General features: G+C 33.3%; 5 protein-coding genes across 6 annotated transcripts; 3 read left to right on the forward strand and 2 right to left on the reverse strand.

Annotated features, from left to right (window-relative positions):
* The first annotated feature begins 807 nt into the window (after positions 1-807).
* Positions 808-4,907, forward strand: LOC106667013. 2 transcript variants are annotated; one of them, XM_024228665.1, is made up of 10 exons: positions 808-2,425; positions 2,541-2,615; positions 2,682-2,744; positions 2,836-3,043; positions 3,119-3,234; positions 3,310-3,888; positions 4,060-4,136; positions 4,226-4,432; positions 4,505-4,699; positions 4,762-4,907. In XM_024228665.1, the coding sequence occupies exons 1-6, from the start codon at positions 2,355-2,357 to the stop codon at positions 3,884-3,886; spliced, it is 1,110 nt and encodes a 369-aa protein (XP_024084433.1). In that variant the 5' UTR covers positions 808-2,354; the 3' UTR covers positions 3,887-3,888; positions 4,060-4,136; positions 4,226-4,432; positions 4,505-4,699; positions 4,762-4,907. The 2 variants fall into 2 exon arrangements, with proteins under 2 accessions (XP_024084433.1, XP_014250090.1); XM_014394604.2 differs by having other exon boundaries at positions 808-2,161; positions 2,219-2,425; positions 4,505-4,907.
* Positions 4,908-15,737: 10,830 nt separating this feature from the next.
* LOC106666959 lies at positions 15,738-17,497 on the forward strand. Its single transcript, XM_014394508.2, has 7 exons — positions 15,738-15,920; positions 16,009-16,059; positions 16,133-16,186; positions 16,270-16,489; positions 16,554-16,669; positions 16,741-17,318; positions 17,392-17,497. Exons 1-6 carry the CDS (start codon positions 15,850-15,852, stop codon positions 17,315-17,317), a joined length of 1,089 nt encoding a protein of 362 aa, XP_014249994.2. The 5' UTR covers positions 15,738-15,849; the 3' UTR covers position 17,318; positions 17,392-17,497.
* A 21,414-nt stretch (positions 17,498-38,911) lies between these two features.
* Positions 38,912-39,584, reverse strand: LOC112127554. The gene is made up of 2 exons (XM_024228666.1): positions 39,050-39,584; positions 38,912-38,989 (listed from the first exon to the last, which is right to left on the reverse strand). Exon 1 carries the CDS (start codon positions 39,532-39,534, stop codon positions 39,055-39,057), a length of 480 nt encoding a protein of 159 aa, XP_024084434.1. The 5' UTR covers positions 39,535-39,584; the 3' UTR covers positions 38,912-38,989; positions 39,050-39,054.
* Positions 39,585-39,670: 86 nt separating this feature from the next.
* LOC112127556 lies at positions 39,671-44,715 on the reverse strand. The gene is made up of 5 exons (XM_024228670.1): positions 44,633-44,715; positions 43,395-43,466; positions 42,985-43,062; positions 42,687-42,906; positions 39,671-39,805 (listed from the first exon to the last, which is right to left on the reverse strand). Exons 1-5 carry the CDS (start codon positions 44,701-44,703, stop codon positions 39,671-39,673), a joined length of 576 nt encoding a protein of 191 aa, XP_024084438.1. The 5' UTR covers positions 44,704-44,715.
* Positions 44,716-60,185: 15,470 nt separating this feature from the next.
* LOC106666961 lies at positions 60,186-61,679 on the forward strand. The gene is made up of 5 exons (XM_024228671.1): positions 60,186-60,332; positions 60,455-60,520; positions 60,602-60,827; positions 60,905-61,020; positions 61,112-61,679. Exons 1-5 carry the CDS (start codon positions 60,262-60,264, stop codon positions 61,677-61,679), a joined length of 1,047 nt encoding a protein of 348 aa, XP_024084439.1. The 5' UTR covers positions 60,186-60,261.
* Positions 61,680-68,536: the final 6,857 nt, after the last annotated feature.

Consider the following 68,536-nt stretch of genomic DNA (forward strand, 5'->3'; position numbering starts at 1 on the left):
TCAACAATATTATGCTCATTTTAATAGAATCTTCTATGGAATCGACCCGCCTTTCAAATAGGATTAGGGTTGTAATCCTAAGTAACTATTATGCTCATTAATTACTGTAACGATGTATTAATCGTTTAATCATTTAATGCTATGTGTTACGGCCAGTGCCATGTAAGAAAAAAAAATTTAAAAAAATGAAACGTTAATAAAATAAATTTAAGAAAATTCTAAATTAAAATACAATGTGTAGAGATTAGTGACCGTTAATCGATAGTTATTCAGATATCGTGAGATGCGGTCGGGTGTGATGTAGGTTTCAAAAAAACATTTTCTTTATCGTGCTAACGTTTCGATCTTGTATTGAGATCATCTTCAGGGCTCAAAGTGTTTGTCTTCTGTGTAATTGTGCCATCCTTGCGTGACGTGTTGACTCTCAACAGCAGCACATAGGCTTTTTCATGGTCGCGTGATTAAAGACTTCTTTATTAATACGGGAGAAAAGCATGAGAAAAGAGAGACGTGAGGACCTTTCTATCATAGGAGTAGAACTGGGTTTGCAAGGAGCGTGGGAGTAGGATTAGAGATTACAATAATCCAAAACAAAGTATATTTAAAAATGAGACGGCTGGCGCCAACATTCCGCCCACCTAATTTTTACAAAATTAAAAAATCTATGTCTGATGAAATAAGAGAAAAAAGCGAACTTTTTTTAATTTTGTAAAAATGAGGTGGGCGGAATGTTGGCGCCAGCCATCTCATTTTTAAATATACTTTAACCATTTAATTTTAAAAGCAAAAAATTCATTTCGTTATAATTTAAAAATGAGATGGCTGGCGCCAACACTATGTAAGAATGGGTAAACAATATTAGAGGCTCCATTCAGAAGTCGAGCTAGAGTTGGTTCCGTGAAATTTCGCAATAAGCGACATGGAACATTAAAATTAAACTGTCCAGGAAAGAACCAAAGAGCAGATGATGCGACGCTAGTATCTAGCCTAATCAATTGGAGCTTTTTTTAAAATTATATATGTGCTAGAATACAATAAATACCACACTCCTTTGTTCTGGACCTTCAAATTTTGACACAACTATTATGTGAGGACCAAACAACGCTTGTCTATTCCAAATGACTTTTGACTAGAATGTCGGAATAGCCAATATTTGATGGCAAGAGATTTTTAAAATAAATCTTCGGTCGTTCGTTGAACAAACCTGAGATTTCTATACGCTGTGATAAAATCATAATAATTGCGTCAATCGCCTTTGGAATTAAAAATGACCCCGTGGTAGGTTATCTTATCTACCTCATCAATGATATTATTATAGATTTTGTACGAAATACATGTGTCATCATGATAATTTATAACTCTACGTTTTATTCAGTTCAGAACCTCTTGGAAGAAGGTGGCATTCACTAGCAAATAAACCTCTCTCAAAAATATTAAATTATCTGCTAGAAAAAACCATGACCATATTTTTATTGCAATACAAACACTATAGAAAATATTTAAAAAAACATATATATAGCATCAGTTGATCCATGTGGTCCATTAAAATCAACGTTAACAACCTCTGAAACTTCACCTTTTTTAAGATATAGTAAATGATCTTTATGTAGGATGGACTCAAACCAGCGGAACAAGAGGTCAACAATACCGAGGCATGTAGCTTATTACCAAATGTAATATTTTATTCAAAATACAAATTTGATTAAAATATGAAACAACTGAAAAAGAAAAAGGAAAAAGTTAAGTAATGTTTTACGTAAAAGTTAAGTACGTAAGAAACAAATAGAAGCAAAATTTCTAATATATTTTAATTTTATCTGAGCATTTAGTAATTTAAAGTATTTAAAGTAAGTATTTAAATACTTTCACAAGTTATTTACATACCATTTCAAGTGGAAAAGATCTTGAGCACCTGCGCGAGAACATAAAGAAAAATTATTCTTTTTATTTTATCAAGTTATAGGTTCACTAACCGTCAGACCTACAGAAAAAATCAGACAACTTTACTACTTTTTGGAGTGGTTTAATTTCCTTTGAGACTAATCCTTCTGAATATTCCAAGTATTACGGTGAAATAAAAAATGTGCATATTATTCACAATTTCTCTGAAAATTTCCAAATCTGGTGAGGTTGATTTTGTTGAGATGGAAAGTGTCTAATAGTAAGTTTACATTACAGTCTACATTATCGTAAAATAAGTTTCTAGGGTAGGGGGTAGTTTTAGACAGGGGATTGGTTGCCAGCGAGTGGTAGAGGGCGTGGTATGGGCATATAAAACCGCTTGCCGACTTTCACCGGCCTTAATACAACATTCTTGTTTGTACAAACCGTTCAAAAACACTATCAACAAAACAATGGCCAGCTACAGTTTCAACACGGCGGAAGAAATGAGGAGGAAGAATAACATTTCCAAATTCCTCGAGGGGTGAGTAAAGATTTTACGTTGGCAATATTATTATTGGAAAATAAAGGTCAAACTTTACAATTCAAAGTTGTATATAGTATCCTATATATTGATAGACGATGTCTTTGAATTTCAGCCTGTTGGATGAGGAGGATAGGACGGAAGAAAGTGGCTCGACTCTGGAATATCCTGACTCGCCATGTCCCGATCAGTAAGTTTGGCAATAAAACTCTATAAAACAAAAATGGATGTATTATTACAGATATTTTTACTCTAGGAACAACGGAAATGGAAAGAATAAATCGGTACTAATGCTGGATGTTGTGCAAAGTCCAATAAGGTAAACACAAGATCCATATGCCAAATCTCTTGTTTATAAAGGCAAGGTTTATTTTGGAAACTTGGTTCATTTGTTTCAACTTTCGTTATAGAAGTGGATATGCACAATTGCAGTATTTACCATCCAGCGAGCTCGTCGCTTTAAGCGCTTATCCCGAACTAATACAAGAAAACATGGATAACATATTGAAAATTCCATTTTCAATAAACAATATTAAGCATAGCGATTCGCTTGTATACATTTACACGGGAATCCCGGCAGCCAATGGATTTTTTAATTTGGCTGATATGCTACCAGAGGTAATTTATAAATAAATTCTCGCCGTTGCACATTATCAATATGGTATATTTTTGTAAATTTTTATCTTTTTTTAGGAACAAATTGTTGAATACAGAGGGTGGGTTTTCGAGAAACTCACTCTACATCAACAATTACTTCTGACATTAATGAAGTTAAAACTCGGCTTGACCGATAATCAACTAGCCCAAAGGTACAAACCACTTTTTACATAAGCGAATATATTTCATTCTGAAGAAGTGAATTAATGTGTTTCTCTATTTTTCAGATTTAAGTGTAGATTGGAAACGGTGGCTAATACGATGGCTGTTTGGCTGTTCGCTATACACGACAGACTGTTTTCTCTATTCGTCGGAATGTTTCGATGTCCGAATATGCCGGCGAATTTCCAGGGGCCGTTCATTCTCCACACGGTCACGGTCCACGTAGAAACGCCGAAGAACAGCCAGTTGCCTCACACGACACCGAAAGAGCCGTATACAGGCATAATTCTCACAAATGCTTACGGTTTGCATATGTTCGCAAGCTATTTATACTGGTGGCAATGCGAGAAGAGTTATGCCATCAATGAATGCAACGTGCTCGGAGTTCTGTCGGATGGGGACGTCGTCGCAATCGATCGTGAAGTATTGGACGATGTGATAATTCCCGAAGGAGTGGTTACACAACCTATAGATTTGTGTGACAATCAGGTCTTGTCTAAGCGAGACTCCTTGAACCAGCGCTTAATGGAGTACGAAATCATACGAAGTATTCCATCAGACCTCACAGACTTGACAGATGTCATATGGCAAGTGGTGGTGACATTGGATAATTACTGCCATTTCCAGACCTTCATGAATTGAATGTAGGTTTATTTCTAATATATAAACAACTAACGCAATGTTACAACTTTTTTTAAATTATTGACTGAAGAACTTTTATCAGAAAACATTGTGTTTCAGTCTGAAGTGTTAAGGCCTCCAAGAAGCATGTTTATTTTTATTTTACCAATTATTTTAAACCCATTTTCTCATAGGGCTGGGACACATCCACTACGAGCCATAACTGATGAAGGAGTTTGCCTACTGGCAAGAGTGAAAACTGCTCCGTAAGGTATGTTAGCTTTTTAAGCACAAAACCTGAACCGTTAGAGTATGTTTATTTTCATTACTGTTGAATTAAAGATTTGTTGGTTTAACTAGGGGTAGAAGATGGGATGCGACAGTTGTGTAACGTCCGAAGTTTCTTCGATACGCAGAGTACCACGACGATTAATCACGTAATCTGATCTGCATACTATTATGGTATTATTAATAAAAGATACGAATGCGTTATTTAATGGTTTGTTTTTATGTTGGACGATGCGAGATTACTTGCCTGGAGAGGAGGAGAAGTTCAGTCGGAATTAAGTACTGCTGATTATTATTTATTATATCTTTATTTTCATTACTGTTGAATTAAAGATTTGTTGGTTTAACTAGGGATAGAAGATGGGATGTGACAGTTGTGTAACGTCCGAGTTTCTTCCATACGCAGAGTGCCACGACGATTATTCACGTAATCTGATCTATAAACTATTTTTTACAGAAGATACGAATGCGTTATTTAATGGTTTATTTTTATTTTCGACGATGCGACATTACATGCCTGGAGAGGAGAAGTTCATTCAGAATTAAGTACTGCTGATTATTATGTATTATACCTTTGTTATTTATTTTAATGTTTTAATTTATTTTAGAATAACAGGTGTAAAATGAAATCCACATACTTTATATTTCATTGTAAAATTAAATACAAAAACTATTGTCTTTTTATGAGCGAGTTTGTATTGTATAATAATTGGTCAGGTATAAAGATTATAATTTCACTTACGCTTTAAATTTGTTGTTATCATCATTATTTATTATAATTAAATGTTTGTTTTACATATTTTAAACGTCTTGTCAATGTTTTTTTCCTTGAAACCCTAATATTTAATAATAATAATAATAAATTTATTTGCGAAAAGTAAAGTACTGCAGTAAGAAAAAACATAAATAAAGAAAAGAATTTAAGCATAAAATAATAAAACCATAAGTAAAAGTAAGTCATTTAACCAATCTGCACATTTTCGCCTGTCACCTAAAAGCAGTGCTTGTAACCGATGGCAGGAGTTATGTCAGTGAACAAAATTTGTGTGAAAAAAATTAAATCAATAGGACTGAGAAGGCGTATATGACCAAATACATGAAAGAAAAAACAAAATAATGAAGAGAGAAAACAAAAATAAAATAAAATAAATTCAAATAAAGATAAGTAGAAAGAGAAAATAAAAATTAAAGAATACCATAACTACCATATGATGCCAAATATACCACAAAGAAAGTTCAAATTATAAATTTAAAATTTTTACAGTAGTAAATTTTTTGAAATCATAATAAGAATTAAATTTGTTAAAATTAATTTTATGCTGATAAAGAAATCTAGAAACAGCATTTAATGAAAAATTGAAGTAAAAATTAGTAATTATTCAGAAATCGTGAGATGCGGTCTGGTGTGAAGTAGGTTTCAGAAAAACATTTTCTTTATCGGCCAACGTTTCGATCTTTATTGAGATCATCTTCAGGGCCTGGGATTTACAAAAATTGTTTAAATTTAACAAATAGATATAGGATGAGGAAAAAAGTAAATTTATACTATGCAAAATATATTTTTTTATATTCAATCAAAGTATTTCTACTCACTCAAAGTGTTTGCCTTCTGTGTAGTTGTGCCATTCACATTTCTACACGTAAAAATTAGTGTTTACTTTGGATATAAAAATATTAGTCGCTACTTTTTGTCTTGTTTGATACTCATTGTTTCATTCAGGAAAAAGGTTATTTTTAATGACAAACATACAAGAACATTTTAAAAACAATTGTTTAAATTTTAGAACCTGAAAAATGTCATATAGTTGATTGGTATTAAATCTAAAAGGTTTAGAAAGAATAGTTCTCAAAAGAGAATTTTCAGTTATGATTAATGGATTGAAATAACAATTACTGGTTCCACCCCATGTAACAATACTATAGCAAATTATAGACTGAACCAAAGCATAATAAACTGATTTTGATAATTTTAAATTTAGGAACTTTCTTAATACATTGAATATGTAAAGGAGTTTTCTCAATCGCATAACCAAAGAATCCATATATAACTTAAAATTTAACCTAGAGTAAAGTAATATAACTACTAAATATTTAGTATTATTTCTAATTTGTATGGGGGAACAGTAAACAAAATTGAAAGCTTTTTAAAACTAATCTTTTACTTAATGCAAAAAGTAAGACATCGCATTTATCGTTATTTAAAAGTAAACAGTTAGAAGATAGCCATGCTTTAACAAGTCTAAGATTTGTTTATAGACATAATCAAATTATCAATTGTCCTTCCAGAAAAAATCAAGCACGTATCATCAGCATAACTAAAAACTTTACCAGACATTCTCAATTTTAAAAGATCATTAATATATATATAAAAGAAGAAATAGGGGACCTAAAACCGTACATTGAGAGACGCCAGAGACCATAGGCAATGGATTGCTAAAGACTGTTCCAACTTTCGCTATCTGAGTTCTACCCATTAAATAAGACGCAATAAGTTTAAAAAGAATCTCAACAATTTCTACTAATTTTAATTTTTTTAATAACAATCAATGATAGACGGAGTCGAAAGCCTTTTTTAAATCTAGAAAGATCCCAAAAACATGATAACCTCCAACCAATTCTTTTGAAATATTGTTAACATCAAAAAGTCCTGTTCAGTTGACTTACCAGACTTGAAACCATATTGGTTAGGAGCAATTATATTATGAATATTAAGAAAATCAAATAATCTATTTTTTATCAATTTTTCCAAACTTTTAGCCAAAGTTAAAGTCAAAGAAATGGGTCTGTAATTATTAACATCAAAGTTTGAACCTGATTTAAATAAAGGGATAATTGATGATTTTTTTCTTATTGAGGGGAATTGACCTAGCGAAAGGACTAGGTTGAAAATATGTACTAGGAGAGGAATGATAAATTTAGATTTTTTTTTAACACAAAATTATTTTAAAAATTATTAAAAAAGGAGTTGCTATTTTTTGGGTTATTGAAAAGTGGTTCTAATTGAGTTGGAGTAACATGATTTAAGGAAAAAGGCTCGTAGTCATAGGACTCAGTATTGGAATATAGGAAGGGAATATAACTAGAAGAAGCAGGAATATAACGCTTATTAATTTCATTGTTAATATTAGTACCAACAGACGAAAAAAAATTATTGAGTATTGCCACTTCAATGTTATCAGACAGAAGGTTACCATTATCACATGCTAATTTAATAATATTTTCTTTTGGAAGATTATCATTTGTAACTTTTTTAATCAAGGTCCAGATTTTTTTAGGGTCATCATGAGACTTAATTATCTCTTGTTTAAAATATTTAAATTTGGCAAGCTTGATTAACCTATTTAATAAATTTTTATATTTCTTAAATTTAGATAATAATAAAGGATTTTTACATGCTTTTTTATAAAGTTTATCTCTAGTGTTTGTAGAAACAATGATTCCTTTGGTGATCCAGTCTTTAATTTTAGTATTGTGTCTTTTTATTTTTATAGCAATGAGAGAGTAATTTACATAATTGTTAACAGAATCAAGGAAGGATTCAAGAGCGGAATCAGTATCATTGTTAATTGCGTAGACATTTTCCCAATTTTCATTTTCTAATAATTTAATTTATTGATAGTTAATACTATTTAGTGATAATAGATACTAATAATTAGAAAAATATATTAGTAAATAATTATACTAAAGTTTACTGTATAAATAAGTTACATGTATAAATAGGTTTAGAAGATATATAAATTGATTTATTTTTAAATAAGTTAATAAATTAATAAGTTAACAAATATGTAATTTAAAAGTTAAAGAGGAAAAAGAAAAATTTTGGACCCCCGAAGGGCGTGCAGGTACGACAAGCCTCTTTCTAATCCATACACTTCAAAGAGAGACCAGCGCCTTTTTGTATTTTCTGCCTTTCTTTTAATCTTCTCTTTCAGTAAATTTTCGGTATTTTTATTAACTGTTAAGTTTGCCTTTCTTAAGCGGTCAAATACTTCCTTTAGATGTTCGACATGTTGTTCTTAATTTTGTGAATAAATTACAAAATCGTCAAAGTAATCGAAAACGAATTTAAAAACCAAATCTCCAAATATTTTTTACATTAGTTTTGTTAGAATCCGGCCCCCAGTTGCTTATCCGGAAGGAATTCTACTATATGCAAAACATCCCCATGGTACTTGAAAGAAAGTAAGTTTTTTTGATTCTCAAGATAAAGGTATTTGAAGGTACGCAGAATTTAAATTGAAAACCGAAAACCGTCCAGAACATTAGAGCTTCTATCGTTGGGGTTTACTGATTGATATAGTTTGTTTTTGTGTTTAAATCTCTATAATCAATAACCAATCTTTAGTCCCGTTTATTTTCATTATTTTTCTTTAGGACGAGGAAGCAGGGCGATGCTTTTGATGACTATTATACCTTCTTTAAGCAAGTGGTCTACCTTCGATTTTAGAACCTGATACCGTTCGAGCCCTAAACGATAGCAGACCCTTGTTTTTCTAGAATCCAAGAACCCCCGGCCTGAGAGAAATGTATGCGATCAACTGTGTGCTCTCTAATTTGTCGGTAAATACATCGGTATATAAAGATTGAAATTTTTCAAAAATGTTTTCGTATGCTACTATGGAGAGGGGATTTTTCTCAAATTGTTTTAGTAGCGGAATCGAAATATTTGGGTTAAATGCAAAGTTAATGATATTTTTAGCTGGTTTTATAACAATATGGGTTCTGCCAATGAAGTCCCGTCCCTTAATAACCTGGTAAGATAGGTTTGGAACGATTGAAAACTTTTGCAACCAGAAAAATTTATTGATTTTAACTTTAATGTATGCCGAATAAGTTATGTTTACCCTCTCTGAATTTCCTACAGCATTGCATCCAACCTCAGGGGTGGGTAGTGAGACGCTGCAGCGTGACGCTACAACTTCACACGTCAGCCTGACCAAGCGCCCTCCAGCAAGGTTATAGAGGATTGTGAGAAGGAAAAGGTCAGTGTGCTCCCGGAAGTGGAGAAAGTGAGACGCGGAATTATTGTGTTAATTAAAAAGCCAGAACCAAAATTACAAAGATAAGTAGAGGCCTGACTCGCGAGTGTCAACGCGTTTTTTTCTTATATATATATATTCCATTTACACTTTCAAACACTACATTCAAACACATAAATACATCCATACAATACACTCATTTGGTCGGTGGAGTACTTTTATAAATATTCCGCCATCGACCCCGAATACCCACTCATACGCTCACAACGATGACGTTATATTTCATTCTCACCCCTCGCCATTCACGCTAATAAATACATGCACTCAGTCAAAACATAGACACACAACTCATAAGATATATTATATACAATAAAAAAAACCCTATTTCCTCTAAAAAGCGGAACAGGGGACTGAAACTCGCTGCAGTGCTCGAGTAGCATCTTCAGATTGGATAGCATGCCTACACGCTCCCTGTAGGGAGCCAAGGCATGACATGTTTCCAGTATGTGGGACACATCGAGCAACCTTTCTCTGCATAAGGGGTACCTGCGCGGGCTTTGGCCCAAGAGCAGGTGCCCGAGTGTCAACCGCGTATGGCCTATTCTTAATCGCGTAAGGACGATTCCTTGTTTCCAGCTCAGGTTCTCGGGGAGCCATCTACGAATCGTACTCTTGACGCGCAAAAGCCTCTCAGACGACCCGGCCCCCCACGTTTATTGTTATTAGTATTTGAAGCAATTGTTTTATTGTTCATTTTAATTTTAATTTCGTTTGTCTCCATGTGGCATAAAAGCACGATTTAATTCCCCTTTATTTTATTTTTATTTATTTTTTTTAAAATAAATTTTCGTTTTATATTTTAGTTGTTATTTAATGAATCCATTTTGGTTTTTCAATTTTAAGTATGATAATTTTAGCTTTGAGGTAAAGCTTTTGCGGGTAAGCCATAACTGGTTTCGCCAGGTTGACCGCCCATTCACGGTTTTGCAGCTTTGTACCTAGTGCTGTTGGAAACTAGTGCTTAAATGCCATCTCCCAACTTCGTAGGTGTTCACATATTTCAGCAATCGCAGTCTCCAGTTGGTTTTCTTTTAAAAAATCATTTAACACAGGTAAACACTACCTCATCCTTCTCAACAGATTCGGCCCAAAAGGGAATTTTTCTTTTGAAGACGTGAAATTTGTCATCAGTATCGAAAGTTTTGATATTCATCTCTGGTAAAGGAAGACTCATCTCATACATTTTCATAACTTATAAACACGACAGTATACATTGCCATTTCTCATAATTGAAAACGTTGGCTAATTTCACATCGTGATCCATCAACGGAGATAAGACTTCAGAATGTAATTCCTGTAATCGTGAAAGTGCTTTCCAGGAGACAGCCATCTCACTTCTGTATGAAGATGCATGGAATGACGAATGTTTCCCATAATGTCACATAGTATTGTGAACAGTATTGCCTACAATGACCCCGTCTTGATACAATTAATAATTTGAACAGACACATCCAAAACTTTCTTAAAAGAGGATAGCAAGCATTTCTGTGGAGAACACAATGACGGCTGCTGCAATACTTCGATTTTATTTTATCTCTATTGATAGGTTGAAAAAATTCCAAGATTTCCGTGGTTGAAAACATTTATTCAATTTAGTAAATTACATGGACGTTCGGGCTCCTGGCCCATCACCAGCAACTAAACATAGAGAAATCTCATGGTACAATTCACAAACTGAAGGCACACCTATCAGTAATTTCCAATTTTTTAAATAAAAGTATTTATACCTAGACTATGCCAATGATAAATATATATATTATTTTTCCACCCCCTTTATTTGTTGAGGGGAATGTCGTCAAAATTGTTTTAAAACTGTAATAGAAATATATATTTTTATTTTAGTCACCTCATTGGTATACCACATGGTAATGAAATATATGCTTTAAAACAATTTTGTCGACATTAGACAGACAATATAAATATTTTATTAAAAAAAATGGAAATTACTGATGAGTGTGCCTTCAGATTGTGAATTATGCCATGAGATTTCTCTATGTTTAGTCGATGATGAGCCAGGAGCCCGAAACGCCATGTAATTTACTAAATTGAATAAAAGTTTTCAACCACAGAGAACTTGGAATTTTTCAACCTATCATTAGAGAAGATATGAACCGTGGAGTTGGTAATATATAAAATAAGATTTTATTTTAGTTATCACTCTGATGGTTCTGCCAGTCGTTGCTTTTTCACCATCTGTGCGCAGGTCAATGAAATTGGATCCTGGAATATCGTTAGTTGTAATAAAATCGTCCAACAAATTCATCAATTCGGCTGCCTGGTTGTGTGTGATGAAGAAACTGCCTGCTTCCTCACAGATCCTGACTTCAGGCACCAATCCATATTAGTGTAAATATTACCAATACATATTAAATATGTAAATCATTGAGAATAACACAAGTAAGCAGTGCCCTCGCGAGAGAAATTTGAGCTTGAATCACATTTTCGATAAACAATGGGTTTTTTAAATACATAGGAAAAATCCAGGGCGTTCCAGATGCCGCAGTTCCTGGTAATGAAGGACCTTAGTGATTAGTAAATTGATCAACAGAACCAGTCTTGTCCCAGACGTCTCTGTTTTGTTTATGCTTATGTGTGCAAAACAAAATAAATAAATAAAAATAAAAAACTTTCATTTTTAGTACTTATTGTTATTAGTTATTTTAAATGTATTTATTCATTCTACGTTTATTTCTGTAATTATTAATTTTTTCTCGAAATTCGCCGTGCATACCCAAAGGGTCCGCGGACCAAAGTTTGGGAAGCCAGCTTTGTACAATAAAATAACGCTGTTTTCTCCAAAAAACGGAACAGTAGACCCTAATACCCACTGATTCTCATATCGGATGGCATTCCCTTCTAGTAGGTGGAACACATCAAACAACCTTACTCTACATGCGTGACACATACGCGGACTTTGTCCCAAAATAAGTGCCACGTGTTCCCAATATAACCTATACCCTTATTTATTAATTCTATATTTCTGCTACAACTGGCCTCCCATTGACTCATGACCATGCGCACATCTCCCCACCATGGGAAGAAGCCATGACCGCCACAACGAACCTCCCACTATTCACTGCTTTGCCGCTCGTTAAAATCACTAACTCCATCGTTTTATATATTTATATATATATATATACGAATTTAATACGTTCAAATATTTGAAGGCTACTTAGCCAAATCGTTGTAGGTGAAAAAAATCCTGAATTATGTTTTATTAGTTCTTATTGTTGTGTCTTCCTACAATTGCTCTACAGAAGGATAAATGAATGAAGTTCTCCTTCAAGGGAAAAATGAAATGTGCCAACCAAAACATATGTGCTTTGTGCCCTGCAAAGACGCTCCATCTCACGTTACCAGTTCCAGTCCACGCTGTTCAGTTAATCTGCAGTTCTGTGAACAGTTACAATGATTAGAGCAGCAGCTTATTGAGCCGAAGGTCGAGGGTTCAAATCCCGCTCGTGACACTAATTTTTCATCTCATCCAAAAAACTTACATAAAAAGAGTTATTAATTGGAGTAATTAATGTGGTCAATTATGACCACTAAGCAAATATGGTTTAAATTAAAATGGGAAATTAAATATTAAATGCAAAATTTTTTTTTGAAATGGAAATTTTTTTCTTTAAATATTTCAATTTTTCTTCTTAATTTAAACTTTTTTTTGTTTAATTTTATATTCAACTTTTTATAATTTAATCTAAACTTACCAACTAATATTAAACTTGTTTTCAAATTCATTTTGAATTTTCCATTTAATATTATAATTTTTCCATTTGAATTTCCACTTTTCCATTCATTACTCAAATTTTTCATTTTACGTGCACCTTGTCTATTTATTATTCAATTTTTATCCATTTTAATTTAAACTTTTCTATTTATTATTCAACTTTATCGATTTTTATTTAGAAATCGTGAAATGCCGTCTGGTGTGATGTAGGTTTTAGAAAAACATTTTCTTTATCGTGCCAACGTTTCGATCTTTATTGAGATCATCTGGCACTCTCGACACGACACTACACGCAAGAATGGCACAATTACACAGAATACAAACACTTTGAGCCCTGAAGATGACCTCAATAAAGATCGAAACGTTGGCACAATAAAGAAAATGTTTTTCTAAAACCTACATCACACCAGACGGCATCTCACGATTTCTAAATAAATATCGATTAACGGTCTCTAATCACCACACATTTATCGATTAGAGACCGTTAATCGATATTTATTTAGAAATCGTGAGATGCCGTCTGGTGTGATGTAGGTTTTAGAAAAACATTTTCTTTATCGTGCCAACGTTTCGATCTTTATTGAGATCATCTGGCACTCTCGTCACGACACGACACGCAAGAATGGCACAATTACACAGAATACAAACGCTTTGAGCCCTGATGATGACCTCAATAAAGATCGGAACGTTGGCACAATAAAGAAAATGTTTTTCTAAAGCCTACATCACACCAGACGGCATCTCACGATTTCTAAATAAATATCGATTATCGGTCGGATAAACGGATTTTGAAGTTTTCATTTTAATTTAAGATTTTCCATTAATTATTTCACTTTTTCATTTTAATTTCTGACATAACCGTTCAGCCACCAAGGTTAGGTTCCAACAGCTAGGTTATTACCCCAATCATTGTCACTCCCATTCACACGCACTCACACTTAAATACTTATTTCCTATTTACATACCATTCACACAGTTATGGTGGTGATGTATCCGATATTCCTCCATCGCCCTCTACACATATTAATAATAACTAGTCTTGAGGAGCGGTCAAGAATAAGGTAGTTTAGAAAAACACTTTTTTCATTATTTTGCCGACATTTCGTTTATTCGGATCATTTTCAGGTCCTGGGTAAATTAAAAATCAAATGTTGATTGGAAAAAATACTATTTAAGGTGTAAATATAAATTTTGAACCAAGTATTTCATACACACATGAAGTGCGGAGCTATTTTGGTGGTGTCATATTGGTTTTGTCTGAAAGTGTTGTGAAACGTGAATTAGTATTCTGCTGTTTTTATATGATTATGACACGATGGGGGACGCGGTAAATCTGGGAAATTTTCTTTGATCATAGACGGTTTTATTTAACCCAAAGGAAGTCAAAAATATGGATTTTCTGGATTGGATTTGTAATTCGGCATTTAATAATTATTAAGGACGAAAACGAAGGAAAGGGAAATATAAAATTAAGATTAATTAAGGTTTTTAGTTGAGATAAAAAGTCAATGGCACGAGCGGGATTCGAACCCACGATCTTCGGCTAGATACGCCGCTGCTCTACCACTTGAGCTAACGTGACCTCGATCCACTCGGACACAACTTCCCATCTCAACCGCACCTTTTGAATTTTCCCTCCTATTTGCCATTTTTCCTTAATTAATTGTAATATATTGATTGGTCAAGCAGACCACGAAATTAGTGAATTTTATAAAATTAAGGTTTAATAGTTTGTTTGATTTATGATGTTGGCGTAGCTACGGCTGAGTTTGCATGAATCTGTTCTGTAATTAATGAGGTCAATGAAGGAGTCGATATTCCACCATCGGCCCAGTCACATTTTCATGTTCACGTAATATTATGTCCACTCTTAAAACACATTAGGACACAAAAGTACAGTTACTATATAAAATAAAACAACGCTGTTTCCTCCAAAAATTGGAACCAGATACTCGCTGACCTGACCAAGCACAATTTTTATGTGGGGTAGCATTCATATGAATTCTCTTATATGAATTCAATCAAGTGGTACACATACAATGGAATTCATGTAATCATAATTATTGTTATTATTATATTATGATTGTGATGCTGTACTCGGCACTCGTATTTACAAAGTAAAACGCTAATTAGTGTTGAGTATTTCTGGTTTCAATACACTTTAAAATTTTTGAAAATAAAAAAAATTGTGCCATCCACTTTTAATTAGTTACAAGCGTTATGTACTCCAGGTTCTCTAAAATTAGAAAATAAAAACGACTTGGATAATAATTGAAGCATAAAACGTAATTTTGAAATATTGAAAAAATAATTCGAATAAAGTATCGTACCAACATTTATATAAATGGAAATGATAGAAAAAATTTATACAAGGAAAGTCGAGAAATATTGATGTAAATTCTATTTATTTAGCAGTTTTGTCGGTAACTATAATTTAATTTTTTAAATTTTTCTCCGTCTGCATTTAATCACTAGTGGGTTTTCGAATCTTAGCTGAGTAAAATAGTGAGGATCATTTTAAACTGATTTTTACGAATTCTGTCATGTTTAGTTAAAATTAGTACATTTTTTAATAAAAACTAATAAACGCTTATGTGATAAATATATATTTCTATTATTACTTATAGACAATAAAATGTTAGGATAGTTCTAAACATTCATTATCTTAATGAGCTTACAAAAAATTATGCAGAAATCACAAGTAAATCAAATTGGAAATAATATTTTTAATATTAAATAAACCTAAGACTGTAAGAAAAATGTTGTAGTAAAAGCCATAAGGGGGAGGGGGTTGACGGCATGTTACTGGTCGACAGAGTAGGGTGGGAGGCGTGGCTACAGCATATGAAAGTGTCCTGCCAACTTTACCGCACTTGCTACAACATTCCTGTTCGTACTAACCGTGCAACAACACCACAACCACCACAATGTCTTCATACAATTTCAATACCTCAGAAGAGATGAGGAGGAGGAATAACATTTCACATTTCCTTGAGGGGTGAGTAAAAATTAGCTGTTATACGAGAAAATCCATGAGAAGTAAGTCATATTCTAAATGACAAATTTTTGATGAGTATAAATTATAGGTTGATAGATGAGGATAGATTGCGTTCGAATGTATCGACACAGCGCAATGGGTAAGTTTTACCTCAACCACAAATTTTCTGATAAACTAAATCATTCTTACAAAGACACACCTTTTTCCTGTAGAAAACAAGAAGAAGATTGCAGTTACAAGTTGGTCATTAAGCCAGAAAGAATCAGGTTAATAAATGTTAACAGCATTGATAATAATGCTAATATATATATATGTGAAACTTATTCATATTATTATTTTTAAATTTCAGCGTGAGCAATAAACCTGAGTTGCTGCGAGCACGATTTCTTCCTGATTGCGAGCTCCATGCTTTATGGAAACACCCAGCGCTGTTCGAATCGAATAGAGATAATATTCTAAGGATACCCTTCTCTATTCATTCGATAAAACATAATGACAAGCTCGTTGAAATTTATACGGGGATACCGTTGGTCAAGGGATTTTTCAAACTAGCAAATATGTTTCCTAAGGTATGGAATTGTGTTTTGCCAAATTTGGGTTTTATTTGTATTTAATGTTAATTTTATTTTTCAGAATGAAATAACGTATCGGCACGGATGGGTGGTCGGACAACTGACAATAAAGCAGCAGTTGCTGCTAACGTTAATGAAATTAAAATTTGGCATGTCAGATGTTGACCTGTCTCACAGGTTCGAATTTATTAAATTGTGCAAAAAACGTTCGGTTTGTTCTATATTTTAAACTAATTTTTGTTGACCAGATTTATGTGTTCTCTGGAGACGGTGATCAACACAGTGGAAACGTGGATTTATACAATTCACGGTAAACTCTTCAACGTTGCTGTTGGACTACTGAGACAAATCAGGACTCCGGCGGAATCGTCAAAGCCCCTAATCCTCCACACAATCACTGTGCATCAGGAAGTGCCGCACAACCCGCTCATCCCGCACAAAACACCGCTGGAGCCTTACACCGCTGTCCTTCTTACAAAACCGGACGGAGTGGTGATTTATGCCAGTTCATTGTACACATGGACTGGCCACAAAAGGGACGTTATTCATCGAAGTGGTGTCCTTGATGTTTTAATGCCGGGGGAATTTATCATTGTCGACAGCGACATACGCTCAACTTTAGCCATTCCCCAAACAGTTGTTGCTAAGCAAATTGGAATGGGTAACTTCAGGCTGTTGGCGACAAAAACTGATTTGGAAAGGCGGTTGAAAACGTACGAAGCTGTCAGATGCATTCCTTCCGGCCTTGAAGAACATTCATCGGTAATATGGCAAACAGTTGTGACACTCTCCAACTTTACCAAGTTCAAGCCTTTTATGTCTTAAGGTACGTAAATACGGACTGTCAATTTACATCCAATCAAACCGTTCAAAAATTTCATATCTATTTTAATTTTTAGACTCAAGACCATCGACGACACGCCAATGTATAAATGGTAGTAGATGTACTTGTAAATAAATTGATTTATATTTGTACTTAGATTTGCAATTATACTCTGTAGAAGTAAGTTAGATTAAAGTGTTAATTATTTTGTAATAAAGAATAAAATACAATAGATGTAAGTTTTACTGGTATCTTTTTCAATCCCAGGCACAACACCATATTTACTTTTTCTGACAAATAAATTGATTTGAGGAAGAGTGGCTAAAAGAGATTTTGTTATATCACAAGTTTGTTCCAACCATCCTTCCAACTATACTTCGTGACTTTCAAGCGAATACGTGGTTCAATGAAACTGATTCCACCTACCTGAGAAGGTCTGCTGTTTTGGAGCTTGCAGCAGCTCCTTGGGGAGACGATTAATTCATGAATTGGTTTGTGATAGGCTTAAGCTCTTCTTTTTCGGAGGACGTTTCTTGGCTTCGAACGAGCGAATATAGCTGTAATTTTTTCTCGTTGGTGATCTTCGTGTTTTCTGCGTCGTTAGTTAACAGTTAAAATTTTGAAAATGATAATATATACATTTATGAGTGTTTAAGCCATCTTTGAACCCTTTGCTTGAGGGTCGGACGCCTTAGTCTGGCGGTTTCGAACGGTTAAATTCATTGTTTTTTTCACTGGATTAAAGTTTAAATTGTGATTAAATGCTAAAGTTTTCGTTACGCTTATTCGGACGATCTTGTCTTTTGCTTTGTCACCGTGGATTGTCGAAGATTAGTCGGTAAATGGTTGAAGTAGTGTGCGGTCCGGTTATATGTATTTCCGAAAAACATCTTTTTAATTTTATTTTACGTTTCGACCTTTATTCGGGTCATATTCAGGCCTAAATTACAAACATGTGTTGTTTGAAAAAACACAAAACATTAAATTCACATAAAATCAACATATTCTTGTAGTGTTATGTTTGTTCACACCGTTCCGAGAATCTCAGTCGCTGGAAGGTTCGTATCAAAATTCCCGACACATGTTTTTTTTTAAGTAAAAAGGACGGTTAACCCGGTTAGAAGTGATGCCGTATGCCTATCATCGGTAGTTGGCCGAATATATTGAGCATGGTAATATGTCAGAGATTTCTGCTGTGGACGGTTCCGAACTACAGAGATATTTTATTCCCTACACGCAATCTTCAAGCCACCGTCAGCCTACCCTGTGAGACTTGTTTTCGACGAAAGCGCAAAATCGAATACGTCTAAATCGATGAATGGCGTACTTTTGGTTGGTCCGAAATTACAAACGGACATTAGGAGGCGCCAGTGGCTGCCACGGTTTAGGCGTTGACATGGCCCTCATCGCTGAAAGGTAAAGGTCCCGGGTTCGAATCGAGGGGCCCTGCATTCGAACCCGACAAATTTATAAATGGGCTTTTTTCAAAAACGCCGGTACCGCCCCCCCTCCAAAAAAAACCCGGACATTTTTGCTCTATTTATGAATTTGCCTCTTTTCCTTTGCCCTCACGGCCGATAAACGGCAGATGTTTAGACAAATATGGATCAAGATTTGTTTATAAGTTTGATTATATTTTTGGTGAAACAATGCATGACCTACGGATATGATTCTTGTGTAATAATCCTTTAGTCGTGTTTATTTTTGTAAGAAGGGGGCGGTGTTATATTTAATTGAGATAGAGATTCGTGTTCATTGGTTTTGGTAGCAATCCGTACTTTGTGTGCTATCTGTTTTTCCCTTGACCCAGTACACCCTGGAATTTTTGAACATTATTTTTGCTATCTAGTTCTTGATAGGCGCGGCTTCCAAGTTTATATCGTTATTTCGATTAATGTCTTTACAATATTTTTCCAAATTGATTATTCGGTAATCGTGAGATGCGGTCTGGAGTGATGTAGGTTTCAGAAAAACATTTTCCTTATCGTGCCAGCGTTTCGATCTTTATTGAGGTCATCTTCAGGGCCTGGGATTTACAAACATTGTTTAAATTTAAAAATACATGTAGGATGTGGAAAAAAGTGGATTTATACAATGCAAAAAAAATTATATTCAATCAGTGTATTTCTACTCACCCAAAGTGTTTGTTTTCTGCTTAATTTCCATTCTGGCGTGTTGTGTTGAGAGTGCCAGTGAGATATTGCTCTTTTTTTATATATACATTGGATTTTGAAGGGGTGGGGAAGGAAGTCGGTATAGAAAGATATTTCTGTTTAATGAGGCGACTTCTTTGAGGTGAAAAGAGCCGACGATAGGAAAACAACGTTGGTAATGGTTCGGCCAGATTATCCTTTCAGGATTATATAGACGGGGATATGATAAGTAAGCTAAATTGTTGGAAAATTAGACTATGTAAAAATGTTAGATGTGTGGAATGTGATGAATGTTTTATATGTTATATTATACGTTTTGTGTGATTTGATGATACATGTTTGTTATCTATATTGAATTTGATTAATGATATTGGCGTAGCTGCGACTGAGTTTACATGTTTCTGTTCTGTAATTGATGCTGTGTTTATTTCTATTGATTTAAACCATTTCTAAAAATATTTATTTAGAAATCATGAATCACCACACATTTCTAAAAAGTTACGTTTATGTTTTTTTGGACACAAACACAATTTCGACTGTTTGACAACACGACACAAAATAAACAAAGTTACTCGTTTGGGCTTACTTGTGACAGAAGCCTAAGTTTCTTGAATTACTGTAAAAACTGGCGCCAAATCAGCTATCCTATGTGCCGCTTGTGCTTTTTTTTAGATAACTATTTTCTGTAGTCCGACGATTATATAATTCCGTGAATTCCGCAAAGTCGTTTAGCCTTGAGACATAAATCGGAACTCGATTACTATTATCCGCAATCATAACCTTCTGTATCCTGTGATATCCTTGTTAAGTAAATCTGGACGGACCATGCTTTGTCTGGATGACTTCTTCAATCTATTTCTTCCTACGTAGTTCCATAAATGGACAAGCGTACAATGTGTGGGTCATGACCTGGTAGGTGACGCCGTCACACATGCTGTAAGGAACAGGACTTATTACTGAACGGTAGGGGAGAATTCCATAACGTGTTGTTCTTAATGGCTAGGCGATCTGCCTCCTGATTTCCAAAAAAATCCAACATTCGCCATCATCCAGTTCCTTGAAATGCTACTTAATTTGGATCTGGTTTGTTCTACCAGTTCAGCTCTATTATTTTGCTCCATGATTGGTTATGATCTGGCTATTAGCGATGATGACAAAATTTAACTTTCTGCTCTTTTGCCCTTTCAAGACGCCAACTGTTATGCCTGATTGTTAGAGCAATTTTTATGCAGTTTGTATTTAGCCTCTACAATTTTTACGTAATTTCTAAATATCGCATATGCGCATCCAATGTTGTCATTTATTTTGCTACCAATTGAACAAATCAGATACGTCCCATTTATTTCTTTTATTTTTTCTTCTTCATGGTTTGTACAGTATCCTCTAGATATCAAAAACAATTCACCAATTTGTTTGATTGTTATACCGATAGAAATTATATTTGCCATCAAAACTGCAGATTCATACAACGTCGTACATATAAGTTATGACAATGAATTTATACAATGATAGTAAATTCTCTAAATAATTATTACTTAACCTTCACTAAATATACAGATTTTTGTTTATTTTTGCTTCCCTTAATTTTTGAATAAAAAAGTCAGTTATGTTAATAAAAAATTTTTTGGGGGAAAAGTAATTTAAGCCACTTTTTTGTATATTGAAGAAGAAAAAAAATTCAATAATATCTCTATGTGAATTCTGGGGCCTCAATTTCACCTATTCCAATGTACATTGTCTTTGAATTTGTTTCAAGGGTAAAAATTAAATAATCATTATGTAAGGTATTGGTTGAGATAAAAAAGTCAATGACACGAGCGGGATTCGAACCCACGACCTTAGGCTAAATACGCCGCTGCTCTGCTCTACCACTTGAGCTATCGTGACTGTCCACAGAACTGCAAATAACAGGACTGGAACTGATAACGTGAGATGGAGCGTCTATGCAGGGCACACCAAAACGGTTCGCACATTTCATTTTTCCCTTGAAGGAGAACTTCATTCATTTATCCTTCCGTAGAGCAATTGTAGGAAGACACAACAATAAGAACTAATAAAACGTAATTCGGGATTTTTGTCACCTGAGGCTAAATACGCCGCTGCTCTGCTCTACCACTTGAGCTATCGTGACTTCGATCCACTCGGACACCAACTTCCCACCTCAAACCACCTTTCGAATTTTCTCTCCTTTTTCCGTTCTTTTCAATCTCAACCGATACCTTACATATTGAAAGATGTTAATTGGTCAATCGGACCACAAACTCTAATTGGGTAACAATTAGAATGAAAAAGTTAGAATTAACATAAAATACTTATACTCTCATTTAGAAAATTTGAACTTCAAAAAAAAAAAATTGCAGGAATGCAGCCTTATTCGATACCTCGACTAGACCTCCGACAACTGCTCTGGCCATCACAAACTAGTTCATGAATTACTCTGTGTACTCTGTGTTTCGTTGGAACAGTAAACTTCTGAGTTCTGAGTTTGAACTTGTCGTGGGTAGAAACAGTTTAATTCTACCATTCGCCTTGCAGTCAGAAACTAGTTTGAAGGACGGTTAGAACAAACTAATGATATAACAATATCACTTTCAGTTAATTTTTGTCAAAGTAATTTATTTGTCTAACAACCCAGTTAATATTATGTTGTGCGTGGGATTTAAAAAGATAGCCGTATAACTTGCACCTACTTTATTCTCTAATACAAAACATTAAAACTTAAAACCAACTTAATTCTGCAGTGTACAATTGCTATTCTAACTACTATTATAAATCTATTTATAAGTAAATCTATCATTTAACAACAAATGAAATTAGCTACAATTAATTGCGCCCTAGCAGCTAATAATTATTGCGAATCCATGCCTTTGTTCGTTGTAGAATATCCAAGGCTATCTTAGCTTGACAAATCCACAGTAATTCTGTTTGTCTGCAAATGAAAGAAAAAATTTCAAAAATTATTTTAAAAAAGATGTAATTTATTAGTTAAAAAACAACTTCCCAAAAGGTAGTAGTGCAATCCCAAACGGACGTGATCTATGTATATGGTCGTTGTAGAATGCCATATATAAAATAATAAAATACTCAGATTATCAAATCTGTAATTTCGGTAATTCTTCGGTAAATGTGCGAGGCTGAAATAAAAAATAAAAAAATTAAAAATCGTTGATAAAAAGCTGTACTTCATTAATTTGAAGACAACTTCCCAAACCGTTGGACCACAATCCCTAAAAGCAAGAAGCACATTGAGGTGTTCCTTTGGCATTTGTGGAATACCGGAAGGCTGCCTCGGCATCCCAAATCTGCAGTAATTCTGCTTGTCTGAAAATAAAAGTGAAATCAAAATCAAACATTGTTGAAAAACGTTGTACTTTGTAAATATCCCAAACCGTTATATCGATGTGGAAGGCTGTTTATTGGTATGTCATCGATCGTCTTGGCCCTGAAAATTAAAATAGAAAATTTGAACTGGTTTCATTGGATGTAAATTGACAGTCCGTATTTACGTACCTTAAGACATAAATGGCTTGAACTTGGTAAAGTTGGTGAGTGTCACAACTGTTTGCCATATTACCGATGAATGTTCTTCAAGGCCTGGAGGAATACACCTGACAGCTTTATACTTTATCAAGCGCTTTTCCAAATCAATTCTCGTCGCCAACAGCCGAAAATTGTTCATGTCAATTTGTTGGGCAGAGACCGTTTGCGGAATGGCTAAGCTTTGGCGTATGTCGCTGTCTACTATAATGAACTCTCCTGGCATCAGTAGATCAAGGACACCACTTCGATGTATGACGTCCCTTTTCTGGCCAGTCCATGTGTATAATGAGCTAGCATAAATGACAACTCCGTCCGGTTTGGTTAGAAGGACTGCGGTGTAAGGCTCCAGAGGTGCTTTATGCGGGATGAGCGGGTTTTCCGGCACTTCCTGATGCACAGTGAATGTGTGGAGGATTAGAGGCTTCTTCGATTTTGCAGGGGCCCTGATCCGCCTTAGCATTCCAATGGTTACATCGAAAAGTTTGCCATGAATGTTAAAAATCCATGTCTCAACTGTGTTGATGACTGTCTCAAGAGAACAATTAAATCTGCTCAACAAAATAAATTCAAATATAGAACAAACGAACTTTTATTGCACAATTTAATAAATTCGAACCTGTGAGACAGGTCAACATCTGACATGCCAAGCTTTAATTTCATTAAAGTTAGCAGCAACTGCTGCTTTATTGTCAATTGTCCGACGACCCATCCTTGCCGATACGTTATTTCATCCTGAAAAGTGAAATTAAAATTAAATACTAATGAAACAAATTGGCGAAACACAATTCCATACCTTAGGAAACATATTTGCTAGTTTGAAAAATCCCTTGACCAACGGTATCCCCGTATAAATTTCAACGAGCTTGTCATTATGTTTTATCGAATGAATAGAGAAGGGTATCCTTAGAATATTATCTCTATTCGATTCGAACAGCGCTGGGTGTTTCCATAAAGCAAGGAGCTCGCAATCAGGAAGAAATCGTGCTCGCAGCAACTCAGGTTTATTGCTCACGCTGAAATTTAAAAATAATAATATGAATAGGTTTCACATATATTACATTATCAATGCTATTAACATTTATTAACCTGATTCTTTCTGGCTTAATGACCAACTTGTAACTGCAATCTTCTTCTTGTTTTCTACAGGAAAAAGGTGTGTCTTTATAAGAATGATTTAGTTTATCAGAAAATTTATGGTTGAGGTAAAACTTACACATTGCGCTGTGTCGATACATTCGAACGCAATCTATCCTCATCTATCAACCTATAATTTATACTCATCAAAAATTTGTCATTTAGAATACTTCTCATGGATTTTCTCGTATAAGAGCTAATTTTTACTCACCCCTCAAGGAAATGTGAAATATTATTCCTCCTCCTCATTTCCTCTGGCGTATTGAAATTGTATGAAGACATTGTGGTGATTGTGGTGTTGTTGCACGGTTAGTACGAACAGGAATGTTGTCATAAATGCGGTAAAGTTGGCAGGACATTTTTATATGCCTTTGCCACGCCTTTAACCCTACTCTGTCGGCCGAGCATGCCATCAACCCCACCCCTTACACCTTTTCTGAAATTTTCAGTTTTGTTACAGACTATTATTTTACGTTCATTGTCATAACATATAACATTGTTAACAACAATTTCACCACGTATACACTTATAAAAAGATGGCACGCATAACATACACTTTATGCCTTGAAAATGACCCAAATAAAGGTCTATAATAAATAAGGTAACGAAAAAGGTGTTTTTTTGAAATACATCTAACCTGATCTCCTGAGTTCTTTATTCATCAACCACTTTTTTTTCAACCGGTCGCTAAACAATACATATTTCCTGTACTATAAAAGTTTATTAAATACTTTGCCAATTACAACTGAGCGTGACTAAATAAGTTAAAAAAATTTAATTTTTTTTTTCATTTCTAAAATAAACTAATTTTGGTTTTACAAATGCGAATATTTTTATTTACGTATTCATCAAGTCAATTCAATTTTATGAAAAATCGTAAAAACCAATCTGTTAAAAAGTGTGTGCTGATTAGTGACCGTTAATCGATATTTATTTAGAAATTGTGAGATGCGGTAGGTAGGTTTCAGAAAAACATTTTCTTTATCGTGCCAACGTTTCGATCTTTATTGAGATTATCTTCAGGGCCTGGGATTTACAAACATTTGTTAAAAAATTTGATATGCAGGGTTTCAGCCTACTCATGTCTCCTCTGGTCCTAGAAAATTTGTTAGAAAATTAATTAGTTTTTCTTCGCATATACTCTACGTCAGCCTTGGGCATTATTAACAAAAAATTAGTTGAACTAAACTCTCAACTAAAAACTAATAGTAGCCAAGTAGTTGCAACTAAATTTTTCAACTAAAGTAGTTGAACTAAAAAGTTCTAACTGTTTGTTCTAGTTTTAGTTTTCAACTAACAACTAAAGCATTTCTTGAGTTTTTAAACTAATTTAGTTCATCAATTGAGTTTTTAAATTAATTTAATTGACCAATTTAGTTGTGTTTTTGTTGTATATACGTGAGTGTCTGTGTGGCATTCTCCGAAACCAATGATTGCGTCTTCCGTCTTATTCAAACTTTCGATCATTTGTTTGATTTTTGTTTGTTTCATTGATTTTCCCGAGCTGGTTTTAGGTTGACATTGGTTGATGAATCACGATAAGGGTTGTCGTAATTAAGTTAGATTTTGTGAACAAAATTGTAAGGAAAAGAGTGTGATGTTCGCGCCTAATGTTTTCTTGAAAACATCACCACGCACACGTCTTACTGCATGCAATACACTTATATTACAGTATTGCAACTATTACAAGTACACCTATTCACACAACAATGTGAAAACTGTTGTTTTTTATATAACCTAAAACCTGAAACGATTTCGTACTTTGAAGAAATTATGTTGCATTCCAATTACTATATGATGTCCAAAATATGAAGGAGAAGAAGACGTCCAACATAATTTTGTTGTTGGGCCAAATGAATCTTGGTTTCGTCAAGGACGTAAAAATAATGGAACACATTTCAACTGATTACACACGATCCCAATACTTCCATTTACTGAGAACATGGAAGTAACAAATTGAAGTAACAAACAAAGTAACAAACAAGTTGTTCATTAAAAAAAGTTTTAGTTGTTAGTTGAAAACTAAAACTAAAACAAACAGTTTGTACTTTTTAGTTCAACTAAATCTGCTCAACTATATTTGTTTTAGTTTCCCATTCAACTAAACTAAGTTAATTAAACTCATTTAGTTTGAAATTACGATTACAAACTATTAGTTTAGTTGACCTTTTCGGTTCAACTAAGTAATTTAGTTTTAGTTTTAGTTGAATTTTAGTTTTTTCCTAACTCTGCTTTACGTTCCAACATTACACTAATTACGGGGTTACCAATTGTTTAAAAACGTTAAAAAATATAATTTTATATTTCCAAATGGTTATCACTTACGGATTAATCCAGTTCATTAAACATTATGAAAAATAATCATTCATAATCAGTCATCGTTAATATCATTCAATCATTAATCATAATTTTTTCCGAATATCGAAATTTTCAAAAATTTATTTGATCTTATATAATCATAAATATAATCAATTAATTTAAATGAAACTGTACATTTGGTTTTATTAAAACAAAATATGAAACACGTTGTATACAACAGCTATATATTTTTCAATTATTGAGCTAAACTTTCAAGATTTAACTGGTTCAAATTTTATTTATAAACTTGCAAATAATAGTTAACACTTTCAATCACGTTTCAGTTTACACGGACATCCACAAGTAAAACTACATTAGGTAATAAATTGACTTCAAATTCAACAGTTCAACAACTTCAATTCAACAAAAACTACAATACGCAAACAAAAATACTATTCTTCAAAATTACTTTCATTGCTATGAAAAACGATAAAACCAACTGTCGATCATTACTAATTCTTTAGTATTTTAGTTCATAATGAAAGTTCAATAAGTAGCACAGAGAATTTTCATTGTTTAATTTCTTCATTAGAGAACGAAGCTCTCGCCACAATTTTCCAGCATATAAAACTTTAACCAGCCGTCACCAAAACCAAAGGGCTTTGGACTCTATGTACGTAATCAATATTCTTAAATTTACTAATTTCGTGGTCCGCTTGACCAATTAATATATTATAATTAATTAAGGTTTTTAATTGAGATAAAAAAGTCAATGGCAGGAGCGGGATTCGAACCCACGATCTTCGGCTTGATGCCACACTCAGCCAAACGCTTGTATCACGTCATAAGACTCTCAGTTTGTGATCGTTATCAGCCGATTTGAGATAAAATTTTACTTTCAAAGAGAGTCAAATTTAAGCGACAAAGAAAATTCAGTTTTGATTTTGAGCTGAAGAGTACGTCTCACCTGGAGGAAAGCCCATGCAACTCTATTAACATAACACCAAATTATTTCTACTCCATATTCTACGGACGGATGAAAGTCAATTTCGTAACACAGGCGAGTTCAATAAATACAACGTTTATACATTCGAATAAGCATAATCATTTTAAAATGGCCGAAAGAGTGCATGAATTGATATGTGGTGAGGTTTGATGTGGGTTAAACAAAGGTCCATCGTATTTAAAAAGGTTTACTGAAAAACTTAGTGCTCAATTTCATCTGCATTTTTTTATTAGAATTTGTCTGCATTACTAGAAGAGTGTGGTGATTAGTGACCGTTAATCGATATTTATTTAGACCGCATCTCACGATTTCTAAATTAAAAAAAAGTAGGAAATACCTCCAGATCGCATCTCACGATTTCTAAATAAATTACTAGAAGAATTGCGCCTGAGCTTAAGACGAAAAACGGTTATTTCGGAAGAAAGAAAATTGGCCCACCGGACTATTTTTTGGGTGATTATTTGAAAAGTAAAGTGTATAGAAAATTTTGCGCCCATAACAAACGGCAAAAATTTCGTGTGTCGGACTCACTATGTGAACTAAATTGTCAAAGAATTCTGCCATCAACTAAAAATTAATTTATTTGAGAAAAGCAGGTTATTGTATTACCATATGAAGAAAGACGCATGCATATATGCAAATGAAGGCGAAATATTCGAACATTTACTGTAGATAAAGTTATTTTTATTTTGTTTAGTTTTTAGACAGGGACTAGGATTATTTAAATACACTTTTCGTAAAAAGTGTACTCAAAAATTTGTTGTTTCCTAATATCCGGATTTCTAGCTTAAAGCTCCTTTATCCGTCGGAAGGAGTTGAGAGCTTGCAATCCGGGTAGTTGTAAACAACAAATTTGTGAGAAGAACCATATTTTACACAAAGTGTATTTAAATAATCCTAATAATAATACTCACCCCAACTTCATTATTTCTAATATTTAAATATTACATTTTGTAAATCGGTAAAGTAAAATTAAAGGGACATTCTGTTTCGTCACTTGAGTTGAAAGGATTAGAAAGGGTCTTGACCTGTCTATCGTTTCTTTTATGTTTCATAACCTGAAAGAGGATTTTCAACTAAATAAAAAAAAACCTTTTCCCCTCTAAAAGGAAGTTACTTCATACAAAATTTAACAATAAAAACATTTGTATTTTTATTTATTTCATATTACATCTACCCAAGAAGTCCCTTATTATTTGCACTCAGCTAATTAATGCAAGCTTCATGGTGAATTCTCCCGAGATAGAATTTTCCAAATTCATTTACATGGGACATGGATAAATAAAGTGGTAAACATCTTTTACATCTGTTTTCCTTAACGAGCACAAAATTTCTGTCTTTTCTCCACGGTTGGGAGTTTAAAACTATTATTTCCCCTGTTATATGACAAATGGTTTGGTTAGTTTCATACAGCTATTGTTACCAGTCGGTTTATGTATTTGTAACGTAAAGAAGTCTCACCAATCAATATCAAAAAGGCAAATAAAAAGAAAAAAATTAAATCAATAAAATAAATTTTTTATATAGGAAAAGATTCCGATAATTATAGCTTGTATAACCCCATTCTTAGTGGGTGTATAGATGTTAAAAAGTTGAAATTATGTAATAATAGTTAAAATAAAAATAATAAGATTTATTAACATTTTTATTAACGTTTTAAATATTTACGATTTACAAAATTTTGCTCTTAATACTCGCAACAAGTTAAACGGAAAACGTTTATAGATTTGTGTAGATTCTTCAAACGCAGCGGTCCATATCGTACATTTGATCTGTGCCTTTCTTCCATTTAGATATCAGACGTCTGTAACCGTGATTCTGTGTCCCCAATAAAAAAAAAAGCGTTAAAAATCAATTTAAAAAAGATGTACTTCGATAGTTCGAAAACAACTTACCAAACCGTTGTAGCGTGGCCAATGACTTTTTTTCAACAAATCGTCGTTTTCCTTGAACCAGAATCTTTTCCATCGTGTTCCGTCAGAGTGTTTTATGCATTTGATCGTATTAAACATTAGACAGCGATCTAGTCATGTAATAATATCCGCAGGAAATTAAGTACATCTGAAAATTTAAAAAATGTTAAATTATTAAAAAATCTGTATTTGGTAAATTAGTCCCAATACAGTTGAATCACAACCCGTAATTGCGAAAGTGATCTGAGCCTTTGGGGGGCCGTAGAATGCTGGACGGCTGTTTCGGCGTATCAACACCAGTGAAAATTATGTAAATCTGCAAAAAAAAAAAAATTAAATCATTTTAAAAAAAAATTGTGTTTGATTCATAACAAAACAACTTCCCAAACAGTTGTAGTGCCATGAAGGCTTTTTACTCCAGTCATGCTGAAAACTTTCCACTACAATGTGCTTCGATCGTCAATGTGTTTATTGTGTTTGATGATTCGCTGTGTCTGCAAATAAATACTTAAAAAACAAAAACATTTTAACTTGTTTTTAATATTTGCATTAACTAATCAAAAAGTCATCAATTTACCTAATATTACAAATCATTTAACAAGCTGTAGTTTGTTAAAACGACGACAACTTGCCACACCTTATCAGCGCAGTCCCAAAGCGATGGAGGTATAGATTTAAGGACCTCGTACTCCATCAAACGACGTTTCAAATCATTACGGCTTTTTCTTAGCCGTTTCTGACGCACATCAATGTTGACGGAAGATATTCCCTCTGGAAGATGGAGGTATACGTCGCTGTCAACTGCAATGACGTCCCCTGGTGTTAGCACGTCAAGAACACCACCAAACTGGAGAATGTTATTTTTCCTTGTTATCCAAAGAAACAGTTCACCAGCATATAAAACTATTCCATCCTCTGAAGAAAGGACGTCGGTGGTGTACGGCTGTACTGGAGTTTTGTGCGGTAGGTGAGGGTTTGCTGGAAGCTCCCTACCTACCGATATCGTCTGGAGAATCTTCGGCCTGTCATATATTGATCTTCGTCTCAAGCTGGACACCATCATAACAGTTAGGTTGAACATACTTTCGTGAATTGCGTGGATCCACGTATACAGCGTGTTTTCAACCGTCTCCATTGAACACATAAACCTGAAATAAAACGAAGATTTAAGTAGGTAAAAGTAAAGAGAGGACATATAATCAGAACATCAGAAAGTAGTTTAAATTCATACCGGTGTGATAAATGAATATCAGGGATGTTTAAACGAAGTTTGATCAATGTCATCAGTAGCTGCTGTTTCATAGTGAGTTGTCCCACAATCCAGCCGTGATAATATGATATATTTTCCTGCAAAAAATAATAATGAAAAGTAAATACTAATAAAAACGTTAAATTAGATATACCAAGATACACCATATAGATTAGATAGACCACGAAAATACAACTCATACCTTAGGAAAATCTTTGGCCAGTTTGAAAAACGCCTTTGCATCAGGTAGGCCTGTATACATCCTGACTAAAGTGCTATCGTGTTTAATATTGTGGATGGTCATGGGAAGCCTTAAGATGTTCTCTTTATTTTCTTGTAGCAGCTTAGGATGAGCTCTTAGTACGTGCAGTTCGTTACTTGACAGGTAACGCAATTGTGCGTACTGGAAACTGCTGCTAGAAATAGACAAGTACATTAGTCGTCTAGAAAACGAATGCAGTGGAATGTCGTCAAATTACCTTTCTTTTACTTTTCCGATGTCGTAGTTATCGGATAATTTCGATGCCAACCTTTTCCCTCCTCTCATCGGTTTTCTACAATTTTGACAACCCATTTAATAAAATTTAAAATTTTCGTCGTGCAATAGAAATTTGAGTCCTTACTCGTGAGGCCTTGTAGTTGTTGCAGGCACATCCGACTCCGATGTCAAATAAATCGAACTGTCATCATCCAACAAACTGCAAAATTTATAGAGAAAAATTATATTTACGTATCACATTCAGCTAACATGCGTTGAAAATAGTAAATACAAAATTGTTGCCTTTTGAATTCGTATAGAAAAATGAATATATATTTTTTTAAAAAAAGTTTCATACCCATCAAGGAACATGGAAATGTTATTCCTTCTCATCTCCTCTACGGTTTTCAAGTTGTTTGCTGACATTTTCGAAGTTTTTTATGATATTTTTAACAATTCAACGAGAACTGAATGTTAAATGGAAAGAGTTGAAAGTCTGGAGAACATTTATATGGCCATGCCACGCCCTCCTCCCTCCACTCGACGAGGCCATGACTGCTACAACGAACCTCCCAGTATTCTACCCTTTTCGTCATCCCCCTTCTTAAAATAAACTAAATTAATATTTATTTAACTAATTCGTACAGTTTTTCCAATATATAAAAATGCGTATGTCCAATACATGTCACAATTAACTAGTAATTTTTTTAAGGAAGGGATGGGCCAACCTAGACTTTGTCTAGGTCCCAGAGGAAATCCCTCGATCGGTCTGACTATAATTTTTCAAATTTGCCAGATACCTTTTTTTATTGATTTTACCTTTAACAATAAAATTGACCTTTATTTGTTATAACGGATGAATTTTGAGATGTTAGAATTAAAAGAAATGAAATACACAAAATTAAAATTTTATATCTTTAGAAAATTATATTGATAGTTTAAATATTACCAAATAAAAATGAAACTTTTATACAAGATAAAAAATAAAATTAAATAAAATGTAACAAAAAGATAATTTAACCCACTGATTTTTTCCTTTTTCAATCTTAAGAGAAGTACGAAATTAAAATGACAGTTGAAGGAATAGTATTTCGTTTTACTCACAGGACCAATTATTAAACGGAGCGTCTTACTAGGGCGGAGGTCTTTCTCTCATTGGCTTAAATCCCAAATTGAGTAAAAAAACAATATTAAGGGGATTGTCTCATACAGTGTAACATACATATGTTACTTCGAAACGATAAATTTATATTATTGGAGTTAGCCTTGAACACTCGAGAATTTTAACATGGAACATGTTTTAGCCATCATCCCCCAGCTAAAAACGTCCGGAAAAAACGTTACAAAAAAAGCGTTACGCAAATATTTTTTCCGTATAACCAATGCTATTATGTTGATTGAAATTGCTTTTTACGTTTTACAATTGTTTCTTTTTTTATTCACAATTACCTACATTAATTCTGCGCGGCTAAAACATGTTCCATGTTTTCTGAATTTTAGACGTCGGCTCAAAACAAAATCATGATCATCCGAAGGGCCGAGTTTTAAACATACTAAGGAATTGCTTTAGTCGGGCCCAAAATGTGATTTAACGAATGGAAAAAAAAATTGGGCTCATTACGTTAAAAAAAAATAAACACTTAATGGATTGATCTGCCGGAAAATCTTATCTAGTCTATAATAATTAATTTGCATTAATTCTAGTTAAAATAAACTGACTCAATATTTATTTGTTATTAATAATCAATAAGTATTTAATATTAATCGATTCACGAATGTTCAGAAATGCAAATATTCAATTTGATTTTCCGCAAAGTCCGAAAGATTTTAAATATTTTAGTAATTTTAACATAAGTATTTGGGTATGTGACTGGCGTCCGATCCAGTGAAACAATTGACTAGTATATTACAATTAATTAAAGTTTTTTTGTTGAGTTAAAAAAGTCAATGGCGCGAGCGGGATTCGAACCCACGATCTTCGGCTAGATACGCCGCTGCTCTACCACTTGAGCTATCGTTATGTCGATCCACTCGGACATCAATTTCCCATCTCAACCCCACCTTTTGAATTTTCCTTCCTTTTAATTGGTCAAGCAGACCATGAAATTAGTGAATTGCCTAGAATAATCAGAAGTATTCTGAAATGCAATAAAACGAGTAGAGAAAAAATTAGGCTGATTATGTATAGAAATTTACTTCATTGATGAAAAACCCAACTGAATTTTTGTACTAAACTGATAAATATTATGTTATTAAATTATTTAATTGTTTGTCCCTTATTAAAATTGGTCCTTTTAACTCATATCGATCGTGTCTTGAGAATTATACTTACACCGCTAGTTTTTGAAATGCTGATCAACAATACGGACTGTGTTTTTTCCACCGAAAAAGATTTTTAGATTTTTACGTTTATTTCGCTTATTCCAAGGAATAGGAGCTTAATTTGCGTCACACAAGGATGGCACAATTACACAGAAGACAAACACTTTGAGTGAGTAGAAATACTTTGTTTGAATATAAAATATATTTTGCATTGTATAAATTCACTTATCCACATCCTAAATGTATTTGTTAAATGTAAACATTGTTTGTAAATCCCAGGCCCTGAAGATGATCTCAATAAAAGATCGAAACGTTGGCACGATAAAGAAAATGTTTTTCTGAAACCTACATCACTCCCGACCGCATCTCACGATATCTGAATAACCATATACATAATTTGAAATAAAATATAAAAAACATGAGTGTTCTGTTCTGACGCTACTCGACGAAAATGGTGTAATTGTATGAGCAAAACTATGAAATAAATTGTTATTTAAATTCATTATATAAGTGAAGGTGTTGAAAAAGAGGACAAAGAAGTTATTGAAGATCCCCCCCCATGGACGCTTGATTCTTTCGGGAGAAACTATCAACGTCCATCTCATTTTTACAATAGCTAAAATATTACCGTGTGAGTTATTTTTTCAAAGAATTTTATAAATTCATTTCATTATTAAATAGTATTTTGTCACGATTATATAGCAAAATATTCATTTACGAGTATCTCAAACCGTTTAAATAGACTGTAAGCTTTAAAAAGCACTCTCCACTACTCCTGATCCTCGAGCAAAATGGAAGCTCCTTCGTAACATTGGCTTATGTCGTCCACCCAACTCACCATCTTCCTATCCTGTATCCCCTGAAGAATTAAACTCCCACTTTGTCTCGCCCAACTCTTCTTCATCAAGGCCTGTCCCCATAACCGCTCCCTCTGGACCCTCATTCAGTCCGTCTAACTTCTATTTCTCCTATCTAACCCCAGCCGAAGTCCTTGAGGCCATAACCAAATCCCACTCCAAGGCCATTGGAGTTGATGGAATCCCTATCCATTTTCTTAAACTCTGCCTCCCTATATTACTACCTGTTCTACTTCACATCTATAACTACTCACTCCAAAACTCCATTTTTCCGACAGCCTGGCAAAAAGCCCTTGTCCACCCTGTAAATAAAACCCCCAACCCATCCTCCCCTACAGACTACCGTCCCATTTCCATCCTCTCAAACCTGTCCAAGCCCCTAGAAAGATTAGTCCAAGCACAAGTCTCCAGGCACCTTGAAGAGTCCCATCTTCTCAACCCTCTCCAATCTGGCTTCCGCCAAGGATNAATTATGTGACTTCATAGAAGGTTATTATATTTTGTCTCATGTAAATTATTCTAAGGGGACACCAGTCCCAGAATAAAGTTATTTTTCTTCTTTCTTCTTCTTAAAATTTTGAATTGCGGAGAACTTCTGAAAATCGACTCTGGTCGTTTTTAGCGGTACCCCTTCATGTTATTTATTCCAACTTAAGAATTATATATTTTATTGTTTTACGATATAGAAATAGATTATTTCTTCCGTCATAATTTTAACGCAAGTTCGTTGTACGGAAAGTTGAATTGAGAGACAGGTTTTGACATAGCATGATTAAGCCTCAGAGGGAAAATCCCTTGACAGGCATGCCAGTTCTCAAATCCTCTTTCTAATCCGTACAACGCAAAAAAGTCTACCATCAATTGTTTTGTATTTTCTGACTTTCTTTAGTACGTATTTTTAGTAGAAAATTTAATACTGGTATTTTTGTGAGATCTGAGGAGCGATGTATTTTCCGCTCGTTTCCGACCTACTTGTCTTTCTGTACTGTTTTGTCCTATCTTAAAAAAAGGTCATACAGAAGAGGATTAAACGACCATTGAAGTCGAGAGTTCAAATTACTTTAAAATGCTTTTGCTTTTCGAAGTTTCTCAAATAAAAAGGGGTGACGATGCCAGATCCGAACATATAGTTGGAGGCCCAAATAAATTAGCCACCTCGGTCCTCGGAGTTAGGTAACAAATAGTGAAAAAATAATTATAGTTGGAAACTTCAAGCTATTAAATTAAGATTGTGATTATCAAAACCAATCGAAGGTCATAAAGATTAACTCGACAAAGTTGTACTAATACATGATTTGTCAGGGAAGTTTCGATTATGGGTTATTAAATTCCATAAATTTGTACATCTTTCGATATAATGAAAAGGTTTAAAATTGAAAATTTTGCTTTTCCAAAACTACCATTTTACAAAGGTATCATCATAAAAGAAACTATGCTGAAATGCCTTTTGTAGGCAGTACCCTAATGGACACAGTGATGATTTATTATCAGTCAACAAGATATTTATTCAATTTTAAAATATTTAATTATTTATAATCACCCACAATTGAACACATTACAATTCTAATTTGTAATGGAAGCATTATTCTTCTTTTACCGGAGTTCTTAAAAAAATTTATATAAAAATTTAAATGTAAATATAAATATTGCTGAGTATATTATCGGCCTTCAATGATAAATAATAAAGAATGAATATAAAAATAAAGATGATACTATGAAGAAAAAAAACTTATTTTCTATTGCCGAGCTTTCCTCAGAACTTTATTTAATTAACAGAAATTATTTTGTACAGGTTACATATATTATAATGATTATTCAACTAACTGTGGAAAATCTATATTTATACGCATTTGTTTTAGCTCAATAATTCAGTAAATGGGCTGGTTGATTAATCAGGGCAATATTATTAACGTGTGGTGATTAGTGACCGTTAATCGATATTTATTTAGAAATCGTGAGATGCGGTCTGGTATGATGTAGGTTTCAGAAGAACATTTTCTTTACCGTGGCAACGTTTCGATCTTCACTGAGATCATCTTCAGGGCCTGGGATTTACAAACATTGTTTACATATAACAATTACATTTTGAATGTGGAAAAGTGAATTTATACAATGCAAAATATATTTTTTATATATTCAATCAAAGTATTTCTACTCACTCAAAGTGTTTGTCTTTTGTATAATTGTGCCATTCTTGCAAGTCGTGCCGAGAGTGCCAGTGAGATTTGGATTTTGAAGGGGTGGAGAAGGATGTCGGTATAGAAAAGACATTTTTGTATAAGGCGTCGGCTTCCATGAGGTGAAAGGAGCCGACGAACGGAAAAAATGTGTTGGTAATGGTTCGGCAGATTATCCTTTCAGGATTATACAGAAAGGGGTAAATAGGAAATGGAAAGCTAAATTGTTGGACAATTAGGCTATTAAAAATATTTGATGTGTGGAATGTAATGTAATGATATAGGTATGTTATCTATATTGAATTTGATTAATGATATTGGCGTAGCTGCGACTGAGTTTACATGTCTCTGTTCTGTAATTGATGCTGTGTTTATCTGGGTTGGCATTTCTAAGAAATTACGTTTATGTTTGTTTTGTTCTTTGTGTAATACTTTTGGATTTTTGAAGTCGAAATTGTGTTGGTGTTCAAGATGGTGGGTAGCGAGTGCTGTAGGATTTTGCTTAGGTTTTTTGCAATCATAGATATGTTGCTTTACTCTCTTGTCCGGATATTGGGATGTAAGACCGATGTAAGTTGCCGGACAGTTTAAACAGTTGATCTTGTTGATTACGTCAGATTTATTTATTTGTCATACCACAACTTCCTTTCACATTACCCTGAGATGCGGTCTGGTGTGATGTAGGTTTCAGAAAAACATTTTCTTCATCGTGCCAACGTTTCGATGTTTATTGAGATCATCTTCAGGGCCTGGGATTTACAAACAATGTTTACATTTAACAATTACATTTAGGATGTGGAAAAGTGAATTTATACAATGCAAAATATATTTTTTTATATATTCAATCAAAGTATTTCTACTCACTCAAAGTGTTTGTCTTCTGTGTAAGATGATCTCAATAAAGATCGAAACGTTGGCACGATAAAGAAAATGTTTTTCTGAAACCTACATCACACCAGACCGCATCTCACGATTACTAAATAAAAAACTAAACAAAAGTTTGGACATATGGCGTAGAACTGTGGGGTTCTGCCGTCTTCGAGCATCCAACTCATCCAATCCTTCCAAACAAAAGTCCTCAGACGACCGTTACAGCTCTTTACTATGTCACTAACCTCATTGTCCACAACGACTTCAACATTCATTTTGTCAATGAACTATTGCTTGTCTTAATGGTCTCGAGATCTCCTTGTCTCTTAACCCCTCACGCTAATTGTCAGAATTGGTTGGTTTCTCATGGCTTGTCCCCCGGATGCAGCGTTGGCATTACTGTTAGTACTGTGACCGTGTGAAAAATTTTATGTGTTTATGAGATATTTGTAATACATACTAATATATGTAGGATACAAATAAATACAAATATTTTAATTATAGTAGATAAACTTTTTTCAAATGTAATATTAAACACTATTTTCATATCCTCATATTTAGAGCCCAACTAGCGTTTTAATGTATTTGAAGCGATACCAACAAAAGTACCGGGTGGGATTCCTTCTCATAAGTGGCAGACTTTAAAGTACTGGCGCCCATGCGTTGCTTTAACATACTATTGTATTTATTGATAATTGGAGATCGTGAGATGCGGTCTGGTGTGATGTATGTTTTAGAAAAACATTTTCTTTATTGGGCCAACGTTTTGAAGTTTATTGAGCTCTGAAGATGATCTCAATAGAGTTCGAAACGTTGCACGATAAAAAAAAATATTTTTTTTTAAACCTATGTCACACCAGACCGCATCTCACGATCTCCAAATAATTAACTAACGGTCACTAAACACCGCACAATACTATTTATTAGATACAGGGGGTACCCATTCTCATGGACATATCAAAAATTTATTAAATTATGAAAATTATTACAAATTAAGAATATGGATGTTTAAGTAATCATATGACTTAACAATATTGTCTAACAAGTACCTTTTGCTATGCTTTTTATACAGTATCCCTAAGTTCATAGAAAAAATTGTATTTAATGTAAGAGCCCTGAACAAGGCTTAACAAAAAATCGAAAGCTTGGCAAAAAATAAAACAGATACATATTGGAGGAAACAAAAACAAAATACAAATAGCAAATAAAAACAATATGAAATTTTAAATATGCATTCATTATATTAGAAATTTATAAATCAACATCACATGTTTGTAAAAATTTTAAGCACATTACACAGCAAGTTATAAGTCAAAATAAACAAAACAACATTGTAGGTTCTAAGATCTAGTAACGCTAACATTAAACATAATTATCAAATTATCTACATAACACATAAAAGAAATCAGTTTTAAAAAACTTCGATACTATTCCAATAATACCAGATTGCTTCTCATTGAAGATTTATAAAAATTTTAACTGACAAAAATACAAAATAAATTTATAAAATTATTAAAAAATATTTGAGAAACATATTCTTTATTATATAAACTATCGTTTCAATTAACAAACGTAAACCTAAAAAAATAGTAACTGGAAAGGTACAAATTTTCTTGCTTCCTGGAGCTATATAAAGCGCAAATTTACATATGACATTCTTGGCACGGGATGAATTGTCTAAAAATCAGGAGCACATAAATTATGACGCTTAGAATAAGATTTCTAAATAGTACAAACGTATATTATTTCATAGGTCTCGTCAAATAGGAATAATTCACCAAGAGGGCAATCACTCGCCAAACAACATTTGGATATTGCGAAAGTTCAGATGGGACACACTTTATCGCCTCGTATTCCATCAATCGTCGCATCAGATCATCTCGCGTGTATTTCAAATCCTCCCAGCTCTCGTCAAAAACAATTGCAGAAACACCTTCTGGCAAAGACGGATTATGGTCGAATATGTCCCTGTCGACAACGATGATGTCTCCTGCTGTGAGAAATTCCTGGAAGTCCTTTTCCTGAATGATGTCGACTCTTTTGCAGATCCACACGTACAAATTTCCGACATACGTCAGTATGCCGCCGGGCGTGAAAAGAATGAGGGCCGTGTAGCGTTCTAACGGCTCTTTGTGTGGGATTTGTGCATTATACGGGACTTTCGTGTGGAGAGTTACAGTGTCGAGTACCATTCGCTCCGTAATTGTCAAGATTCCATACATCTGGAAATTCGATCCAACAAGTTTTTCGTGTATTGCAAAAAGCCAACTGTAAACCGTGTTTGTTACTGTCTCTAAAGAACAATTAAATCTGTAATTGATTTTTTAAAATATTAATATAAAGTATATTTCTATACACTCAATTATTCTTAACATACCTATGTGATAAATGAATATCTGTTAACCCAAGCCTAAGTTTCATTAACGTCATCAAAAGTTGCTGTTTAATTGTTAGTTGGCCGACAATCCAGCCCAAATAATATGAAATGTGTTCCTACAGACAACGAACTTTAATGTAATATAACAAATGTAAAACAGTTAATTTTAAAAATAAGATTAATTTTAACAATGAAAAAAATTTAAATTTTATGGTTTAAGTAATGAAATCACAGTAAATTGAGCTGTTCTACCAAATTAACTTTTTTTTAAATTTGAAACTCTGGATTTGAGATTTTATGGGTTATATGGTCCTTGAATTAATACACTGTATTGAACATATGCCAAGCTTTCCACTCTATATTTCATCTTCCTCGAGGCAATGTACGCAGTTATCAATAAAAATAACAACGTAAGAAACATTAACAGTCAAACATGTAAATAATAAATCCTATATATCCTTTAGAAATGGGAATCACACTTGAAAGGTGTAGAGAGGTGTTTTATAAAAAATGACTGTTAATGTTTCTTACGTTGTTATTTTCATTGATAACTACGTACATTGTTCTGAGGAAAGCCAAATATAGAGCCAAAAGCTTGGCATATGTATAATACAATGCATTAATTTAAGGACCACATACCCGATAAATTCTCAATTCCAGAATGTATCAAAGTTGACATCAAAAAATCACACCGTAATTTGAAATTACCCCTTTTTTAAACCAAATGAATCTTTTTATTACTTTGATCGAATATAACAAATATTTGTTTGCATTGTATAAATTGACTTTTTTTCCACATCTTACATGTATTTGTTAAATTTAAACAATGTTTGAAAAATCCCAGGCCCTGAAGATGATCTCAATAAAGATCGAAACGTTGGCACGATAAAGAAAATGTTTTTTTCTGAAACCTACATTGCTCAAGACCGCATATCACGATTTTCGAATAATCATCGACTAACGGACACTAATCAACACACCTTTTTATGAAATAAAAAAAATAAAAAAAACCTTTTTTAACTTTTCAATTAATTAAGGTTTTTAGTTGAGATGAAAAAAGTTAATGGCACGAGAGGGATTCGAACCCACGAGTTTGATGTTGATGTTTGATGAAAAATGGCAAAAAGAGGGAAAACTGATGGATAAGGTGAGGTTGAGATGGGGAGTTGATGTCCGGTGGATCGAGGTCACGATAGCTCAGGTGGTAGAGCAGCGGCGTATCAAGCCGAAGGTCGTGGGTTCGAATCCATCTCGTGCCATTAACTTTTTTCATCTCAACTAAAAACCTTAATTAATTGTAATGTTTAATTGGTCAAGCGGACCACGAAATTAGTGAACCTTTTTTAACGTTAAATTAACAAGGTTTACCGTTAAATTAAAATTTTCTTTAAAGCAATAAAATCCTAAGAAATCGTACGAAACATAATATAAATATTATGATATATATAAATATAAATATGCGCAGTAAAATTAGTGTATATTCCATAATTTTTATTAACACGTAGTTTGTTCAAATTAACCTTCTTTTAGTTCAAATTCCACCTTTTTAACACAGATGCTTAAGCCGTTAAAAAATTTGGCAGATGGTATGAAATATAAGCAATAAAATTGCTTCATATTTGCGACTTTTTGTTAGATATAAAAGACAATGGAAGCGTTCTTGTAAGACGATGGAAATTAATGCCAAGTATCATTAAAAATTATATAAAATTAAGTATAAACAATTCTCCTATTAATTGGATTTTTTTAATATAAAATCATTATTTTATATTAATTTTCAAAAATTTCAAATTTATTTAATTAATAATTCAATCGTAATCAATTTTCAAGTGGTATTTTATATAAGAAACCATTTTATATATACTCAAGTTTATTTATGTTTTATTTTAATATGGTCTTCTAATAACCCAATCCTTTTATAGAAAAGAAAAAGGCAAACACAGGAATTTTAGTTTATGCTTTATTTCATACCATCTCCTAAGTTAATTTGAAATAAAAATGGTTAATTTGAAATTGGAAAAGGTTTTTGACGAAAAAAGGCAGTAAATATATAAGTTCTAAGAACATCATATGAAAAAGTTAATTAAAATTAAAATTTATAGCAAATTAAAATTAAAAATAAGGATTCTTATTTTAATTTGAGATATATTTCAATTTGGTTAGAATTTTTAATTTTATATTTAAATTTATAATATTTATNGGCTCAAAGTGTTATCTGCGTAATTGTGCCATTCTTGCATGTCGAGTCAACAGGGCACTCTCAACACGACACGCAAGAATTGCACAATTACGCAGAAAACAAACACTTTGTGTGAGCAGAAATACTTTGATTGAATGTAAAAAAAATTTTTTTTGCATTGTATAAATTCACTTTTTTCCACATCCTACATGTATTTGTTAAATTTAAACAATGTTTTTTTTAATCAGAAATTAAAAGAAGAATATTTTGGTTTTATATAATTTTTAATTTTCATTGTAATGAATTCCTAAGTACAATTATTTTATTTTTCAAATGCCGGAATTTCATTATAGGTGCGGTATTGGTTCCATATAAAGAGCTTGTAGGAATACCAGCCGGTGTATGAATGGTTCTTTGGCCCGGTAGTATGAGGTATCCCTGTTTCGAATTTCAAAGAAAACATGGTTGTTTCTTTGTAGACAGTAAATATAGTTTCGAATTTCAAAGAAAACATGGTTGCTTCTTTGTAGACAGTAAAAATAGTTTCGTTTACCAGAGTGAACGTATTTATTGGAGTGAATGTGCTAATTGCGGGATAATGAGTACCCTATCGTTTATTTATGTAATAGGTGAAAAGTGTTAGTGACACATTTTACACACATTACTGTCTCATAGTTGCTTTTTTTTAGTTTTAAAGAAAGGGTTAATTAGAAATTAAACAGGTTAATTTTTAAGTTAGAAAATGTTAAGTTGAAATTAAAACGAATAATATTAAAAAGGGTTAATTTGCCGAAAAAGGTAATATAATTGCTTCTTACCTTGCGAAACATAGCTGCCAAATGAAAAAATCCTCTGGCCTCTGGTATGCCTGTGTATATATGCACGAGTGTATCACTGTGCTTTATATTGTGAATAGAAAATGGGATTTTCAGAATATTTTTCTCATTTTCTTTAAGCAAATCAGAATGATGTTTGAATGCGCGGAGCTCACTCTCAGGCAGAAACCGACGTTGTGCAAATTTACACTCGCAAAAAACTCTAAATAGAAAAAGTACGTTATTAAATCAATCATTAAGCTCTGTTCAACCGAAATCATTATAAAAAGTATGAATTTACCGTTTTCGTTTTTGCCCAGCAGCTAAAGTAATTTTTGACCGTTTCAGGTCCTGTTTTTTTCCCACGTCTGCTTTTCTGCTATATATTAAGTCTTATTTTAAAAGATCCAGTTGTAAATTATATCGTTTAGTTAGATCGTATCCGAGCACTCTGTTCTGTCTATCCACACTGCCACCACCCACAAACCTATTGCTGAAAATAAGGAAATGGCGAAATGGGCCTGATAGACGAAAACAGTGAGGATAATCTGACCAAAATTAACGGAATCGATCAAACTAAAGTTGTACCACCTCCGCAAAAAAAAAAAAAAAAAAAAGTATAATATTGTTACTTTAGTTTATTACTATAAAATATGTAACAATAAAATACATATCTTCATATTACATTTAAAATTTAAAAGCAAAACTTACCCTTCTGGTTTTAGGAAGGTAGTTGAAGGGTTACCAGCATTGGATTCAGAGGTTGCGTTTTCTTCTAAAAGCCTGTAATTAAATATATCAACACCATATTAGACCTTTTAGCATAAAAAATTGTCAACCGAACTTAAAAATCCTTTGGCCACCCAAATTAAAGAGCATTTATAAAAATCAGTAACTATTGATAAGGTTGTTTATGAAGTTGTTAACCCAAAAGTAAATAATTAGATTATAATTCTCGGTTAGTTAATAGTTGAAATTAGGGAAAGAGTCACTATAAAACGTAATATCCTACTGTGAACTGCTGCAAGAATAATTAAAAGTACAATATATCCTCCGACAGAAAAAAAATAGGCCCAAACAGTGACGGCAGAGATAAATTATTGGAATACCTGAAGTTACAAATTTATGGTTGTATAGAGTATGCACATGTGGATTTTTCTGGGATTTGACAGTAGTTATTGGTGAAAATGGTTTTGTGTGTGTGTACCTCACAGACTCACCAAAGTAGTCTAGGTTAATATACATGGTTTCTCTCTACTTAATGATTTAACCTCACCAGCAGATTCAACGCCCCAAATGGACTTAAAAGCAGCACCATACAAACTATGTTCAGTTGTGATGTCGATTTTTATGATTTTTCAGCTCATATCGAAGTTTTTTAAATAAATCGCTTATAGCTGAAAGATTATACATTACAGAAAAAAATGATTCTTCCTGTTGAAAAAAGTAAAGAAAGAAGAAGAAACTGTAGGTATGCTTGTTGCATCAAAGGTAGGTTAAAGCACAGCCGTAATACAACAACTTTTTTTTTGTGTCCAGTATTGTGTACCCCATAGACTTGTCATAGGTTAGTATTTACGTAGGTTAGTTAGTATGTATTAATGATTGCAGTGTCTTAGGCGCATGAGTCAGCGAATAATATTAAATACGCGGAACCTTCGCAACTCTTATTTGCACATAGGCAATGAAAGATACTTCTGTGTATGAATGTATTTATTAGCGTGGATGCTGGAATAACGTCAAGGTTGTGAACCATCTGCCGCTTTCCAACTCACTTTTAGAAGTAATATAGTGTATATTTTTTGTTAAGTTAAAGAGTCCATTTTTGTGCACGTATAGCTATGTCCAATAGTATATGTACATATATGTCTGGAAGGGTTGAAAATGAATTTTTAAAAAAATTATAATTAATTATTATAAACAAATATTGCGTACTTTTCGCTACTCACCCATCAAGGAACTGTGAAATATTGTTCTTCCTCGCATCTTCTTCAGGCGTGTTAAAATTGTAGTACGACATTATTCCACTTGTTGTCGTACGGTCGGCGATCAGAAAAGTGATATGGTGAAAGCCAGAAGGACATTTTTATGTTGCCTTGCCCCGCCCTCCACCCCTACTGTTTGACGAAAAACAACCAATCCCCTCGACATTTCCCCTTTCTAAACTTTGCTGTGTAAATGGCTGTTAAAATATATTTTTAAAAATAATTTCCGTTTTCTTGGATGCAATTTTTTTAAAAATCTTCTTTGCTACCTTGTACTTTTTGTTTCTTTTTATAGGTGAAATTTTATTTTTAACTGATTATTTGGAAATCGTGAGATGCGGTTTGATGTGACGTAGGTTTCAGAAAAACATTTTCTTTATCGTGCCAACGTTTCGATCTTTATTGAGATCATCTTCAAGGCTCAAAGTGTTATCTGCGTAATTGTGCCATTCTTGCATGTCGAGTCAACAGGGCACTCTCAACACGACACGCAAGAATTGCACAATTACGCAGAAAACACTTTGAGACTTGAAGATTATCATCAATAAAGATCGAAACGTTGGCACGATAAAGAAAATGTTTTTCTGAAGCCTACGTCACATCAAACCGCATCTCACGATTTCCAAATAATCGGACTAACGGTCACCACACATTTATTTTTAACCACATTTGGGCGATCCAGCGCCATGTTCAAGTAGGAACATTATTTTTAGTTTTAATGTTATATTAATATTTTTTATAAAATCTAATATATTTTTATAGTTAATTTATTATTAATATTTACCTTATTTTTAACATTACAAAAATATTTTGGAGCACGTCAGCATGCGGCACTGATCAAATATCTCAGGGTCACAAATATTTTTAACTATCTTTATGAATGTGATATGTATTATTTGGGACGAAAATATTTATTAGCGTTAATGGAGGAGGTTATCACCAATTACGCCAGGGAATATCGACTATTCTGGGTGATGTAAATAAATTATGGTGTTTGAATATAATTATCAGCGTGGATGGAGGGCCTTGTCAAAAAATCTCCGGGAAGTAACGAGTACTCTGTGGTAGTTTGAATGATTTGTTATGTGTGAGTGTAATTATTAGCGCGATTGGACGGTCTTAGCTTCAGTTATCCCGAGGAATATCGAGAATAATGGGGGTGTGAATACTATAATGTTTGATGATTAAATACTTTGATTGAATATAAAAAATCTTTTTTGCATTGTATAAATTCACTTTTTTCCACATCCTACATGTATTTGTTAAATTTAAACAATGTTTGTAAATCCCATGCTCTGAAGATGATCTCAATAAAGATCAAAACGTTGGCTCGATAAAGAAAATGTTTTTCTGAAACCTACGTCACACCAGACCGCATCTCACGATTCCCGAATACTATATTGTTTTATCTTATCTCTGTTTGAGGTGTATTTGTGTAATTTTTCCTTAATTGACGAAAACCTGATGTTTGGAGATGTTTCTTTACTTTTCTATTTTTCTTCTGTTTAGTTTAGTTTTCTGATTAACGATAAGATAAAGAAAAGAGAAAGTCACCTACCGTCCTAGTCGGTCTGATCATAACTCGGCTGGAAAAAGATGAAAAGAAATTAGTAGGATTAAGAATCTTGAAAGACATGAAAATCAAAACAAAAAGTATGTGTACTTCGTTAAAAAAAGAAAAAACTTTAAATTTAGAAAATGTTATGTACAGTATTTCTATAACTTTTCGTCAGTTATTCCGTCAAAAATTTGTCCGTTCAAGTGAAAAAATAATTTTTGTAAACAATAAAGTAATTAGTAAGTCTTATCAACATTCCAAAACAAATTTTGATATCGTTTCTGCTCTGTAATTTCGTTTTATTTACTCATTTTTGTTTGAGATGAGCGGAGGTTTATTTATAAGTTCTTGTTTCTTTATACTATAAGAATAATTATTTTACATCGTGTTAATAAACCATTACACAACATTATAGTTGTAAGTAAGTATTAAGAAATATTTTTGTAAATGTATTTTCTATGATTGTATAGCAAATAAAATTATTGTTATTAATTTGTTAGATTCGTGATGAACGGTCAAAAATGAGATAGTTGAAAAACACTTTTTTCATTTTTTTGTCGATATTTCGACCTTTATTCGGGACATCTTCAGGATGTAAACCGTGGTGATATTCATGTGGTGTCATATTGGTGTCATGTTGAATTATTATCACCTCACACCTGAAAAGAATTTATTGATTTAATCTTTTTTTCCAATGACATCTATCTATTGATTGGTTATAATATTAAAAAAAATGTAAATTAAAAATGATTTTAGCAACGCAGTAAAAAAATTTTAAATGGGAGGACAAAATATACGATTTTTCAGTGGTGAGAGACGTGGAAGTCGAGGAGATTAAATGAAAGGCAAAAACACGACCTTCTTTGTGTTGTTTGGATTAGAAAGAGCCTCTAGTCCCCCGTCACAGGATTTTCCGTCTATCATTTTATCCAGTGTTGCGGTAAGTAGAAAGGTGGTTTTTCAACGTACATATAAGGTTTACACACGACTAATTTTGAAACCAACTAACTTTATGAACGACGAGTTTACTCTAATTTTACTTACGATATTATAATAATAACAGGATATAAACAAAAGATTATTGACAATCTCGACCAGTAGTTTGACAACAATATGACTGTGATATTGTTGTTTTATGAATGGTGTGCAAGTGTTTATATAAATGTAAAATTAATTAAGATTGTTCTCTGCAGAATCTGAAGAAGACGAACTATTGTCAATTACAGGAAATGAATCTGTAATCCGACTCTGCTGATAGTGTGTTTCTGATAACTAATCTAACCTTCCTGTGTGTTATACAATATTATTCATTCTCTGCTGTAAGCCCCGCCTGAATCCTTGTAGTTTTTAATAAAAATCTTTTTAAAAACTACTTATTATCCGGAGTTCATTCAATTGGCACCTGTATAGGGACTGGCGAAAGTCGTTTTAAAAAGACCAATTGTCTTTAAATTGCGCGATTTATCCCGCGAAAAAGCAATTTGAGTTTTACTCTTAATTCGCCGAGTTTAACAACAGAGGACTCCAGAGCAACTTCCTTGTGCCTCACCTCAAAAACAGGCTGGCTGGCCAAAATCACCTGAGGTTCAAACTTTACTACAGAAGATCTACACTATCACATGAACATCATCGTCATCATCAGAAGAAGAAGACTCCCAATCTGTAGATCACCCTCCAGCAAGTGACTCCTATTCACATAATACGAGATCAAATATTTTACCCTCCACATTAAACATCGTTTATGAACTATCAAAACCTTTGCCCACTGAGATCCTAAAAAAAGGTTCCTCGTTATGATGCTGCGACTTCTAATTGTCTAATTTCATTTTGCACTGCATATGGTGCCAATGAAGTTAGGGAAAAAGATTCGAATCACTACTGGCTTCTATTCAGAGCTGCAATGTTTATACGGTCCTGCAGAAGCAGTTATCTTGAACAACAAAGTTACTATATTACTGATCTAATAAAATCACTAAAAAATAATTTTTCCGACAGGAGAACAATTCCAGATCGTATAGCGGAAACAACAGTTATGAAGTCACACAACCGAGAACACCGTACCGAATTTTTAATTTCAATTAGAATAAAAACACACTTTTTTCTTGTAAAAGCAATAAGAATGTTGAATATAAATTGAAATAATGGAGATAATGAAGGTTTCCGCTCCCTCTTGAATTTAAAGCATTGGGTCTGACGGTGTCCCCTGTTTTTTCGATGTGGAAATTCGGTTAAAGGGTCTGATGTTTAATTGCGGTGTCAAAGACATCTGAAATATAACCAATAAAAATGGACCCCTAGAAAAAATATTTATTTAAACTATTATAGGATAAAAGCAAGAAGAAAAAAAATGGAGAGACTTTCGGAAAAAATAGCTTTATTTGGCTCGACAGGTCCTAAATCGGATTCTTTTCAAGTTTTTGATCTTAATAAAATGTAATATACATCGTAAACTGAATTTTTCATCATCACAAATAGTAAATTTTCATTCAATGAACCAGTTGGTTGCCGATAAAAGAAAAATCACTGTACCTGTCAAAAACAACAACAGAACAAAACCATTTGACATCATTGGAGAAAAATATTTCGGATGGATTCCCAAAGGAGAAAATTCGTTTTCGATACCGGTTCAGTGCCTTAGGGATTCAAGAGACACAAAATTAATTAACATACTTTTTGTATTCTAATTATTAATTTGTTGTAAATTTGGAGTAGTTAATAATATCATTTATAAATTTATGAGTTTTAAATAAATTTTTTGTAAATAAAATGTATTAAGATTTTTTAATTTTATTATTTCTTTCATTAATACTATTGAGAGAGAAAAAACTTGGTTTCTGAATAAAAATTTGTTAACAAATCGTTTTTTATTATTATTCCGAAATCGTGAGATGCGGTCTGGTGTGATGTAGGTTTCAGAAAAATATTTTCTTTATCGTGGCAACGTTTCGATCTTTATTGAGATCATCTTCAGGGCTCAAAGTGTTTGTCTTCAGTGTAATTATGTCATTCTTGCGTGTCGTGTTGAGAATGCCCGTGTTTTTTATTATTTTAATACAGTACATTATTTAAAACTTAGTAAGTAAAAATAATAGATTATCCTTCACATTTATAAATGTATCTAATCTATTTACATAAACCACCAAAATAAAATAATTAATATAACTAAAATAAACAACCAAGTTTAATCGTCAAATAATCTTCCAATCCATGCTTCGAAGTTCAACCGACTTACGATGGCCTCAGCCTTGTTTTTTTTTCTTTTCAATTTTCTGAAAAATGACATGTTTGATTATTTACATTATTGTCGTAATAACATTATCGTAAAATAACATACTTTTTGTACACTTTGCTTAATGATATTTATAGCGGTTTTTTCTTGAGATCTGCATATCCTTTCCATATTGCTTTACATTTTACTTTTCCTTTACCTATATTATCTGTTTGTTTCTTTGGTTTGATTTGTTTCAATTTTTCTACATCCAATTTCATAGCTTCTTCGAAATTCCAAAAATATTTCAATCATTACATAAATACTATACTAATTAGTAATAAATTACTATACATTTTTTTATTTATTTAAAAATCGTGAGATGCGGTCTGGTGTGATGTAGGTTTCAGAAAAATATTTTCTTTATCGTGCCAACGTTTCGAACTTTATTGAGTTCATCTTCAGGGCCTGGGATTTACAAACATTGTTTACATATAACAATTACATTTTGGATGTGGAAAAGAGAATTTATACAATGCAAAATATATTTTTTTATATATTCAATCAAAGTATTTCTACTCACTCAAAGTGTTTGTCTTCTGTGTAATTGTGCCATTCTTAGTCGCAGTCGAGAGTGCCTGTGAGATTTTGCTATTTTGCGTTTATATACGTTGGATTTTGAAGGGGTAGGGAAGGATGTCGGTAAAGAAAAGACATTTTTGTATAAGGCGTCGGCTTCTTTGAGGTGAAAAGAGCCGACGAAGAGAAAAAATGTTTCGGCCAGATTATCCTTTCAGGATTATATGGAAAGGGATAAATAGGAAAAGGATCACCACACAAAATTACTCTAAAACTTACACGATAGTCCAAGAATTGGTGTGAATATTCCGAGAAATTTTCGTTTATAATACGATTCTAAAAATAAAACGAAAAAATAAATTATAATGAAAGTGAATATTTCTTATAAAATATTTAAAATAATAAGAGTTTTACTTGTTTTGTTGTTGTTGATTTCTCAGCTGATCTTACGCCTTTTTATGTCTCTTCGAAATCAACCTTTTCTCCTTTGAATCGTTTCGATTTCTCTCGTTCGATTGTTCAATCTTCTTAACAATAATATAAAACATTCCCCCTAGCAGAAATATTTATTTCGGTTATTATTCAAAAAATGTCCACTAAAGGTATTTCTTAAATTTAGTAAATGCTTTTCATTAATTAGAGCAATTACGATCCTCTTTCGTATAAAAACCTAATTGTTAAATTATTTATAGTATAAAATTATTTGAACTGCTATTTATTTAGGTAAATAGTGTGAAACGTCATTTTAACTGGGTGTTAAAACGGCGGGAAAGCCTACATTTCTGTAAGACTTCAGAGCCTTGCGGGTTTAGTCGGGCTCCGCGCCGTAATTAGCCTCAACATAAGATTATTGCTTATATATCTTCACAGTGACAAAATCCTTCCTAAGCAAAAGTCTTTCTTTTTAGCTGTAGTTTGTAAAAGTGTTAATTGTGGGCCATGGAAATAATAAAAAAAACCAACCCTGCTTCTTAGTATTGAACCCTCGGAAACATTCGTCACCGGTCTGACGGGATGGTTCATAATTGATCATCCACATCATGGGTCGGTGCGAGTAGACTAAAGGGGCTGTTGTGTCCTACCCTTTAAGTGAGGTACACCCTTGTACACCAGGGAGGACACAGAGCCTTAGGCTAGACAGGAAACAGCATCCGCTCCAATCAAAGGTGTTATGAGAACTGTGCCGAGTGACTCGTTGGAACCGAGGCTAATAGACTTGAACGCTGGCTCTCTCATACCCCAGAGATAAATCGAATTATCAAGAGGATAGAAAAAAATCAAATATTAAGGGCTGATATGCATTTTTGAAAGTTCTTTCTTAAACTGGACATATGTATATAAAAGATCGTAAAAAATAAGGCAAAAGTGCAAATAGAACATTGTTGATGGCGAAACACTTACCGCCGAACAAAAACTAGAAAAATCTAAGAATCTTTAGGCTGCAAGTAAGTAAACTGTACTAATATATATATATATATATATATATATATATATATATATATAAAGAGAGAGAGAGAGAGAGAGAGAGAGAGAGGAACATTACAAGGAAAAGGTAGAAATGTATATTGATGATGTGGTTTTTTTTCAATTTATAGAATGCTCTCTGTCTCTCTCCCACTCTCTCTCTCCCTCTCTCTCTCATCCTCTCTCTCTCTCTCTCTCTTCCTACGCATCACCGAGTGTATAAAAATACACTGAATTTTTCGATTTACAAATTAACTGCTAATGAGTTTGTATTATCAACAAATTAGAATTATCAAGTTTCGAAGTAACAAGAGCCGACTGCGTTACAGAAATGGGTTACTGAAAATTGCATATAAGGGCATAATTGAGTATATATATATCAATCCATATACACAACACAAAAAACAAAATATTGCTTCTTTAGTGTAACTTTATTTTCACTGGTAATACAAATTCAACATTTTTAATATAATGTAGATTACTAAAATTTACTAAACAATTCTATAATTTAATTATCACTAGAATAACATCTTACATTACAAAGCGAAACTCTTCGCTTATCTTCCTTATAAATGATATAGTTTAAAACGAAAAAATTGGATTCTCGACAGTAATTCCGGTTAAGGTTACCGTTTCGTATTCTATTAATTTTTTACTTGGTCCTATTAAACAAAATAATTAATTAATTGTTGTGCAAAGTATGGTTACTTGAAATTAATGCCGCGCGCGGGCCTCCAACCCAGGACCATCTCCTATAAAAATGTACTATTGATAAATCCAAATACGTCCTTTGGGATCCTTTCAGACAATGAATACAAACTAAATAAACTGATAATATAATATAAATAAAATATAATTATATACATTATAAATAAAAATACATTATAAATAATGTAATATTTACAATATAACATTTTGCTAACGAAAAAAAATAAATCTGTTATTTAACAACACTACCAATTTAAAAAACGAAAAATTTAACCATATAAATAATTTTAAGAAATACACTCTTCGGCGCTCCTCAGAAGAATTCTGTGTTTAAAGATAAGTATCGATCAACAAACTGAGTTACCTCTCTTCCGGGTTGACAGATCGTCCTATAATCTGAAATTCAAAGACGGTGTCTCAAATCAGTACATACCCTACAATTTTATTATATTATTTACAATTACTTTGACTTTTGAAAATCTGGCTAATAATTAAAACATCAAAATCCTTAAATTTTTTACTCACCCTCAACGGAATTTCGAAATGATGATCATCCTCATTTCGTCACCTTTTTTGGAATCGTAACAGGCAATCCTACCAGTAATCTCACACCGCCAAGCATGAAAATAAAAATGCACAATAATAAATACATCCTTCCTTACTATCTAAAAAAGAATATTAATAAATAAGATTACTAGATTTAGTTGGTAAATTGTCTTCTAGAAATTTCGGTTAAAAAATCATACAAATTAATAAACAACATGAATTATTAATTAGAATCTATTAATGATTCATTAATTCTATGAATGATTCTTAATTATATTCCATTGACTTACTTATCATCATAGCTGCTATGGTGAACATAATTATCCTCGTCCAATAAACTGTAATTTAAAGATGACATTTTGAAACAGTAAATTCGCTACGACTAGCCAGGGTTGATTTCTGAAATCTAGGTTATAATTATAATATGGACAACATTAAGTAAAATTTTTCTCACCCTTAAAAAAAATCGAAATGTTGTTCCTCCACACTCCCACCATGTTGTAGCTTGTAGGCAATATTAAGCAAACTCACATCGCCAGGCATGAAAATTAAAGTGTACCATTACTGAATGCATCCGTAATTTTTATGTTAAAATCCATATTGGTAGATCAGATTACCGAATAAAACGTCGTGGTGCACAGTACTTTCTAGGAACCTCGGTCATTTAAAGATGGCGATTGCCAACATGTCGTACACAATTGAATCGGCCCGTGGTTCTTTAATTTACGAATAAGAAAATTGAAAATAATTAGTTGATTAAAGAAAAACGAAAACTGTACAAAAAAATAAACTTACTTATAATTCATGAAGGTGTTAAGTGACCATAATTCATGACCAATACGGCCACTTCTAGTACGGTAGACGCGTAGTCCATCATATTTGCTGGAACATCTCTCAAAATGAAGAAGTTCATCAGCCTCTTCTCCACATCCTCCCGTGCCAAGTTCACACGACTAGGGCTAAAGTCGACCGTCAATGCCTCTTCGCCGTGGACATCCACCAGACCGATGAGTAAATCGCGGTCTGTGGCTATTACACCACCAGGAGACACCCATTCAAGGCCCTCACATTCCTTAACGATATGTGTTCTGGACGTGATCCACCTGTACAATTCAGTTGTGTACAACACCACACCATCAACTGATGATAGTAGCACTGCGTTGAATGTTTCCATCGGTGTTGAATGCGGGATATGATGGTTTTTTGGAGGTTTCGTTCTAACACTGATGGCGTGTAGAAACAAAGGACTTTCGAGCCGGCTGCGACTTCTTCGAGTGTCGATCATATCGATTATCACTCTCATGAGTTTGTCTTCAAGTGCGAATAACCATGTCAGAACTGTATTCTCTACCGTTTCCAGCGAGCACTTAAATCTGAAACGAAAATTAGTTGAAAAACAAAATTCGAAAAAAAGACGTCTATAATAGTACCTTTGCGATAGGTGAATGTCCGTCGCTCCAATTTTCAACTTCATCAACGTCATTAGCAACTGCTGTTTCATCGTCAGTTGCCCGACGACCCAGCCATGAGCATATTTCATTTCTTCCTAAAATAAAAATTCATACATGAGCAAATAACAACACAATAATAATATCAATATTTTTTTTACCTTTGAGAACATATTTGCCAGAGTAAAAAAACTTTCTGCCGATGGTAGACCCGCGTATATTTGCACAAGGGTGTCGCTATGCTTTATATTGTGTATCGTAAAAGGAACTTTTAAGATATTTTCAATATTTTCAGCAAATAGGTCCGTGCGACACACGTATGAACGGAGCTCGTTGACAGACAGGTATTTCATCACGGCAAATTCATACCTACTGATTGTACTAAACAGACAAAAATCACATAAATTTGTAAATTCTATATAGACTTGTTACTTCAACAGAGAAAAACAAATGTTTACCTGATCGCTTTAGACTCAGCAACCTGTTTTCGCGACGTTTCTTTATCTCCGTTTTCTCCAATGCTTTAATTAATAAACGGTGGTCAATTAATACGATTTTTATAAATAATTTACATTGAGGAGACTTACTTGATTGAGTCTTTGGTGTGAACACGCTCAATACTGTTTTCAACGCAACCATTTGAGTTATCTTCATCTAATAACCTAGAATTTTAAAAAAATTAATTTAATTTAAGGCAAATCACGGTGTTTTTACACAGGTTTTATTCCAGTCTTCAAGCATTATTGACCGATAAAGAAACGCAATACTGAATGGAAATCTTTAACGCTAAATAAATATTGCTTACCCCTCAAGGAACTTAGAAATGTTGGCCCTCCTCTTAACTTCCTCTGTTGCGCCAAATTTGTAGCAAGACATTCTTCAGATTGTAGGTGAACTGTTCGTAGTACGATCAGAATTATATTAGGAGCGGGCAAGTCAGGGTGTCATTTTTACGTTACTATGCCACGCCCACTGCCCCTACCGCTCGACGAACAATATAACATTTAAAATCACACCCCACTTATACTATAATATTCACCCTTTCCAAAACTTTGTTCAAATAAACTTACAAGTAACAAAATATTTTCCCTTTCCTTTGATATAATTGTATATGTGACCAACTAATCACTGTTTTTGACATATTTGGAAAGCAAATGTTTCCTCATCATAATGTTTCCGTACATGTTAATCAAAAGTTTTCAGAATGTAAATAAATAATTTTGTTGTTATTTATTATTTATCAATTAAATGTATTAATTTATTTTGTGCGCCCAAGAGTAGACAAACCCAGGAGAGTGATCAATTACTGAACATTTTATGAAAAGTTCTTTGAAATATAATGGTGATTATGATATAAGTATAAACTTACAAATAACAAAATATTTTCGTTTTTCTTTGATATAATGTTATATCTGACCAACTAATCACTATTTTTGACACATTAGGAAGGCAAATATATGACTCATCATCATTATAATAACGTTTCCGTACATTTTCATCAAAAGTATGTTTTAGAAAGAATCGTAAAAATTAACGTAATTTAACCAAGTTTTTCAGAATGTAGTTAAATATTTTTGTTGTTATTTATGATATACCGATTAAATGTATTAATTTATTTTGTGTGCCCGCAAGAGTAGACAAACCCTGGAAAGTGATCATTTTATGAAAAGGGCTTTGAAATGAAATGATTATGGTATTACAATTGGTTTCGTTTTTTATTGCCTACTGACGTGAGAGTATTCATTAATGGCTATGAACATATTCTAAAAACTAATGTTATTTGAAGTGAAAGTTCGGTTAAATTGTTTTGAAATCGTGAAAAAAAAGGAATTCTATATTAATTATTATTTAAGAAAATGAGTTTATCACAATGGTGTATGTGCATTTTTTATTGCCTCAAGTTTATGGTATAAAATATAATGTTTAACGATCTACAATATTTTTGAATATTCTTCAAGAAATCAAAAATTGACTGACCGATGATTGAGTTTTAAGAGTGAGTCTTTAGAATCAAGATGGGATATATTGAATAACATACTGGAAAAAAACCGGACACTCGTATTTTGTTATCTATTTCAAACTTTATGTATTTTTATCGTCATACTAATTACTTCATACTTATATAAATGTAAGCCAAATTAATATAATATAATGTACTATATACAACGATCATTACATGTGTGAGGGTCACAGCGTAATTCATATATTGTGTATATTACTGATCATATATTAAAAAATGAGAAATTCTTGAGTTTAATTAAACTTATTTAATAATTCTAATCTTCGATACGCTGCTGCTCTGTTTTTTTTTTAAATTACGTCGTAGCAACATTTATATATATTCAAAATTTTAAATTTTAATTTCGACTTTTACATTTTTATACGAAGAAAATCTTACAATTTTAAACCATTTAATATGTACTTCATTTTCATTTTAAAGATATTTGGAATAGGTTTAAAAACATTGTATTAGGTTGAAATTGTAAAAAAAAAAGGATTTTTAAAAATACTACAAATTAGCACGTACATTTTTGAAGTCACTGGTCTTATTCTAAAACGACCTGAGTATTTCTATTATTGAATTTTATGAAAAAGCTGAAATATACAAATTTAAATTAAATAAAAGATGTAAGAAAAGGAAGATTTTTTTAAATAGACGGGGGAAGGTCATTTTGCTGGACGGATTAGAAAGGGGGTTCAATTACCGAGCCTCCCTCAGGGAATTTTCCGTCAGCCGTTCTCTTTTCTATTACGAGATACATCTATTTCAATTCGACTAAAACGTAACTAACTTTATACTAAAATTATCTTCACTTTATTTTTTAAAACCTATTTTTATATTTAAAAACTACTTATATTTAAGTTAGAAATGAAAACACAAATATAATATATTAATTTCTTTAATACGCAAGTCATTACAGTATAACTGCTACAAATTTTTTTTAATATAGGCAGAAACATTACCATTTATAATATTTTTATCCGTGCGTAATTTGCTGTAATATATGCGTACAGAAAAAACACATTACGAACAATCTCGATGAAAGTATGACCTTGAAGAAGAAGATAGCAACTAAATTTGCTTTTTTCTTTTTCAAGACCATATATTCATCCATAGTGTTCGTAAGTGAAAAAGTGATCGATACATCTAATACTGAAAACATATTATAACTGATAATGTTTCTGCCTACATAAAAGTACAATTATTATATCCTTGTAATAAAAGGGGTAAGTTAATGACGGTAAAGAGTTTATTACGTACTCACATGTATAATTTAAAATGTATGTAAGTTTTCAGGACTTATTGATAATAGTTTTCAACAAAATGCACCCTCATTTTTTTTAAATTAAAACGATTAAAACGGCAAAGTTTACCTTGCAAATGGAAACTGTCTGTAAGAGGATATATCCAGGTCAGTTCGGTCATTATAATTTTTGTCCGTCGAGTTCGATCGCCGACCACTGCTATTTAGACCGACGTCAAATTAATGTTAAAAAACTAAATAGTAAATAAAAATGTTAACTTAATAATAAAAATTGTTTTTAAATAAATTGTTTGATGCAATTATTTGTTCCTTATGAGAGAAATTTGGAAACATTTCTATGTCAATTTAGTAGAGAAATCAGTGAGCGACATTCTTTGTTCGAAAAAATCAACACATTTTTGAAACATTTTTTGCAAGCACGTACAGTTGTGTCGGTGGTCTTGACATTGCGGAGGTAGCCCTCCAGTGTAATAAATTAATAAACTTTTTGTTGGAGAATGTTTTGTTTCTTTACAAAGAAATATGAAGAAATATTTAAGTTCATGTTGTTGAAAAATCCATTTCAACTTAAATAGAACAACATTGGTTTGCACCTATTTTTTGAATGTAAAAATGTGTATAAATTTAATAATTATAAGTACCAAATAAAAGAGAAATTATAAATGAAGACACTTGAAAAAAATACCCATTAATTAAACGACAAATTTCTCTGCTGTGAAATAAAAAATATACAACTTTTTGTATAAAAATTGAATTTCACTCATTATATAAATAAATAAACCAGTGGATAAAAGTAATATTGAGGCAGGTTGTCCACACTGAACAGATGCAACCACACATTTGTTTCTTTTTCGAATAGATCGGTTCGATCAGAAGCTCAAGTTTGTGTACCAGTTGAATAAAACGCTGGCCTGATAATCCTCCGACGAGGGAGCATGTTACCGCTCTTTCTAATTCATACAACGCAAACTCGTTACCGTATTTCTTTCATGATTTATGCCACAAACATATTGCGTTGAGTCTCCGACCACTACTCTTGACCAATATAAAATTACATGTTGTTGTAAAACTAAATAACTCGATTTGATTATAACAGATTGCGCTATAATTTTATTTCCTATCTTACTTTATATTTTTTATTTAATAGTTCGGTGGAATTCGGTAGTACTGTAGAATAATCATTTGAATCTACAATCATTAAATTTACTAAGTAAATATTTTAAAAATAAATTGAAAAAATGACAAATACTAAGTAATCAATGAGAAGGAAAGTATCTGTGGAGCTGGAGATGACCTTAGTTAGCAAACCAAAAAATAAATAAAAAACATATTTAAAAAAGCAGAGCAAAGTTAATTTTTGGCGTAGTAGTATTATAAAAAAAAAGTTATAATAATTTAATTCCACAATTAAACGTTGCAACAGAAACAATATTAGTTCTTTATTAGACGTTTCGATTTTGTTTATTTTTTAAAATAACGAGATCCGGCCAACTCCTCGATGCCGACGGTGGTCCGTGGTGGCTTCGGGTTTTGGTCGGCCTTCGGTTAGAATAAGGGGTGTCTCAACGGCTTAGTAGAATCTTCAGAGAGCTTGTAGTATCAGAAGGTATCGATGTGGACCTCCTGGGAATACTATTCAAAAGAAATACTTGAGAGAGAACCGTTGGGTTTTGTTCTTTCTTGCGTGTGCACTAAAAAAAAATACGAAAATATGTTCGTCGTATGTATTTTGTTTCTTTGGGAGAAAGGTCAATGTAAATACATGTAATACTGGTTAGACACATTTTTGAAATAATTATTATATAACATGCAATTTTATTAAATGAAAAGTAATGAGGTCTGATCAACTGTCGAAAGTATTCTTGCAAACTATCTCATAAAATTGCTCAATAATTCCAACTAACCAGGGATTAACCTTCCCTTTCATTGGGAGTTCCATAAGACTTTAAATAAAGATAGATTAAAACAGCTTGAAAGCGTACATTTCCGTAAGCCTAAAAACATGCGGGTTTGGTCAGGTTTCATGCCGTTTTTAGCCTCATACAGTTAAAGATTATTAGATTATGCCATAAGTATATTAGAATTATATAACGGCCAATAAAAGAAAGGAATCACTGTCTTAGAAAGGGTCTCCTAAATTTTTAAAAAGGCGTGACCATGTAATTACAAAAAAAGTTTATACTTCATATATTTTTTATTTTAAACAAATATATTTTTAATATAGTAAAAAATAATAACTAATTTTTAATGCAACGATTTAGAGCGGTGTTCTTTACGCAAATCGCTAAAATAACGGGTTTTTCTCTCTCTACGGCAGTGAATTCTTTCTTCTAGTTTAAAAAGTATTCAGGGTACTCTCACTAAAAATATTTAATCATAATATTTTAGAAGGATAACAAATGTTTATATCGTTTATTTTACGATTGTTTTTGAAATTTGTTATATTCATACTGTAAATTTTTTAAAAGTGTAACTCAAAAAACTAAAGGGTAATTTATGTAACGTGCTGGATATAGGTAAAGATTATGTACAAAACCGAAAGGAATCCAAACAGGGAAAGCAAGCAATTTTGTTTCCAACATGTACATATAATATATTATCTGACCATTATATAAGTAAAATTTAAAAGCATATTAATTTTGCGTGGAATGTTGCTCGGGGTGGGGTGGGGGTAGTTGGAGGCTCCATGGTATATGGCGATAGGGGAGGGATTTGAGGGCGTGGCGTGGCCACATAAAACTGACCTTCCGGCATTCTGAGGTCTTAATATCCAGTTCGCACTCGAAGCTTCTGCAAACGTCAATCATTTCAAAATCATGGCCAGCTACATTTCCAATACAGCCGAAGAAATGAGAAGGAAGACCAACATTTCGAGATTCCTTGAGGGGTGAGTAACATTTTTACAAAATATTTTAGATTTTAACTAACTCGGATTTCTACTAGTCGTTGCTGTGGATAGTCGTGTCCTATATACACTATATACTTATTCGAGGTTAATTTGAATTTCAGACTCTTGGATGAAGATAGCAGCGATGTGTGCGGGGATAGCTATTCACACTACGCCGGCTCCGAAAAGTAAGTGTTGCTGCCACTAATGAAACACACCGGACTTAAATATATTAATAAGAAAATTTTTCTCTCTTTATTTATTTTTAGCGAACCCAGTAAGATAGATCGCGAGTTTTCACCACTCCACTATCTTCCGGAGAATGAGCTGAACGCTTATAAAGACTATCCTGGGCTTCTGGAAGCGAACAAGAAGAGTGTATTGAAAACACCGTTTTCAATACACAACATAGAGCACGACGATAAACTCGTACAGATTTACACCGGAATACCGGCGGCCAAGGGATTTTTCAATTTGGCCAACAGGTTTACCAAGGTATAAAGCATTCAGCATGTATTATTAATGCGTTTGTTGTTATTTCAAGATAATTTATTTATTTGTTTTTTTTTCAGAATGGCATCAAATACTACAGCGGCTGGGTCGTCGGCCAACTGACAATTAAGCAACAGCTGCTTATGACCTTAATGAAACTCAAGCTCGGCATGGACGACATCCACTTGTCACATAGGTATGTTAGAAAGAACCTATTTTTCTCTAGGGATACAATAATTTTTTATCACCGAAAGCAATGCACTGATTTATTTTGTTTCTAATTGCAGATTTAACTGTTCCTTGGAGACAGTGACAAACACTGTTTTTACTTGGCTGCTCGCTATCCATCAAAAATTGTTTTACGCAATTGTAAAAGATTTTGGTGGACAGAGGCCATTCACAGATCCCGTGTTGATGGATGCGGTAACTCTCCATATAAAAGGGCCAAGGAATCCTCACCTTCCTCATAAGACGCCGTTGGAACCCTACACGGCTCTAATCGTCGCCAGGACTGATGGAGTGGTTATGTACGCAGGCGACATATACCCTTGGACAAGTGACAAAGTGGATGTCATAGAGGAGAGTGATTTTTTCCAAAGTCTCCAGGAAGGAAACGTCATCTGTCTGGACAACGATGTGTCCGCCGTCCTGGATATTCCCGATGGCGTCTTCGTTCTGTCTTTTGACGTCGGATGTGGTGAACTGAACGACATTCGAAAAGACTTGGAAAGGCGGATGAGTGAATACCAGGCATTCCGATGTATACCCCCCGAACTGGAAGGGTATGCCAATGTAGTCTGGCAAGTTATAGTCGCTCTCACCAACTACAGTAAATTTAAAGCGTTTATGGCTTGAGGTACGTTTATTTCTTACAGTACAATCGACTATCTATGTTTATGTACATTCCCAATTACCTTTCATTTAAATGATCTACAGGTTCAAGTTGCAAAGAGAGACATGCCGAAATACGGTGAATAAAATTGACCAAGTCACCTTCCTGACTCTTCGAAACTGCCGTTAGCAACATGGAACGACGACCATCGATTGGGTACGTATCACACTATTAACAAATTTAAAGTAATACGAATATGCTTATTAATGTGCTTTTACTTATGAATTTCAGCAATTGATGAAGATCGTTATATGCATTGACATGCCGAAATACGGTGAAAGAAATGACGGAGAAGATAGTTCAAGATTGAATATTGTGACGAGAAGGAGACCGTTTAAAATTGGAGTTTTTCATTCAAGCGAAGAAGGAAGAGCAAGACCCTTCATTTAATAACTTATATTTGTAATGTATCTCATGTAATAAGAACAGTTTCTTAATCCAAGTTGGGTTTTTTCTTATGTGTAAATATTCAAGGACACCCCATTAATTTTAAAGCAAGATTGGCTTATGTGAAAAAGTCAGGAATACAATTAAATATAAATTAAAATGAGATTTTGACTTATACCTTAAATGTTACCTTATACCAAAAGAAACCATTTAAAATAATTGGACTTGTTGGGTTCGAATTTAGCCCTAATTTTTGTGGTTTGATCAAATTCTATAAAACACCGGAAAAACATTTAGTAATAGATTAAAATTTAACTATCCATTTATTACCTAGTTTGGCTCTTATAACTCGTATTAGCTCCTCAGGACTCGCGGAGGACTTAGGTTTCCTTAGCAACGAGTATATATACGACAGGATTCGTCTTATGAAACTCGTAATTTTGAGAAAGGCTTTTTCCTCATTTATTCAATAAGTTTTCCAATACGGATTATGTGGTCGAGTGTCGGATAAAAAATTCTTCGAACCAGAAATGATCTTTAAAGAGAAAAGGGCAGAATTTCTGGAATGGTACGAAAAGCAAGTCGGAGTTATATACAATATGAAGGGAGAGGTGGAAAAATATTGCAAGCAAGATTTTTCGATACTGACAAATTCTTGTTACATTTAGGGAAATGTTTTTAAACCTTTGAAACGTAGACCCTTTTCGCGAGCCTATCACCTTCGGCTTGCAATCTTTTAAGAGAAATTTCTTTAAACCTGTTTCAATAAGCGTAATACCTCGCGGTGGATATAGAAAAACATGTGTATAATCATGTGCAGGCATGGAATGGTTGATTTATGAAGAAATGAAAAGAGGCAATAACCTTTTACATGCTGGAAATGGTAAAGAATTTAAAATAGGGGCATATGAGGTTGACAGATTTAGTAAAACAACTAACACATTTTTTGAATTTAATGGGTGCTTTTATCACGGATGCACAATATGTTTTCCGCACACCAGAGTACAACCGGTACAAGGAGTCGTAAAAGATACAATTAATGCTTGTTACAAAAGAACAGCTAACAAAAGAAATTATATAAAACGTAGAGGATACACTTTTGTTCAGATCTGGGAATGCGAATTCAAATATTTAAAAAAAAACATCAGAATTTAAATCAAAACAGCATATCATTTCAAAACACCCTGCACTGAACTCGATCCCTTTAAAGCCTCGCGATAATTTTGACGGAGGGCGGACTGAAAACGCTGCATTATACTATAAAATTAAGGAATCTGATGGTGAAAAAATTTTATATCTTGATGTATGTTCATTATATCCGTGGGTAAATAAATATGGAAAGTATCCGATATCTCACCCGAAAATTTATCTAGGCCACGATACTTTGATAAATATTTTAGGAGACGTAATTTCCACAAAATGTAACGGATCGTCCGACCTTTTTCATCCAGACCTGCCTCTTAAAATGTGTAAAACGAGTGACTAAATATACTACACAGAGGGATGTGAGCACAGCGCAGAAGACAGCGTTTTTAGGAACGTGGGTTATCGATGAAATAAAGAAAGCCGCGCAGGTGGGTTACCAAGTGACTGAAATTTACGAAATTTGGAAATATGCAGTGACACAATACGATCCTGTTTCCCGAAAAGGAGGATTGTTTGCACAATAAATAAATCAAGTTATAAAAATTAAATTATCCTCGATATCGACCAAATAGAAAACAATCCGGCCAGACGGTCGATATCAAAACTAGCAACGAATTCGTTTTGAGGTAAACTCGGGCAAAGAGAAAATTTGGCGAAAACATCAATTTCGATGTTTGGAGAAAAAATATTCACGATGTATTCCCACAAAAGAAAAGTCAGTTTTGGTTCCTGCACAGTGCCTTACAGATTCAAGAGGCGCAGAATTAATTAATATACCATTTTTATTATAATTAATAATTTGTATTAAATGTTGAGAAGTGAAGAAGATTATTTATAAGTTTATACATTTCAAATAAAATTGTTTGAAATAAAAGGTATTAAGAGTTTTTCAATTTTATTATTTATTGTATAACTACTATAGAGAGAAACAAACTTGATGTCGGAATAAAGGCTTGTTAACAAATCGTTTTTTTTTTATTATTTTATATAATACATTATTTTCAACTTAAAAATAAAAGAATATCCTTTACATTGTAAATATATTTAATCTAAACATAAATCATCCAGAATAACTATCATAAACAAATTTAATCCTGAAATAATTCGCATCCATTCTCCGAAGTGTGGACACGAACATTTATGTTCAACGCATTTCAATTTATTCAATTTTGATTTAATAAGGCGGTTGATAGCCTCCGCCTTGTGTTTTTTAATTTTCTGGAAAAAAAATAACATGTTTGATTATTTAAATTATTATCGAAATAACATTTTCGTAAAATAACATACTTTGTCTACACTTTTCTTAACGCTATTTTTAGCGGTTTTTTTTCTTTAGATCGGCGTATCCTTTCCATATAGATTTTCCTATTTTCCTTTACCTATGTTATGTGTTTGTTCAATTTCTTTGATTTTTTCTGCATCAAATTTAATAGCTTCTTCAAAATTCTAAAAATATTTTAATCATTATATAATTTTATAGCGAACAGTAATAAATTACTCTAAGACTTACACCACCGTACGAGAATTTGTGCAAATTTTCCGAAAAATTTTCGTTTATAATGTGTTCCTAAAAATAAAACGCAAGAATACTGAAAGCGAATATTTCTAATAAAATATTTAAAATGACGAGATTTTTTTACTTCTTTTGGAGTTGTTATTTTCTCCGGTGATCTAACGCATTTATTTGTCTCTTCCAAAGGGATCTCTTCCTTTAAAATGAGATAATTCTTGTAATGATAATACAAAAAAAAAAATATATATATATAGTCAGAGAAACATGCGAACAATACTATATGTACGAAGAAAAAATATGAATGATATACAAAAGCATTGTTACGAAAAACAACATGAAACCGGATTTATAACTTATTATTCGCAATATATATAAATACATTCTAAAACTAAGGAAATATCAAAAGTCTAAAAAACTTAGCAAAAGTATGTTTTTCTACTGGTTTTTCAAGTTATTTGAATTTCCGCGAGAAAAATATCCGCGGGGCACTTCCTTGGGGAGACCACCCGTCCCGATGATTTAAATTATGGCGGGAAAACAAGGGCCAATCAGAACACAGATATTTAAAATTACGAGGGACCTCGTGGTATCCAACGAAATAAGCTTGGGACTCTTCGAAGGGAGTGGTGGAGGGGCTGCTGGTGGCATCCCCTATACTATTCACGTTTAAAGCAAATAGATTATAAGCGAATTTAGTTATAAATAGATGGATTTATAAAATAATACATGCGTGCATATCTAGTAATCTCGTCTGAAATTATTATATTAATCCATATATGTTTTCAGTATTCATAATTAGTAGTATGTAGGACACTTGGGGCAGACAAACATTACCCCCTCCACTTTCCCGGTTCATGGTGTTTGATGAGCTGGACTTTGACCCTTTAATCTTCCTTGCCCCCCCCCGCAGATGGTCGTCGGGTCTGAAGGGCCAGACAAACATTACCCATTCCACTTTCCCAGTCATGGCGTTTGGTGAGCTGGGCTTTGCCCCCGCTATCTTCCTTGGAGTTGCCATCCCCCCCGCCGATGGCCGTCGGGTCTGATGGGGCCTACATTTAAAATTCGCTAAGGTGGTTTGACGAGGGTTATTTTCACCCTTATTTTTTACATTGTGACATCACCACGCCGGTAACCTTCCTGCCCGCTAATCTTCCTTGCCCCCCCCGCCGATGGCCGTCGGGTCTGATGGGGCCTACTTTTAAAATTTGCTAAGGTGACGAGGGTTGTTTTCACCCTTATTTTTTACATTGTGACGTCACTTTTTTAAAAATACTTTGCGGTTTGACGAGGGTTATCTTCACCCTTATTTTTTCATTGTGACGTCACCACGCCGGTAATCTGACCGCTCTTGCATATTCGTGCATGCCTCGCCCAATCTTGAAACTTGACGAACATGTTTGTGCATGTCTCTTTCGTTACCCCCTTCATCAGTCGCCGAAATTTAGAGTATTGCATTCATTTTAAATTCATTTTCTCCTCCTCTTTTTTCAAACCGGGTTGGAACGGTCTTCGCCAGAGTTAAAAAATGAATTTAAAATGAATGCAGACTTCCAGTCAAATTACCCTCTCATAATAATGATAATTTTAAAAATATAGAAATCCTTCTAAATAAATTAATCCAAAAACTTTCAAACAATTAAAATAGCCCTCTCATAATAAGTAATGTGAAACAAAAACATAACGAAATACTTCTAAATAAATAAATTAATCCAATAAACGTTCAATCAAATAAAATAACCAATATCATAATAAATAATGAGAAACAAAAACATATAACGCAATATACTTTCAGACAAATAAAATAACCCTCTCATAATAAAATAATGAGAAACAAAAACATAACGACATACTTCTAAATAAATGAACGCAATCCCGCGTTAAATAAAAATCTAATTGTCTAGCCGACCTATTTTGGCATGTCCATAAGGTAAGGAGTTATAGTCCTCACACCTAACTCTTTTCATGAAATTTATTCTGTACAGTTTATTTTCCTGCATTGATACAACATTATGCTGTTGTGTAATTTTAATGTTTTTACTTTTTAAAAATGTTTTATGCTGAGACTCTTCGTCCGTCAAAATCATATTTCTAATTACATCAAAATTTACTAGTTGCAGATTTTCCCAATTTAATTTAATTCCCTTTATTTTGCAGACATTTACTATTTTGTTCAATTTTGTGCTTTTAATGGAGTAACCATAATTTTTTGGACCGCCTGAAGCAAATTCGGTGATAAAACTCTCTTCACCGTACTCTTGGAGCTCGTTCCTAAGATCCCCTAAATAATTCCCCACTTGTGGTTCATATTCTGTAGATCGAGGTCTCTTTATATATATCATCGAGTCAGTATCATAGTACAAGACTCTCTCACCTAATTTTTCCAGGTAGTTGTACAGTATTAGGCGGGCTTGAGTGGTAGTATAAGCAGCAATTGCTACATTCACAATTGGCGATGGCACTATAGTATCTTCCTTATTCTCCCAGTTGATACATATGACATTATCATTGATTTCCTGAATATAATTCACAATGTAGTTGGAATTTTTAAGTATTTCGTATAACTGAGAGGGGTCTTCGATTAAAGTTGTCTTTGTAAAATTGTCTCGTTGGCCGAATTTGCCCCAAAAGGAGTTAAGCATCAACTTTGCTAAAGAGCGTAGTCCCTGATTACTTTTTATGGTGGATTTATTTAACATAATACCTTCAACCATGTAATACGACTGAATGTAGCTTTTCATGCTTATCTCATCCGTTACGGTACTAGGGTAACCTGAAGCTTCTTGTTTTATTTTAAGAAAGTGATTTATAAATTTAGAAAATAACCCGTCTTCTTTTTTCTCTTTGGAGTACTGTACTGTCTTATAATTCCAAATTTCATAAATTTTCGTGATCTTATACCCCAATCTGACTGCTTTTCGTAATTCGTCTGCAACCCATGTGCCATTCAAGCACCTTTGTTGTTCACTATGGGTGCAGGGATTTGAAGAAAGCACATCAGCACACCCGTTGCATAAAACAAAGAGCAGTTTGCCATGTTTTTTAATAGGATGATAAAGATCATTAGGTGGTAAGACTGTACATTTTACGAAACCCTCAATGCTATTTAAATCGTATTGCGTTTCAGTAATTTTTAGACAATCTTCTTCGCCTACACAGAGTGTTGGATGGACGATTGGGAATTTTCCGTATTTACTAGCATAAGGATAGAGGGAGCAGACATCAACATAATGAATTTCTTTATCGTCTGTCGTTTTATAATGAAGCCGTGTATTCCCCGTCCGACCACCGTAAAATGCGTCCCTAGGGAGTAGGGGTTAAATTGTTATTAAATATAGTGAACATTCAGAGTTCGTGAAATTCACACACCCATATGTGGACAATATTGAAGCCCATACTTTTTAAATAATTCAGCCGTTTAGGGTATCATTATATCTGGTATTCATTGTTTCAGTAGATGCCTTAAATAAGGGTTCATCTCTTCTGTAAGGATAGCACGGTGGATGACCATGACAAAAACACGTACAGAATTCAAAAACGGTATTAGTTTCTTTATTATACCCATCAACTTTAAATTCCGTAAAGGGGATACCGACTTCCCTTCCCCTCTCCCGGCATGGTGAATTTTAATTTTTCGTTTATTTACTTCCCTTAGTAACCATACAGAGAAAGGTTGCTCGATGTGATCCACATAATAGAGGGCTACCCCTCTCCTTCTCCCACCTAACCCTCACACCTCTTGCCACCCCCCCCCCCCCCGCCGCACCAACAACT

This window comes from Cimex lectularius, unplaced genomic scaffold (assembly GCF_000648675.2).
Source record: "Cimex lectularius strain Harlan isolate CLEC.00 unplaced genomic scaffold, Clec_2.1 scaffold226, whole genome shotgun sequence".
In the NCBI taxonomy this organism is placed as follows: domain Eukaryota; kingdom Metazoa; phylum Arthropoda; class Insecta; order Hemiptera; family Cimicidae; genus Cimex; species Cimex lectularius.

What these genes read in the sequence shown, in the direction of transcription:
- LOC106667013 (XM_024228665.1), top strand. Translation starts at nt 2,355, where the DNA reads ATGGCCAGCTACAGTTTCAACACGGCGGAAGAAATGAGGAGGAAGAAT. An exon ending in TGGCTGATATGCTACCAGAG is followed by an intron (nt 3,044 to 3,118) that starts GTAATTTATAAA and finishes ATCTTTTTTTAG; the next exon opens with GAACAAATTGTTGAATACAG. An exon ending in GATAATCAACTAGCCCAAAG is followed by an intron (nt 3,235 to 3,309) that starts GTACAAACCACT and finishes TCTATTTTTCAG; the next exon opens with ATTTAAGTGTAGATTGGAAA.
- LOC106666959 (XM_014394508.2), top strand. Translation starts at nt 15,850, where the DNA reads ATGTCTTCATACAATTTCAATACCTCAGAAGAGATGAGGAGGAGGAAT. An exon ending in ATTTCACATTTCCTTGAGGG is followed by an intron (nt 15,921 to 16,008) that starts GTGAGTAAAAAT and finishes TATAAATTATAG; the next exon opens with GTTGATAGATGAGGATAGAT. An exon ending in GATGTTGACCTGTCTCACAG is followed by an intron (nt 16,670 to 16,740) that starts GTTCGAATTTAT and finishes TTTGTTGACCAG; the next exon opens with ATTTATGTGTTCTCTGGAGA.
- LOC112127554 (XM_024228666.1), bottom strand. Translation starts at nt 39,534, where the DNA reads ATGTATGGAATCTTGACAATTACGGAGCGAATGGTACTCGACACTGTA.
- LOC112127556 (XM_024228670.1), bottom strand. Translation starts at nt 44,703, where the DNA reads ATGTCGTACTACAATTTTAACACGCCTGAAGAAGATGCGAGGAAGAAC. An exon ending in GCTGGGCAAAAACGAAAACG is followed by an intron (nt 42,907 to 42,984) that starts GTAAATTCATAC and finishes TTTTCTATTTAG; the next exon opens with AGTTTTTTGCGAGTGTAAAT. An exon ending in TGGCAGCTATGTTTCGCAAG is followed by an intron (nt 39,806 to 42,686) that starts GTAAGAAGCAAT and finishes CGTTGTCTGTAG; the next exon opens with GAACACATTTCATATTATTT.
- LOC106666961 (XM_024228671.1), top strand. Translation starts at nt 60,262, where the DNA reads ATGGCCAGCTACATTTCCAATACAGCCGAAGAAATGAGAAGGAAGACC. An exon ending in ATTTCGAGATTCCTTGAGGG is followed by an intron (nt 60,333 to 60,454) that starts GTGAGTAACATT and finishes TTTGAATTTCAG; the next exon opens with ACTCTTGGATGAAGATAGCA. An exon ending in GACATCCACTTGTCACATAG is followed by an intron (nt 61,021 to 61,111) that starts GTATGTTAGAAA and finishes TTCTAATTGCAG; the next exon opens with ATTTAACTGTTCCTTGGAGA.